This window comes from Miscanthus floridulus, chromosome 12 (assembly GCF_019320115.1).
Source record: "Miscanthus floridulus cultivar M001 chromosome 12, ASM1932011v1, whole genome shotgun sequence".
NCBI classification, from domain to species: domain Eukaryota; kingdom Viridiplantae; phylum Streptophyta; class Magnoliopsida; order Poales; family Poaceae; genus Miscanthus; species Miscanthus floridulus.
Window position 1 is genome coordinate 33,520,370 of NC_089591.1, and position 72,089 is coordinate 33,592,458.

The 72,089-nt window shown below is 43.0% G+C and overlaps 1 protein-coding gene and 1 pseudogene across 1 annotated transcript; both read left to right on the top strand.

Annotated features, from left to right (window-relative positions):
* The first annotated feature begins 9,317 nt into the window (after nucleotides 1–9,317).
* LOC136496870 (protein NUCLEAR FUSION DEFECTIVE 4-like) lies at nucleotides 9,318–13,568 on the top strand. Its single transcript, XM_066492638.1, has 3 exons — nucleotides 9,318–9,754; nucleotides 11,894–12,756; nucleotides 12,867–13,568. Exons 1-3 carry the CDS (start codon nucleotides 9,419–9,421, stop codon nucleotides 13,375–13,377), a joined length of 1,710 nt encoding a protein of 569 aa, XP_066348735.1. The 5' UTR covers nucleotides 9,318–9,418; the 3' UTR covers nucleotides 13,378–13,568.
* Nucleotides 13,569–33,228: 19,660 nt separating this feature from the next.
* On the top strand, nucleotides 33,229–36,378 carry LOC136498456 (protein NUCLEAR FUSION DEFECTIVE 4-like; annotated as a pseudogene).
* The last annotated feature ends 35,711 nt before the right edge of the window (nucleotides 36,379–72,089 follow it).

Genomic DNA, 72,089 nt, shown 5'->3' on the forward strand with positions numbered 1-72,089 from the left:
ATCAATAGAAATACTTTCTAGGCACAAGGGGTTAATTGGGCTAACCATAGGATTTGATTATTGCAAAGAATTTTGTAATTAGCCCAATTCACCCCCCCCCCTCTTGGGCATCTTGACCCTTTCCCGTGTATCTCTAAATCTCTGTGTGGTTTAGTATTCGACGTCGTGTAATTTCATATCTACGAAGTGTAATCGCATTTTTCCCTTTTCTAATTCATGTTTTGAATCTCGGGACAAGATTCTTTTAAGGGGGAATGTTGTAACACCTCTGGTGTTACAAGCTTGCTTAGCACCTAGGTTGAGGTCAATGGAAAACAATTTATATAAACAAAAATAAAATATAACTTGTGTGTAGTACTTAAATAGAGATGATGAGCAAGTGGTGTAGTTGAAAATGTAACTTTAATTTTTGGAAAATAAACATGTTAACTAATGTTCTTGGGAGCTCCAAAAATCAAATTGGGAATTAAAAGAAACCTTTTCGTTAAGTCGGCAAAGATCTGAACTTATGTTAAAGTACTATTTTTGGTGAGTTACATTGAGCAAAATAGTTAAAAGGTGCTTAAATGTTTTGCTTCGATGGATTAGTATGTAGTATGGTCTATTGAGTGAAATATTCATTGGTTGAAATTAATAAGGTTTAGACATATTAAAAAATTGCAACAAAAGTGCTAATGGTTGTTAGTTCTAACCGAACCATGCCCTCTTCTAAGTCTAGAAATGATAGTAGACCATGCCGTTTTGACACTCAAATTCTAACCAAATTATTTAAACACTAATTGCATGTTCTTGTACTGTTGGTTGCCTCGAAGTGTGTACTTGAGAATGGCTTAGGTGGTAGTGGTGTTGGGTGTCACGATAGGGGAGTTAGTTGAACCTCAACTATGATGGTTAGTGACTTTTGCTATGCTTTGAAATGTGTGCATGTCACCTAGGGTAGCCATTCAAACTGGGTTTGTGGTCACCATGGGCACAACATGGTGGCACCGGGGTCACATCACGACCAAGCCACATCGCCAGCCCGTGCATGCGCCAGGCCCATGCCGCGCTGCGCCTAGGTCTTGTGTGGCCCAACTCGGCTAGCAGTGGTCTGGTCACCTGGCCATGGTGTGCGTGTGCCAACGCCAGCCACTGAACCATGCGTAGGGCCATGGCAGAGCTATGACTGTGACCACCTTGCCGTCGTGGCGCTCATCCCACCTTTCATCCTACCTACCGCGTCAAGTCTTTGTACGTGTGCTGCTGCCGTCGTACCCTGGTCGATGACCCCGGTCACTATGGTGATGAGATGTTTCCCTGCCTCGTCCGCTAGCCAACACCGGTGAGCCCCGCTAGGGTCTTATGGCTCCATTCAAGCGCGTTGCGCCAAGCCTATGAACCGTCACCTGTGCGCACGTGTTTGAGCTACCGCCATCAAATGGAGCCACCCTGTCTTAATCCACCACGCTCAGGTGCACTCTCCATGGCATGACCATGGCTAGAGCTCTGCCTTTCTGCATTCCATTTCACCTAGCTCAGGGCTTCATAGTTCGATTCCTCGAACCAGTAGGTAGCATAAGAAGGCAAATAGGTGTCCCATCTTTCCCTTGCCCGGTCGAGCGCTACTGACCGCAAATTTAGCGTTTTGCTAGCCGCCGGCCATGGGCGCCGCCGCAGCCAGTGGATCGGTTGTAAGTCTCAATCCGTGGGGGAAAGAACCCAATTGGTGGTATTTCTAGACTCATGTTGATCCACTCTAGCTGGTGCCCGTGACATGTTGGCTTGGTTTCTCATCATGGGTGCGATGACATGACAGTGCCACGCTCGAAGAGCCACCGCCTGCTTGGTCGCACATGGCTAGACTACCCCAGCGCTCCCCTATTTCAACCGTCATTGGAGCGTTAACCATGTTGAGCTATTGATGCTTCTCTGCCACCTCTACCCTTCCAAGAGTGCGTAGATTCATCGGAATAGGCACGCCGCCGCTACGGCTAGCCGCTCACCGCTGTCGCTCCTAGCAGTATGCTGCTGAGTTCCCAACCGCCATCCATGTTTGTGGGTTTAGCCATAGATGGTGGTCAGCCCTTTATTCCTGTCGCAGCGGGTCTAGCTCGTCCGACATAACCATTGGTGTGCCACGCCGTCGCACGTGGGTATGCTGGGACTGCCCCATTGCGAAGGTAACATGTTCTAAGGTCCTTAATGTAAAACACATCTCTCATGCAATAGTGATCAGAGGTGCTGCGTAATAATTGGATAGTTCGGGGGTTCTTATGCAAAAGACGAGCACACGCGCGGGCCTTCTGGTCTTGGGACACGTTGGGCCCTCGCGATGCGCGTGGCCGCCCCCGCGCTGGGTTGCCGGTCTGAATTGGTTGCCACTAGCCCTTTTTCTTTTCTAAGCATTTTTCAATTTAGTTTCTAAGGCAAACTTATAAATATAAATTTATGTAGTTGACCAAAAAAATTGTGAAACTAATTTTGTTAGGTTCCTAAAATCATGATCTATCTGCTAGTATATCATGTTCATATAGTTTCATAGTATTTTCAGGAGTTATCTAATTAAATTGAGATGCTTAATATTATTAAGATATAAACTTGTAGGAATTTTTGTGATAAATTGGCAATAGTGTTGTCTCAAAAACTTTAACAGTGAATTCTTAACATTATTAGGTGCTCACCGTAATTTTTGTAGTTCCATAATAATTAGTTTGCTAAGGTAGATAATGAGCCCTAGTTCAAATGTATATATATATTAAATTAAGGAAATGCCAAAACACCTTTGGATCGTAGAACTAAAACACTTGCCAGGGAACAACACCTTGCTCGACAATGTGGATGCGTAGCCTAGTGCGTTAGTTGTTTAATCTAGCTTATTAGCTTGAGCGGCGTAATCGTATTTTTCGATTGTCGTTGATTATCTATGTGTCTACATTGCATCCACGAATATCATAATAGGAACAACTATAGATCGTGGAGATGATCGGAGTAGCACAAAAGATGGTGCCTTGATGATCGTGTCACCATGATGGAATGCTCACTTTTGGTTATATCTTACCCAGGCATGTCCCGGTGCATATCCCCTATTATTCTGCACTTTATCTTATGCTTGTGCATTAAGTTTTGAGGAACAACACCTTATGCTATGAGTCTTACAAGTATGTCAGTATCGTATAGATTGCTATGCTATAGAATCCGGTAGAAGTCAAGTGATTACCTGTCACTCGCGAGAGATAGGAAAGATATTATTGTTGTTATTATCATATTACTATCACATGGAATATATATATATATATATATATATATATATATATATATATATATATATATATATATGGAGAGTATATTCAGTAGCCAGCTACAAAATAAATTTTATATATATATATATATATATATATATATATATATATATGGATGAGAATTTAGAATTGGAGACTGGGCGGGACTGTGCTTGGATTTGGATTTGGACTTTGTTAGGCAACCGAGCGAGGCTATGGACGGTAGTTAGGTCACAGACTTATTATCCTGAGCATATACTTGTTTATGGGAGCGAGAAGACTTGTTGATCTCTTATCATGGGCTCCTGCTCTTTCCAGACCAATAGATTGGAGGCGGAGAAAGATAGAGGTCTAAGCACCATGTTGAGACCAGATCTCAAGTGTGGGAGATTGAAGTCTAAATTTGGATGGGGACCTGGACCTCTTGACAGAAGTGAAATGGGTTGGTCTTGTTTGTGCCTGGGGTACAAGCGAGGCGTGTGTTTCGGGGTACCCAGCTGGGATACATTGATTTGCGAATCGCCGTTTCTTTTGAGACGGTACGACTTAGCTATGGTCTAGCACTGTAGTAAGAACTAGAATATGAAAGGTGATAAAATAGTTCTGATTGCTTACCACATGCTTGAAAGTAGCATAGGTGCTTAACTAGAATTATTAGCTAATTAACTAAAAATAACTGCTAAAAACTCTAAACATAAGGATGCACTATTAGTAATGCTTCATGTAAATGCAAATAACCCACAAGCCAAATAAGCCTTGCATACCATTGGAGTCTTTTATTTTTCTCCTGTCGGGTAAGTCTTGCTGAGTACAATCGAGTACTCAGGGCTTTATTTCCCCTGTTGCAGGTGACCTATGGATGGTAGACGATTTTTGTGTGTGGAAATCTCCTAATGGGCTCAGAGAGAATTTCTTTCACGCTATGACCATAGTGTTTATTTATAACCCTCACTAAAAATTTTTAGAAGAAAAGTTTTATGATTCATCATTAATCTTTTCTGCTGTAATTCTGATCATATGTTGTTCTCCGTTGCAAGATAAAAATATAACAAAAAATGTATAAACTATTTTACATGTAAAACTGTCTTAATTTCGCTATTGCATTCAACTTGTTTAAGTACTCTAATGTTGTAATAAAGCAATGTAAGAAATTGTTAAGAATGTTGTAAGCTTTATTCTGTCGTTTATAATTCTAATGGAAAAATGTGGATTTTTGAGTTCTCTCTTGAGGTGTGCTCGACGGAACAACACGATTTAATGCACTCTCTTGGGTACTTAGTGTCTAATGGAAGGACAAGTACTCTTTGGAGGGATATTAGATTAGGCGGTTCTACCACAGTCGAGAGCATGGATTATTTTGTTATTGTTTAACTAAAAAAATGTGTTTCGTGATTTATTCTTTTAATTGTCACTTCTCTTAACCATCAAATACTTGATTTTTTATTGGAGATAGGTAATTTTGTCATTATTTGACTATAGAAAAAAAATTGTAAACCATGTCTGGTGATTTGTCTTTTTAATTGTCACGTTTTCTATCAGTTAGGCTAGTTGATTTTTATTATTCCAGCTGTGTTGGTTGTGTCCAAACAGCGGACAAGCAAAGGGAGGGGAACAATATATCTATAATTGATTTCCCATCAGCATATGCGTCGCCTGAGATGAGACTAAATTTCAGACACCTGATTAATAAATAGCACGTCCCATAATTTTCTAAATTTATATTGTATTTTTAAAGTTACATAAAAATACTATACATACTACTATTTTATTAAAGTCCAGAATGTTACGTACTTATTACGTTGATATAAGCTGACATCGAAATACTCCATTCCAGCGGAAAACTAGAATGGCCTCAGGTGCGATATTTAAGCAGTGTAGTTGTGGAGTACCACTATAAAGTACCGAGCTTATGAGTATCTATAAAACCTTGCTATTCTTCTTCGAACCATTTATTTTGCGGCGGGCTCCGGCGTCTCAACATGGAGTACCTTTATTCAAGTCGGTGATAACTGCGCTGTTTGCTCGAACTTATCAGCCTGAGTTATCAGTCATAAAATAATATTTTTCTCCCACAATAAATCAGTTTCAGCCACCTTATCCGCCGCAGAAAGCTGAACAGAGTTGGCACAGTGATTAGCATAGTACAATGAACAGTGTTTGCCACAGTTTGCTACATATTAACCGAATAGCGGAGGAGGCAGGGATTCATTCCTGCATGAGGGTTAATACGTATATATATTTGGAACACGATATTTTTTTTCTATGGTATTTTCTATAAACTTAAATTGAAATAATTTATGTCCATTCATGTGAAATTTCTATGTTCCAATGCCAACCTTCGTAATTTTTTATGTCTAATTTAACTATGTTTATGCTCTGTTTTTTCAAGATCCTTAGAGGAGTGCTAAAAAATAAAATACTATAGATCAAGATTTTTCTAGCAGTATGGTCAACATAAAAAAGAAATATAGACCCGCAAAGTGATCTATCATTTGTCAACTCAAACAGCACCAATGTTTAGATATTCAAAACTTTGACATTCAAAATAAATGCTATAGATAAAGATTTTTGTAGCAGTATGGTAATATAGACCGGCAAAGTGATCTATCATTTGTCAACTCAAAGAGCACGGAGGTTTAGGTATTCAAAACTTAGACATTCAAAATAAATGTTTATTAACTAAGTGGTTGTTTGAGTTGTGTAATTAAGATGGTATGTGGCAACAACTTCTCCGGAATAAATATATTAAAGACAAGATTTTAACACAGGTTTCCAAAATGATAATGATACCCTCAGGGCGTTCGTCCTTTTCCAGACAGGACCGACTTGCCTGCCCGTGCGCCCATGCCTTGCGCCGCACACCCTCGGCCGTGCCTCGCGCCATGCGCCCCCGCCCGCCTCTCGCGCCTCACGTCATGTGCCTAGAGGTGGACATCTTCTACGACAACCATATCCAAAACGAGCCTTCATTGGAGGGGAGCAAGTAGATGAGCACATGTAGAAACAATATGTTTCATGTGTTTCAAATGTATGTTGCATCTGTTTTATCTGGATGTTTCAAAAGTAGATCTGTTGTTGCATATGTTGCAATGACTATACACGTATGTTGCAAGTGTATGTTTCAAATGTTTCAGCTGTTTCAAACGTATGTTGCAAGTGTTTTTATCTGGATGTTGCATATGTTGCAATGGCTATACAGTGTGTTGCAAGTGTATGTTTTAAATATTCTAGCTATTTCAAACGTATGTTGCAAGTGTTTTATCCAGATGTTGCATATGTTGCACTGGCTATACATGTATGTTGTAACTTGCAAGTGTATATTTTAAATATTTCAGCTGTTTCAAACATATGTTGCAAGTGTTTTATCTAGATGTTGCATATGTTAAAGTGGCGGAAGCGTACATTAGTAATGTTTTCATCTATTTTGGACATATGTAGCAGCAAATGCTTTATGTTGCAAATGTTGCATGACCAGGCGTGGGAAGTGGGTGCAGACGGAGGTGGTCCCCTCGAGCGTGCGCGCTGTAACGTCCAGTCCCGACATACATGGCCCAGGCCCACTCTTCCTAGGAGTGGTCCCACCCGCGTAGCAACCCGCTTGAACTTTCGTCCTCGCTTCGTTCAAAACGGTTAACCGAAGGTTACTACGCGTCCTTGGCCCTGGTATTTAAGTCGATCCGGCGATTTCAGGATTTCCACTAAACTTTGGTTGCGCAGTGTTTTCGCGGTGCTACAGCCCGCGTGAACAGTACTCCGAATTTGGCCGGCCCGTTTTTGGGTCAACAGTGGGTTGGTGAACAGTTGCCTGGAGTCCAGCTGCTACAGCGCCCGACACCCTCTGCTACTGTAGCACCGGCCCATACTGAAATTTAATTGGGCCCACTTTGGCCCATTAGGATGTTACAATCATCCCCCTAAAGATTCGACGTCCCCGTCGAATGCCAGATCAGCTTACCCTTTCGGGACATTTAATCCAGGATCCTCCTCTCTTCAACACGTTTGTGTGGCCCCGTGCCGTGTATGTGTATGCCATGCCGTGTCCACGACGGGCCCATGCACACAACATACCCGCGCAGTCGTCCCCACGTGCCCGTGAAACCTCGAGAGTCGGCTCTGATACCAAATGTAACGTCCAGTCCCGACATACATGGCCCAGGCCCACTCTTCCTAGGAGTGGTCCCACCCGCGTAGCAACCCGCTTGAACTTTCGTCCTCGCTTCGTTCAAAACGGTTAACCGAAGGTTACTACGCGTCCTTGGCCCTGGTATTTAAGTCGATCCGGCGATTTCAGGATTTCCAGTATGGTACTAAACTTTGGTTGCACAGTGTTTTCGCGGTGCTACAGGTTCGGTGAACAGTAGCCTGGAGTCCAGCTGCTGCAGTACCCGAGTAGCACCGGCCCATACTGAAATTTAATTGGGCCCACTTTGGCCCATTAGGATGTTACACGCGCGCAGGAAGAGAAGCGGGTGCGACGGCCCCCACATGCATGCGCAGGCGCATGCGTACCATAGCAGCAGCCAGGGCCGGGCCAGTAGGCACATCAGCAGTAGTGCACGGCGACAACAGCAGCAGCGCGCGAACAAGTGCGGCAGCAGCGTGCTGGTGGGCAGCCAGGAGCTACATCATGCGCTGTGGGGCCCGCCCAGGCAAAGTAGGAGGTGGAGGCGCGGTGCACGTGTCCGTTGGCCGCATGCATGGAGGGAAGTGAGTCGCATGCGCTGTTTCCCGCTAGGCAGTAGGCGCAGGCGTTCGGATGGACGCCGCGTCCGGACGTCCAGCGCTAGTTTTTTCCGTTTTCAAAAGGGCCGGTGATTCTCATTTTTGGATGAGTTTTAATAGGAGTGAAGGACTGATTCTTAGGACTGATTCTTCTAGGAAAATTTAAACTAGGTGATATTTCTCATATCAAGTTCTAGGAGTATACCTGGTTAGGTAGGCATCCTCTAAAAGCACCCACTCTTAGTAATGTTTCTCTTAGACAGGCTTTAACAGGGAATAAGTTGTTAGAGTGGAACAATCTCGTAGCAAGAATTGCAAAAAAAAAAAAAAAAAGATGAAAGGGATACCTTTTCTGGCTTTTGAAAAATAATTGTTATTTCATAGTAAATTACATCATAGTCTTATAGGAAATTTGGCATTTAAGGATACCGCTAAAAACTATTTTTGTTGTGGTTCCTAAAGACAGGAGTGATGATATTAACCTAAGATAATTTAGCAAGAAAGAATTGGAGCAAGAACAAATAGTACATGTTTCATTGTAGAGATGAAACAATTGGACACCTCTTCTTTGATTGTACCTATGCTAATTCGTTTATAATGGATGGCACAAAAAAAGGGGGCAAATCAAACAGTACATAGCTATTATAGTATTATTAAGAGGTGCAACCATTTGTTAGACAATATGTCTTACAAAAAGGAAATGATTTTTAACAATTGTCAGCCTAAAACTTTTCTGCAGGTCCTGTTTAGGGAAACAAACTAGCTTCATCTTTGGGCGCTATTACAGTAGCATGAAGAAAACAAGGAGCAAATCTTCTAAGTTCATCGTGTGCTAAGAATATCCTCTATGTAATTCTTTGCTTCATTTGGATGATCGAATAATGTTAGAATTGAATTTTGAGGTGGACATTTTTTGTTTTGTTTTAAGTTAATGTAATAGGTAGTCTGATTCTCGTAGTCATAAGGATGATCATGCTAGAAGTTATTCCTTTATATAAAAAAGAGAGAAGACTTCTTATTAATCGCGGTCTATTTATTCACCTTTTTTTAGGAAAACAGGAGGGTGCAGGCCCTTACTGTGCTCTTATTAAAGTAAAGCAAGTGCTTACAACGAACATTACATGTGAAACATATATATCACAATAAATTGGCGAAATCGTAGTCTGTAGTAGCCTACAACTGTTTGCAAAGGTCACAAACAGGACACGTCGCAATGTCGCAATATTACGCGTGCATCAGATTGTAGATTCTTTTTGCTCTATGCATAATTTAGCATTTATTTATTTACTTAATATATCATTCATAAGCTAGCTTGTCAGCCAAGTGCATTGCGTGAAGTCTCGCCCCAGCTCCAGCAAGCATAAAGACAGTCAACAGAGAGAGAAAAAAACATCCTTTTGTAACAAACGCAGGCGCAGGGTCATTCATTCCCATTTCCCATGGGGAAGCTCGCGGAGAGGCTGAGGGCCTTCTCCAGGAACCGATGGCTGGTGTTGGTGGCCGCAATGTGGGTGCAGTCCATGGCCGGCGTCGGCTACCTCTTCGGCGCCATCTCGCCGGTGCTCAAGGCCAGCCTCGGGTACAACCAGCGGCAGGTGGCCGCGCTGGCCGTCGCCAAGAACCTCGGGGGCTACGTGGGCGTCGTCGCCGGCACGCTCTCGGCCGCGCTGCCGGCGTGGGCGATGCTGCTCATGGGCGCGGCGCAGAACCTCCTCGGCTACGGCTGGCTCTGGCTCATCGTCGCCAGGCAGGCGCCGCCGCTGAACCTCTGGATGGTGAGTGACATCCTCTGCTTGTGTTGGTTCTTTTTTGGTTGCATGCATCCTCTGCTTGTGTTGCGTTGGTTCTTTTTTTGGTTGCTGTTTGATGAAAAATGGAATCTTCTATATATCATTACTGCTTTATTATTCATTGGCTGATGATCACTCTATTTTGTGTTTATTAATTCATCAATAAGCTAGTGTTATGAGGATCTATTACTCTTTTAAAATTGAACTTTGGATACGAGACGTGTTTCTAAATTACAGCGCAGGCTGTCAATTTTGTTGTCTGCCAAATTGCTCCATTCCTCGGGGACAACCGTTAAGATTGGTAAAAGCAAGTCCATCGCATATACGAGGAGCATGTTAATAATGAACAAAAATTCTTAAGCTTTCTTCCTTGTTGTGCTCAAAATGGTTAGTTCTTCAGAAGTGATGCTACCTCTCGGTCCGAAAACCCTAATGATGAGACGATGCAACTTATGTTAGAATGGTCTGTCTAAAGTCTGAACGGGAATAATAGTGATGATGATTTATGAGTTCTATAATCAGATGCTTGCTTCTCAAATTGACCAACTCACATAGATGTGCATTCCTCTCAACTATTATTTAGGTCGTCTTTGTCGATCACTTATGTGGGGGTCATATACAAATCTCTTTTTTTTATGGTTGTGCTACCACGCTCCGTCCAACCCCCTACAGGGACAGCTAACCGCTGCTACCTTTATTTGTCCATATTCAAATTGTTACCATCCTGAAATTTAGCATCGGAGATGTTAGGGTCTTATTGGATCCCATGAGTTAACAAATTGCTAAAGTTTAGCTTTTAAGGATCCAAACAAGAGGACTAATGGGTGGGCTAAAGGGTAGCCAAAATCCACTTATAGTTGTTACTTCACTAGTCCTTCAAAACCAACTGTCAAGGGGCTAAAAGTGCTATATCTCATATTCTCTCTCCTCTCACTTCCTATGTTATTAGCCCATGATCCAAACATATATAGGCTAACAACTAGTTGGCTAACTTTTAGATGGCTATTGCTTAGCCATGACTAACAACTATTCCTAATCCATCCAAAGACAGTTCGCTATGTTGTGTGCCTAGTAGAGAGCTGTCTGTCTCGGTCTGCTTATGGGGTAACTAGCAGATCATCATAGTTTTGTCTCCTGCTACATTGTTGTTGTCAATGTGATCAAAAGCACTTTATGTGACTCACATATAGTAAATTCAGTACACGTTAGGTGGATGGTGGAAACCGTATTCTAAACGATTGACTCACATACATATAAGTGGCTGAGTTCAATGCCTGCTTAGCACTTAGTGATCTCACGCAAATCATGTACTACTATCAAGTTTAACTTTCTGTGTTGGATGCGCACATGCACAGTGATCTCTTTAGAGTTGGAGAAGATGAAGCCGAAGTGCCAGCTCGAATTGGGCAGAACAAAGCAAGGAACCCTAAAAAGTTTGAGGATAGGATTTTTTTTTAAAAAAAAAAACTCGGTCGGTGGGGATTACCACCCCCACAACATTTCATTAAAAAGAAAAAAACTCAGCCTTCATCGGACCAAAACCACCTGAACCCTGGTAGTACAGAACCAACTTTAGGTTGTCAATGAGGGACTCATTTTGCAACCCAGCCTAACAATTCGTCCCCATGAGGGATCCAACCGGGGCTGCTAGGGTGCTACTTACGACTTACGAGCGCCAACCACTGGCTGGAGTCCTGTTCGCTTGAGCATAGGATTTGATGGAGAGAATCAGCAAATCCTGTTTTGTTTTCATATTCCTTGCATCTCCCCTGGTTTTTTATCCCTGAGTTAGCTTGGATACTACTTTTAAATAAATTTATGTTTTCCTAGATGAGATTTACATAATTCATCCAATTCATACCTTGCTTTCTTTTGCTTTGTTTAATGAAGCCATCTACTTCTGAATTGTCATGTTTGCACGTAAGAAAATCAAGAGAGGAAAAAATGGTACAGGCATGAGCTTCTGATAATTAAACTTGAGCAATACAATCCACCGCTATCCATGATTCCTTACAAAATTGGGAACCTTTAATGTTTTTTAAGTGTTCATTTCACCACGTTCAAATGAGCGAAGCAAAGATATATGGAACCTAACATATGATTCTTCATTGTTTTGTTATTCAGATGTGCGTTCTCATATTCATTGGAAACAACAGCGCCACATACTTCAACACAGCTTCGCTCGTGACATGCGTCCAGAACTTCCCGAGGAGCAGGGGCCCAATGGTGGGCATCCTGAAAGGATTCCTGGGCCTAACCAGCGCTATTCTGACACAAGTCTACACAGTAATGCACACAACAGACCAGGCTTCGCTTATCTTGATGATCGCTGTTGGTCCATCGCTGGTTGCCATTGCTATGATGTTTGTTATCAGGCCAGTTGGAGGTCACCTGCAGGCGCGTCCATCTGACAAGAATAGCTTCGTGTTCATCTACACCATATGCCTGCTTCTCGCCTCATATCTTGCTGGTGTCAAACTAGTCCAAGATTTCCTGCAACTGTCTGACGATATGGTAGTTTTTCTCACTGTGATTCTGTTCGTCCTTCTTGTTTCGCCGATCGCGATCCCTGTGACCTTGACGCTAATGTCGAAAACTGAGTATCCGATTGGAGAGGCCCTCCTATCTGAATCTGAACCACTAACAGGAGAGGGAAGCACTTCACAAGATGCACAGGCCATTTTAAGTGAGGTGGAAGACAAGTGTGGGGACATTGACGCAGCATTGCCTCCATCTAAAAGGAGGAACAGGAGACCACACCTAGGGGAGAACTTCACCATGATGGAGGCACTGGGGAAGGCTGATTTTTGGCTTATCTGGATGTCATTTTTGCTTGGGTCAGGATCAGGGCTGACAGTGATGGACAATCTGGGTCAGATGAGCCAGGCTGTTGGATTCAAAGATGTGCATATCTTCGTGTCATTGACGAGCATATGGAACTTCCTTGGCCGTGTTGGAGGTGGCTACTTCTCTGAGATCATCGTCAGGTATCAACACTAAGCTAAGACATTACAATTTGATTATCTACCATTCACTTTCAGTCACTTCTTCTGTGTATTTTTTTTCTTCCTGACTGGCTATCTCGTGTTTTAATCAGGCAACTTGCGTATCCAAGGCACATAGCACTAGCAGTTTCTCAGATCCTGATTGCTACTGCACATTTCCTCTTTGCTATGGCTTGGCCAGGAACCATGTATATCGGGACCTTCCTGGTTGGACTCGGATATGGAGCTCATTGGGCCATTGTGCCGGCTGCTGTCTCTGAACTTTTCGGCATAAAACACTTTGGTGCAATGTACAATTTTCTCGCTCTAGCAAACCCCACAGGATCCCTTATCTTCTCAGGCCTTATTACGAGTACCCTGTATGATTATGAAGCTGAGACACAAGCTCACCAACATCGTCAGGTCATGGCATTGGCGTCTCCAAGGTTGCTTCACAATGCAGGCTTTTTTGCTGATGGACTCAAGTGTGAAGGGTCTGTTTGCTTCTTTGTCAGCTCTCTGATTATGTCGTTGCTGTGCGTTATTGGAGCCGGCTTGAGCCTCATCATTGTTCACAGGACCAAGCGGGTTTACGCTCATCTATATCGGTCTGTATGCACATGAAATTTTTCATATAGATGAAAATTTTCATATAGATAGATAGAAGAATGGAAATCCTGATGCTACTGTTCTATGTACCTTAATATTCTTGGCCCCCCTCCCCCCCAAAAAAGTTACATATATGATTGTATATACACAAAGTTAAGTCTATCTGTAAAGTTGCATTTTAAGAACCACCGTTCCGGGAGGTGATCCGCAATGGTCTAAAACAGCTCTCTATTCTCCAACTAGCACGAGAGAAATTGGAGTAGTAGATTAGCGCATAGGCTACTGTTTTTTTCCTATTGTTTCTTCATATTTTCATTGACGTACACTCCCATGTAAATATTTATACATTGCTTCCTACTAAATGAAAAATAAAGGACCAAGAAAGACAACCAGAGGAGATGAATGGAAGCCAATTCAAAATTTCTTCTGAAATAGCCTCTGTCCCAAAATCACCCTTTGAAACACCAAACCTCTCAACAGTGATGCCCTCGAGCCAACTGCTGGCTGGATGTTTTTGGTGAAGACCAAAGATCACACTCTGGACACCACAGCAGCGGAAAACCAACACGCCACAACGAAACCTGAAACGGAGCTCTCAACTTCAATCACGATGAAGCAAGAGTCCGACTCAAAACCCTCCACGCCAATGGGTAACTAGAGAGTTGAGAAACCTTTCTGAGCACAACTGGGAACCCACGGAACAAGCGGATCTCGAAACGGACCAAAAGAACTCCAAAACACACAAGACGTCGCTGCAAACCGCAGGAAATCTGGCTAGGCCGGTTTGCAACACGACCAAGCCTGATATTGCAACACTGCCAGTCAAATCCACCTAAGCTGGCTCTGCATCACGTCTAGGCCGGTTCTGCAACATCACTGCACTGAAACTGCAACATAATCCAGCTAATCTGGTTCTTCAATCTGGCTTGGCTGGTTCAACATTTTCCAGCAGCCCATGAAAATCCTCCAAAAGTCAAAAACGATTTAAACAAACTCCGATGGACTTCAAATTTTGTAGAGATATTTCTAAGGATGTTGTGGATGTATTCCATAGAGGTCAACACCCAGAAACTCATGAATCGCTGCTAATCTAAAATCCATCAAAGATGTTGGGTTTTTCTCAAATTTCCTCCTAAGGGTGGATTTTCGTGCTCAAGATGAGTTTGACCAAATTACTTAGCAGATATGTTCATCTAGGGTCCTTGCATGTATCCAAGCCCTCAGAACAACTCTTAAGACCGTAGGAGCTCAAAATCTAAAGAAACGGAGAAGGGAGTGAAGCCAGAGAAGATAAACCAAAACCAACTCAAAGCAAGAACATAGACTCAGATCTTAGAGGACATGATTTCTTTATTGCTGAAGATCAACCAGATCTAGGTCTTATAGAGGAAAGATTAAACATAGAAAAAGTATCAATCTCTCACACTGTGAATCTCAACAACAGTAAACTAGGAAACTAGAGAGTGGGAAAACCTAGAGAATGACAACCGGAGAGATGGGCACTATTACACAATCCCTAACATGCCCTTAAATATTTTGGCCGAACCACTTAACCCAGGGGTAAAATGATCCAACTTGAGATCCAAGCATTTGATGGCCACGGGCTCTTCACGACATTGCTTCATCTCGATGCAAGCTTTGCGATGACACCTTGTTCCCCCTTCCGTTCCCGCCGGAACTCCAATCAAGTTTTGAGGCCTAAACCCAAAAACCGTCTACCGGTGGTTTTGAGGCCCAAACTACCAACCCCCCTAGAGAAGCGTATCCACTATGCCTCCTCCACGATCTCGACATATATATGTCACCATCGTCATCAACCACCCAATCACCAAGTCCTCTTGCCCCTCCGTTTGACTTGGTCAACTGCCGTCTTGACTTGGTCAACATAGTCTACTCCTCATGTGCTCTTGCTTGTTGATGTCCCCAAGTGTCAGCCACCCGCGATAAGTCTTCTGGCCATCTTGGCCCCTTGGTCCAAGCCTCACGTCCGTCCTTCATCGCTCCTAGTCCATCGACACAGCACGTCTCTACTTGACCTTCTCTGTGTGTGTCGACCGTCTCTGTGCTCTACACCTGCACACCGGCAAAGCCAAGAGACATGTTGTACACACATGGTCACGCCATAGTTAGTCTCTAAACTCAACCAAAGCCGATCATCTCCCGATAATCACTCATCACAACTGGATAGACAATGACATATATCAACCTCGTGTTCGTAAAAAAACTTTGCCAGTTTGTGCAAAAAAAAAGAACTGTCAAGCAGGGACATCTCTACAATGTTAAAGGCCCTTGGGCAAGGAAGATGGCAAGGGCTTATTAAATTTTTTTTGAGCACTCAATAAATGCTTTTAGAGAATATCTAACATAAAAATTTTATGGTGCTTGAGAAAAATAACAGCTGTTCCTTCGGTGAGATCTAATGGTTGAAAAATAACGAGAACACACTGGAAGAAACTTTAGCTGTGGATTGGAACCTAAAATCACTGGACCAAACACAGCAACAAATGTCTAAAATTGAATGAAACAATCGAGATCGAGAGCTCGGCGGACCTCGACAACATGATTTTCTCGGCGGGATCCACCTTCATCTTCGGCTTTTGGATCTGCACTGCCGATGACGACGGCCAACTTCAAAGCCGTCTCATGGAGATCCCGATGTCTCAAGCTTCTCCAGCAGCTTCAACAACTACGCTGGATCTTCTCGCCACGGAATTTTCACGTCTTTCGATTTCCAATCCAACTCGGACTCGGAAGGCAGTGGAGAACCCACTCAGACACGAGCGATCTGTCCGGGTTAGAGATCCCATCTGATGTTCGCATCGAAGACCCAAATTGTTTTCCACTCGGACTCAAGAATTCAACTTCAATCTATCAAGATACAATCAGCTACCTTATGCAGTCGGAGCAAGAGATCCCATTGATTGACGGGAGCCCATAAGGGCTTAGTCTTATCTATCACACCCTAGGGAGGCATCGTTCACTGGTCGGGTGCTCGACCCAGTACTTCTTCTTCGGATCCTTCTCGTCTAGTCGGCATGGTGGAGCTCCTGCCCTATCAGGACGACGGTACTCTTCCAGCTGATAACAATCACGGTTCCATAGAGATCTTGAACAGCGTGACGACTGCAGAGTCTGGGACGCACTCGGCACCAAGACATTCCAGAGAAGTCTTCATGGCCGTCAACCCACCTCAGATCCCTATGCCATAGGCTCCAGATATTCAAGAAGGAGAGGAGACTTTGTCTAACATCTCCCCGGATCCCCAGCACCTGACGGGGAGACTGACAAGCAGAAGGCGGCTAGGGAAAGGAAGAAAAGAGCACAACAGGCTCGTCGTAACCGTGCCCACCATCACAAGGAAGAGTGGGAGCGGTACTAGGCATCCTGCCGAGAAGTTGAGCGGCATTGCTTGGCTGCAGAAGCCGAGTATGAGCAACGTTAACAGGATCAAGAAAAAGAACGGCAACGTTGAGAGCGTGACGCCTTCAGGGCATTTGCCTCATGCAACCTCGACGCCGACTTCATGGAAGTAGCTGGCCATAGGTTTTTTACTACACCCTATGCCAATGTCTATGCCCTAGCAAATGAGCTAGTTGCTATAGAGAACCCAACCGATGATCAACGACGCCTCAAGGTCATACTGGAATCTATAGCCCTACAGATGCAAGCAGCTAGGGGGGCGTCCGCCGCCGCTTACCCTTCTCGAGGGCTAGATCCGCGCCCTCCCGCCAATTCTCGGCAAGGGGCCGCGCCACGAGTACCAGCCCTGTCACGTCTAGGGCCGCAAGGTAACCAGAACAAGCATCATGGGGCTGCGCAGTCAGCCTACCGTCATCAGGGACATAACTATAACAATAGGGAAGGCAGAGGCGACTACGAGTACAGTACAGGGAAGCCGGCATCTCGCCGGACAGATTCCCATGTTTCTCGGACAAACTCCTTTTTGTTCGGCTTTTCAAGCCGTCCAACCACTTCAAGTACGACGGGAAGACAGCGCCCAATCAATGGTTGCGTATTTACTCTCAGTCCATCGAGTTGGCTGGTGGCGATGATATCAAAGTTCTATATTTTCCCATGGCACTCGAGACTGCGCCACTCGCCTAGTTTGACAAGCTACGACCCAACTCCATTGATACTTGGGAACAACTCCCGCGCAAGTTCTGTGAAAATTTTTGTGGCATCCTTACCCACCCAAGCACTCCGATCGAGCTTGGAACGTGCAAACAGAAACCAGGCGAGACATTCCAGGAATATTTATCGCCGTTATGCAGAGTTACGAGCCCAAGTCTGCGACATCACAGACCTGTAAAGTTAACATTAAAAATTGGAAGAGCTTTTTTTTTGGTAAAGCCAGATCTGTGAAGTTACTTTTGAAAGAAATGATCGTGTGACGGTTTATCATTTTCAATCTGTGGACCGCTGGCATTTACTCTTCATCAGCTCAAAATCCCAATGTCTTCCATCACACAGTAATCACTTAGTTGCACTTAAGCATTCCAGACTCTAGGAATATATTTACCGTAAGTTAAGCTTTTCAGGCCTGTTTGGAATGCAAAACTTTCACAAGAATCAGTTACATTTCACAAGAAAAACACATGAACATATAAATTTTGTCACGTTCCAAACAGAGACCCTTGTATATAAATCTATGTAAAATATCTGCATATAATATATAAATTTTCAATTTAACGTATATATTTGTATAGTTATTGCTAATTAAATTAATGTTATAAAACTTTGATTAACCAGTGTAAACTAGATGCGAGTTAGCGAATTTCCGTCGTTCATACTTCATAAGCTGTTGCTATTATACTTTCTGAGTCTCTTTTTTGACCATCGTTTAGCTCCGTTTGAGCCTAGTGTACTCCCTGCTTTTTCCTGTCTCCATGCGCTTGGTTTCCATATTCTTGCGAATCGCTCAAAATGCTTCCAAAGCTCTAGGGTCAACGCCGCCGGCCCCGATAGTAGTATAGCAGCATAAAAATCCGTTCTTTTAATGGGAAAAAGAGCGTATAAGACACGTGTACTTGTATTTGAAGACATTTCTTCTTTAGTTTTCAAAGGGAAAAAGAACGTATATGACGTCATCATGACACCTTATGCACGGCGCACGACTCAAGCTCCTAGCACCTCGACGAACCGTTCCTCTTCACCTCGGGCTCCGGCGACGGTGGTGGCAGCACTACTAGAGAACAGACTTTAGAACGATGTTTCAAATTAGCATTAGCCTTAGCATTTTTTTTTGTCCCCAGGACTAAAGGACCCTTTAGTCCCGGTTGGTAATATCAACCGGGATTAAAGGTCCCTGCCCAACGGTCGTCCGCGGGGCAGGGATCTTTAGTCCCGGCTGGTATTACCAACCGGGACTAAAGGTTTACCTTTAGTCCCGGTTCGTAATACCAACCGGGACTAAAGCTTTTAGTCCCGGTTTGGGTAATTCCCCGAGAATAAAGATTAATCTTTAGTCCCGGTTTGAACCCCTAACCGGGACTAATTATCCCGGCCTATAATCCAGCTCATTTCTTCCTCCCCGAGCCCGAGCCATTCCATTCAAACTCACCGCCTCTGTTCTTCAGCTTGCTGTTGTTCTTGCTCTCTCCCCCTCCATTGGTGTTGCTCTTCGATTTTGGAGGTAACAAACTTAATCATCTTATGTTTTATCAGTAGCTTATCTCATTTTGCGATGTAGATGCATGTGTAACTTTATATGTTGGACTTTATTATGATTTTATATGTCATTTTTAGCTCAAAATCACATGATGATTTGCATATATGTTTGGATAAACAAAAGTTAAATTAGTTCATCAAAATCACGCCTCGCTCGTCCTCGCTGGAGCACGCACCATCCTCGTCCCCGGTGGCTTACGTGATCTTAGAATTAATTTTTCCATGAAATGAAAAACTTAGAAAATAGTTAGAAAATTGTAGAAAATCCGTACTAGTTGAACTTGCAGACCGTGTTCAGCTTGGCAAGCATGTTCTCTGCCGAGCGGTAACAGACGTCAAGGAGGAGCTTTGATTCTACGAGGGAGAGCGGCAACGGTCGTAGAAGACCGTGTTCCCTTTCTCATAGAATCGGAGCTCTTCCTTAGCAAGTACGGTGCCGTCCGGTGGAGAAATGCTCGCCAAGATGATCACGTAAGCAAGGTCAACTAGTACGGATGGTTATTTATTGAAACATGTTTTTGAGCTATAATTTGATAGATATTTGATAACTTCGGACCTACAAATGTCATCTACAAATGTTACTATCATCGGCAACCTAAACGCCCACGAGCTCGCCGATGTCGAGTAGGTCACTTAGAATTATTTTTTTCATGAAATGAAATACTTAGAAATCATGCCTTTTATTTTTTAGAATTAAATTTTCCATGAAATGAAAAACTTAGAAAATAGTTAGAAAATTGTAGAAAATTCGTACTAGTTGAACTTGCGGACCGTGTTCAGGTCGGCGAGCATGTTCTCTGCCGAGCGGTAACGGACGTCAAGGAAGAGCTTTGATTCTACGAGGGAGAGCGGCAACTATCGTGGAAGACCGTGTTCCCTTTCTCGTAGAATCGGAGCTCTTCCTTGGCCAAGTACGGTGGAGAAATGCTGGCCGAGATGATCACGTAAGCAAGGTCAACTAGTACGGATGGTTATTTATTAAAACATATGAAATCCATACTAGTTTTGTTTAAATATATCATTTTAGAAAATATGAAATTTACACTAGTTTGCAAAAATAAGTATAGAAAGTAGATGACAACTGGTACCGGATCATCGGCCTCTCGTTCGGTTGCGAAACGACTGAGGCCAGAACTCCCTCTCATTATCTGTGGCAAGTGTAAGCAGAAGATTGTGATGGAGTACCGAGTCAAGAGACAGGGACCCAACAAGGGTCGTGTTTTCTACAAGTGCCCGGATCGCGATGTGAGTTTCTTACGCATTTTATCTGTATGGCTAATTGACCTGCTTTTCTTGAATATTTTTGACTAAATAATTTTTGGCTTTAATTACAGTGGAAGGACAATGGATGCGATGGTTGGTACTGGGAGGAAGATTATGCTACATACGTGCAGAATTTGGGTGCGCTTGAGGTAGCGGCTGCTGCTGATGAGGCAGTGAGCCAGCAGGAGAAGCTTATTGATATTCAACAGAAGAATGATTTGTCTATTTTAGTTGCGTACGATCACGAAATAATTATGTTACTGAAATGCATTGTAGTTTTAGTTTGTTTAGTGATAGTTGGGATTGCTTACGTTGTAGCCAGACTTAGTTAATTAATCAACCATGTGTGTGTCATTTATGTTGTGTAATAAAATACTAAATTATGTTCAAGGTTTTCATAATTTGTCGTGTAATACAGATTATGTCACGCCATTGATGTACAATGCCGATCGCCGCTCCCAAGACTTTATTGAGGGCTTGCACTATTTCTTAGGTGTGGCCGAGGCAAATAAGCGGGATGGTTTCATGTGCTGTCCATGTGCCCTATGTAAGAATTTAAAGAAATATTCAAGCTCAATGAGTCTTTATTCACATTTGCTTAAGTCAGGTTTTATGTCAAACTATATATGTTGGACTAAGCATGAAGAAAGCGGGATCATGATGGAAGAAGGTGAAGGGGAAGATTTAGACATTGATGGCATTATTGCTCAGTATGGTGCCTTTGATGATACTACAATGGGGGGGAGATGAAGAAGAGGTAGCGGTAGAAGATGATCTCGGTGATGCTCTTGGCGATGCCATTCGTGATGCACAACAAGAATGGGAAAGTGAAAAAGAGAAAGTTAAGTTCGAGCGCATGCTTGAGGATCATAGGAAGTTGCTATACCCGACGGCCGAAGAGGGGCAAAAAAAGCTGGGTACAACACTGGAATTGCTACAGTGGAAGGCAAAGAATGGTATATCCGACAAGGCATTTGGGAATTTATTGAACCTTATAAAGAAGATGCTTCCGAAGCCAAATGAATTGCCCATCACTACGTACGAAGCAAAAAAGGTTGTCTGCCCATTGAGATTAAAAATTCAGAAGATACATGCATGTCCTAATGACTGCATCCTCTACCATGGCAATGAATACGAGAATTTGGATGAATGCCCGGTATGTAAAGCATCGCGGTATAAGATCAGGCGCGATGATCCTGGTGACGTCGAGGGTGAACAGCGTCCTAGAAAGAAAATCTCTGCCAAGGTTATGTGGTATGCTCCTATAATACCACGCTTAAAACGTTTGTTCAGAAATAAAGACCATGCTAAGTTGTTGCGGTGGTATAAAGAAGACCGTAAGGTAGACAATATGCTAAGACACCCAGCTGATGGGTCCCAGTGGAGAGCGATAGACAGAGAATTTCTAGAGTTTGCAAATGAGGCTAGAAACTTAAGATTCGCCTTAAGTACAGATGGTATGAATCCTTTTGGAGAGCAGAGCACTAGTCATAGCACTTGGCCAGTTACTCTATGTATCTACAACCTTCCTCCATGGTTATGTATGAAGCGGAAGTTCATTATGATGCCGATCCTCATCCAAGGTCCGAGGCAACCTGGCAACGATATTGATGTCTATCTGAAGCCATTAGTTAAAGAACTTCTAGTTTTATGGAACAAACCAGGTGTACGTGTCTGGGATGAGTACAAACAAGAACACTTTGACCTACGAGCAATGTTGTTCGTAACAATCAATGATTGGCCTGCTTTAAGTAATCTTTCAGGTCAGACAAACAAAGGATATAATGCATGCAAACATTGTTTTGATGACCTTGACAGTATATATTTGAAAAGATGTCGAAAGGTCGTGTACCTTGGCCATCGTCGATTCCTTCCGTTGAATCACCAAGTAAGAAAGAAAGGGAAGCATTTTAAAGGTAAGCCAGACCATCGGAAGAAGCCTTATAACCGAACCGGGGAAGATGTACTCGCAATGGTCAAGGATGTGAAAGTAGTATTTAGAAAGGGACAAGGCAGTGAATCTGTTCCTAAAGATGCTAAGGGACACGCACCCATGTGGAAGAAGTCCATCTTTTGGGAGCTACCCTATTGGCAAGTCCTAGAGGTCTGCAACGCAATCGACGTGATGCACCTAACAAAGAATCTTTGTGTGAACCTGTTAGGATTCATGGGTATGTACGGGAAGCCAAAGGATTCACTTGAAGCACGCCAGGACTTGCAGGGCATGAAAGAACGAGACAATCTTCATCCAGAGAAGACAGATGATGGACGTCATTACTTAAGTCCTGCTAGCTACACGCTTAGCAAAGAAGAGAGGGACAGCATGTTCGAATATCTAAGCAGCATCAAGGTCCCATCGGGATTCTCCTCCAATATAAAGGGTATAATAAATGTGCCAGATAAGAAATTCCTAAACTTAAAGTCCCATGACTGCCACGTGCTTATGACACAATTGCTTCTAGTTGCTTTAAGAGGAATTCTACCTCCACATGTACGTCTAGCCACCGTGAAGCTATGTGCATTCCTCAATGCAATTTCTCAGAAGGCAATCAATCTAGTGGAACTAGCTACTCTACAGAATGATGTGGTTCAATGTCTTGTCAGCTTTGAGTTGGTGTTCCCTCCATCCTTCTTTAATATCATGACACACATCCTAGTTCATTTGGTGAAGGAGATTAGTATTCTTAGACCTATGTTCTTACATAATATGTTCTCCTTCGAGAGGTTTATGGGAGTCTTGAAGAAATATGTGAAAGTCCGTTCTAAGCCTGAAGGAAGCATTGCCCAGGGCTATGGAACAGAGGAGGTCATTGAGTTCTGTGTTGACTTTATTCCTGACCTTGCCCCGATTGGTGTTCCCGAATCACGACACGAGGGGCGACTCAGTGGTAAAGGAACTTTAGGGAAGAAAACATATATCGACATGGAAGACGATTATTTCAATAAAGCACACTACACAGTTCTTCAGAACTCATCATTGGTGCATCCGTACATCGAGATACATAAGGAGTTCTTACGATCCAAATTTCCAGGGAAGACTGAAGCTTGGATTAGGCGTCAGCACATGGAAAGTTTCAGTGGTTGGTTGCGAAAAGAATGTCAAGGCGATGACAATATTGATGAGCAACTGTATTTGTTGGCTAGGCAGCCATCGTGGCATATCCTCACGTACCAAGGGTACGAGATAAATGGGAATACATTTTACACAGTTGTCCAAGATAAAAGGAGCACCAATCAAAATAGTGGTGTTCGCATAGATGGAACAGATCCAAATGGGAATATACAAACATATTATGGCCGCATAGAAGAGATATGGGAACTAGACTACGCACCTAATTTTAAAGTCCCTTTGTTCCGGTGCCAATGGATGAAGCTGACCGGAGGAGGGGTAACAGTCGACAAAGAGTATGGAATGACAACAGTGGACCTCAACAATATTGGGTACAAAGAGGAACCATTCGTCCTTGCTGCCGATGTGAGTCAGGTGTTCTATGTGAAAGACATGTCTACAAAATCAAAGAGAGGAAAAAACGAAGACATCAACTCAATGATCAATGAGCCAAAGCGTCACATAATTCTTTCTGAGAAAATAAATATAGTGGGAATTGAAGACAAGTCAGACATGTCAGAAGATTACGAAAGAAATGTCCGAATTCCACCCTTCATAGTGAAGAAAGATCCAAGCATCATGTTAAATGATGAAGACACTCCATGGTTACGACAAGATCATAACCAAGGGTCATACGTCAAGAAATTCACTGTTGTGCCCGCATGATACAACGATGCATGTTTAATATATTATGTTTTAGAGACGGATATTATGTAATATGTTATGACTTCACAATTGTAGATCTTGCTGAGATGATCAAACTTGGTATTCAGAGTTTTTTCATCTGAGGTCATTTAGTGTCTCATTTGAGCAAGTTTGACCAAGTCAAATTTGGTCAAATAAAAAAACAACACTTTGACTCTAGTATTATGAACTCTAAATGACTTCAAATTAAAAAGTTTTGAATACCAAGTTTGTTAAACTCAAAAAGATCTACAATTATTGTTTTGGTCAACTTTCCATTTGAGAAAGTTTGGACAGTTCAAATTTGTGATTTTTAAATTTCGACGCCTACAAACTAGTTTTCGGGACCCTAGATTGTCTCAAATTGAAAAGTTTTGAATACCGAGTTTGTTAAGCTCATCAATATATACAGTCATTATATAGGCCATTTTTTCATTTGAGAAAGCTTGAACAAAATGTAGTTTAAATTTCACAAGTGTGTGACATAGTTTTAGAAAGTATATATGAGATTCAAGAAGTTGTGACTAGTGTTTAATAAAACTTTCTCAAATGGGAAAATAAGCTATGTAACAATTGTAGATCTTTCTGAGATGATCAAACTTGGTATTCAGAGTTTTTTCATCTGAGGTCATTTAGTGTCTCATTTGAGCAAGTTTGACCAAGTCAAATTTGGTAAAATAAAAAAACAACACTTTGACTCTAGTATTATGAACTCTAAATGACTTCAAATTGAAAAGTTTTGAATACCAAGTTTGTTAAACTCAAAAAGATCTACAATTGTTGTTTTGGTCAACTTTCCATTTGAGAAAGTTTGGACGGTTTAAATTTGTGATTTTTAAATTTCGACGCCTACAAACTAGTTTTTGGGACCCTAGATTGTCTCAAATTGAAAAGTTTTGAATACCGAGTTTGTTAAGCTCATCAATATATACAATCCTTATATAGGCCATTTTTTCATTTGAGAAAGATATAGAACAAAAAAATACTACATTTTCTCTATTTTTATAGGTTCAACAAAAAATTCCTGTTAATTTTGGTCAAAAACCGAGAAAAAATTAAAACATTGACGTTACAATAATGTGATAATAAATTTCCTATCGAATAATATTAGTTTTATTAATTTTAAGTTAGAAATATATTTTTGCATTAACAAAATACTTAGTATTAGTAACATTTATATTCTATATTCATAAAAGAAATTAAAAACTTTAGTTTACAAAATTTTCCTATTTACAATAAATAATTAGTTAATCAATAGTATTTTTTAAAATAAATATTGCAAAGTATTGAAGTTGCTATGGAATTAATTGATTAACCTAGTATTAAACAAAAACAAAATCCCAGGCCTTTCCAATTACGCTGGCGGGTTGGCAAATTTTTCAGGGCTTCAGTCCCGGCCCAGACCAAGAACCGGGACTAAAGGGTGGGCGGCAATTTCGGTGCCCGCCAAAAAATACCTTTAGTCCCGGCTGGCAACACGAGCCGGGACTAAAGGACATTTAGTCCCGGCTGGTAAGACCAACCGGGACTAAAGGGTTGGACCTTTAGTCCCGGTTGGTATTACCAGCCGGGACTAAATGCCCTTTAGTCCCGGCTGGTGTTACCAGCCAGGACTAAAGGGTCGCAGGCTATATATATCGAACGTCTGTTCTGTTCATCTTCGATCTCACCTCCGTCGCTCAGCCGCCCGCCTGGCCACGCCATCCGCCGTCGTCGAGCTCGTCTCTGCCGCGCCGCCGCCGTCGTCTACCCCCGCCCGGCCGTGCCATTCTCCAGGCCCGCATTGCCGCATCCCGTCTCCGCCGCCGCACCCGACCCCACCATCCGTCGCCGACGCTCTTCCCGCGCGCCCATGCCGTACAGCCTCCGTCGTCGAACTCGATATGATCTGCTGCTCTCGATCGGCCATATTTTTTAGATTTTTTTTTACAAAGTCTCGGCTGTATGTTAGATTAAAATAAGTACATATAGTTTATTGTTAGTTTTTTAGTTATTTTTAGATAGTTTTTGATATATTAGATTTAAATGTATTAAAATTTAATTAGTATTTTATTTAGATAGTTTTTTTAGATAGTTTTTTATTATAGTTTTTGATATATGTTAGATTAAAATGTATTATCTTACTAGTTTATCTAATTTCATGTTAGATTTATTTAATTGGATTTAGTAATTATATATTCTATTTCTCTATATATATTATATCTAGAGAGAGATTCTATATGTATACATATGTACTTAATTATTTCTATATGTATATATACATGTACTTATTTTCATGTGTTGAGAGAGAGAGAGAGAAAATTGTATCTAGAGAGACATTCTATGTGTATCACATGTATATCTAGAGATATAGATATATGCACTTATTTCTATGTGTTGAGAGAGAGAGAAAATATATTGTATCATTCTATGTGTATATATATACATGTACTTATTTCCATGTTGATGAAATATTATGTGTTATTATATTTAATTGGATTTAGTAATTCTATATGTGTTATCACATGTACTTATGTTATGTACCATAGTAATTCTATCTATGTGTTATCTTGAAGATACAAATGGCTGCTCCGAATGATAATTTGAGTGATGACATAATGGCGGATATTATCAACGCCGGCACCAATGTGGATGTAGATGACACGAGTCAGTACTTTGCTGATTATGAGGATATCCTGAATATGCCGGTGGTTGAAGATCAACAAATTGTCGTACAAGAAAATACTGGCGAGGTATATTCGATTATCTATCATCTCTTATAGATGCATGCGTACGTATATTTGTTGTTAATCGTTGTGTTTCTACTTATGTAGCCGGTCTCTGGATCTACATCAACCACCGACAAAAGTAGGAAAGTCCGAGGGCCAAAAAAGCCATTAGAGGGCCGTTTCATAATATCAGAATTCGACACCGATACCGGCAAACCATTGGGACCACATGCTCAGACATATGTCAATCAATGTGGGTTCGTTGTAAGGGATAGGATCCCAGTTAGTGCTCGTGGATGGAAGCAGAAGATATCCGCTCCTAATGTTAGTTTTGTATCTGATCGTGACAAGAACCTAGCTTGGAGAGATATCACTCAGCATTTCACATTATAAGCAGATGATGCTTTGAAGGAGCTAGTGAGGGATTGGACAATGAAGAAGATGGCAACATTGTTCCAGAGTTGGAAGAAGACATTGTATAAAAAGTTTATCTTGAAGAATGCTACGCCGAATTTCAATGCTAAGGCGTTTGTCAAATTGGAGTCCCATTGGGATGTCTTTGTAGAATACAAAACATCCCAAGACAGTGAGGAACGTGTGATGAGGAATCGGCAGAATGCCCGACAGAAGCAATACCATCATCGCATGGGATCAGGTGGTTATAAGAGTGCTATTCCCAAGTGGCAGAACCTAGAAGCAGAGATTACTGCCAAGGGAATCATACCTGAAACAATAGACAAGAACTAGCCTCAACGCGTGAAGAATTGGTTCTACGCTCATGGGGGAAGCCTAGACCTAGACACTGGCAAGCTAATTTTCGACCAAAAAATTGAGAGAGCAACACAGAGACTAGCTCGTGCTAGGGAAGAAGCTAATAGTGGTGTTTTCAAGCCCAACAGAGAGAAGGATGAATTGACATATGCACTAGAGAATCCCGAACACGGTGGTCGAACAAGAGGCTATGGAGCGGTTTCGTGGCTACACGTATTCCCAGCAGACAAGGATACCTATAGAAGCCGCCAAAGAAAGAAGGATGAGGAGGCAGAACGAATCCGTGCATTGGAGCAATTTGTTGACGAGTCACGACAAGCATTGCTTGAATCACGTGAACGAGAAAAATCTCTTGAGGCAAGAATGCAGGAGGAGATTAAGAGGCAAGTGCAGCTAGCAATGAGTCAAATGCAATCACAATCAACGCCGGGAGTCACCATTAGCCCCGTTGGTCAGATGAAAAGCAGTTGTGCTTCTACGGAGCTGCCAGTTATTCAAGACGACGCTGGGTTGCGCTTCCCTGTTGATGACATTATCGAGCCTCTAACAACATGTGAGCTGCACATTCCAGATGGTAATAATGCATCAATCATGGTGGCTATCGGGGTTGTATCTCCAATAGACCGAATGAAGACACCAAGAATCCATGGGTCAGTTATTCAACCTGGATATGTTAGCGTCTCGGTCGATAGAGTGCTCAAAGGTTATAGCAATGTTCCTCTTGACATTGAAGGCGGTGATGGGGAGAAGACACTAGAAGAAGCAGAAAAGACATTTATTCAATGGCGCAAACGCTTTATCATCATTCCTGGGGCGCCACCGCTTCCCCTACCTCACCCTAGGTACGAATGAAAGTGAATGAAATATTATTTTCCATTAATTTTCTATTGGCTTAAAAAATAATTGACACACAACTTGTTTTTATAGCAGGGTCTCCCCCCAGCCTAGCCTAATCATTCATTTCCCATCTCATCACAGCGTCGCGAGGGGCGAGACGACTTCATCCCCACGGCGATCGCCAACTCCTACACCGGCCCCATCGCCTCCACGATGATCTCTAACTCCTACACCGGCCCCACCGCCTCCACAACGATCTCCAACGCCTCCACGCCGGTCTCCACCAACACCGGCCACATCACCTCCACGCTGGTCTCCAACACCGCCCCCACCCCCTCCACAGCGACGCACTACAAAGACATCTAAGGTCCCGGCGGCAAAGAAGACCCCGAGAAAAAGAGTTATTTCTCAAGAAATACTTTCTAAAAAAACTAATGAGCAAATAGCAGCTGAAGAAGACAAAAAAGTGAAAGATTTTTTTATAGATACCAAAAAGAAGAGTCAAGCGAAGCTTAAGGAGAAGCCGTACTTTTACCTACCACGAGAGGTGCTGAGGCAGAAGGTCGATGCTCATAAGAAAAAGATGATTGAACTTCGTAAGCCTTCGCCACTATCAGACTATGACCGTTCCCTCGTGAAGTCACATGATGCAGATAAGAAAAGGAAAAGAGCATCAGGGAAGGATGTCCCACAGCTCGGACAACAGAAGCAACCAATGCAAAATCTTGTTGTTGCTAATCAATATGGTTCCAACATAGAAGTCTATCGACCAGACAACTTTGGAGAAGTGTCGGTTCAAGCCCTTAATGCTTTTTTTCAAGATACTGGTTTAACCTTGGATCAATTGACGGGCAAAGCTCCAATCCAGAACCTGGAAGTTGATACCTGAAAGACTTATAAATATGGCAAAAATCTGTACAACCCTGCGGCTCTGAATGAATTGGGTACGCAAATGTACTTGCTCAACAAGTGGTATATGCAGGCGTGTGGCAGGGGTGAGCAGTGGATCTTTGTCAGATTTAGAGACCATCATTACTTCCATGGCGATGACATCTTACATATTAGTTTCGAAGAATTGCATCAACTATACCACATGGACGCTCTGGACAAATCAATCATTAGCTCCTTTTGTTTGTAAGTGATTCTTACTTTTATTTAATAAACTCACTTCCATGCGTACGTGTATATAATTATCCTCACATGTAACTTATATTTATATACAGATTCCAGATGTCAGAGCTCCAAAGAATACAAGACACCAGTGTTGGCTTCATTGATCCTTATATCGTATTCAAAACCGGTATTATTATCAAGGAGCGATGGGTATCTGAAGCACAGGAGAATATCATGATGTTCTTCGTGAAGCAGCATGACAAGACAACAATACTTTTCCCGTACAACTTTGAGTAAGTGTTAATAATAATGTAGTCTACACATTTTATGTAATATCAATACAACTTATATGCATGTACGTGTGTGTATAAACCAATGCAGTTTTCACTAAATACTCATTTTCATTGAGTTAAACTCAAGTCAGTTATTAATCTTTGGCTCGTTGAGAAAAGAACGGGCACTATACCAAGATATGATAGACATTATCCAGGGGTAATTTCGATCTCTCGCGCACAACTATTATTGAATAGACTTTGCCATAATTTATTAACGATCGTACATTATTGGTCGCACAGGGTTTGGAAAGAGTTTATTCGGCAACATCGCAAGGATTGCAAGGCACCACTTAATGTAGTTGAAATACCAGTAAGTTGTACTATATACACTTCCCCACGTGTTTAATTACTATATCGTACTTCAATTTACGTGTGAGATGATGAGAATAATCTTCTTCTCGTACAGTGGTATTTGCTGCAGGAACCAGGTAATAACTTGTGTGGATACTACGTTTGTGAATTTATCACTGCGCACATAAGAAGAACTCCTGAAGATGTCCTCAGAGTACGTATATATCAATTTTTATTTATTTTTAAATGAATATATATACATATATGTGTATTAATACTTTTCCTTTTATTTCAAATACAAGACTGAATGGTTGAAACGAAGGGTCATGCAAAAAGACCATCTGAAAGCAGTTCAAGAGTCAATAGCAGGATATTTTCTAGAAAAAGTGCTAAATCCCAACGGCGAGTTCTACTTTGATCTTAAGGAATAAATGATGTAAATTAAATGTTTATTGATATCGTTATTTTCGAGAACAAGATTATGAAAGTGTTGTATATATACATATATATATATATATCTATAATATATATAGTTTCATACTTTATTCGAATATAATAATGCTCAAGATGAGAATTAGATGTAATTATACGCATGCGTGTATTTATATTAGCAGCGTAGAATACGTACATAAAAACATATTATATATTAAACAAATACGTGTAACTGAACTGAAAACAAATTAAACAAAAAAAAAGAAAAAGAAAAGGAACCTTTAGTCCCGATTGGGGTTACCAACCGGGACTAAAGGGTGAACCGTTAGCCCCGGTTGGTAACACCAACCGGGACTAAAGGGTGCGCCAGGTTCGCTCGGCTGGAGGGCCTTTAGTCCCGGTTGGTGTTACCAACCGGGACTAAAGGTCCCTCTTTAGTCCCGGCTCGATGACCCAGGACTGAAGGTTACACCTTTAGTCCCGGGATCGTTGTCCTGGCGCGGTAACCAGGACTAAAGGCTGTTACCGCCCGAGACAACAAATCCATTCTGTAGTAGTGAGCTTGGCCGTGTCGAGGAGCTGGCCGTTCGGCTTCTCGAGCTCGAACAGGAACTTGAGTTGAGCGTGGTCCTAAGAACGGCAGGTGATCGACACAACCATGGGCTGCATCATCTCGAAGCTCACCTTGACGCTCTTCTTCATAGCGTTCGACATCGGCACTCCACTGGACATCGGGAACCTGGACGGATACTGGAAGGCTCCCTGCGCGCTGATATTTAGGAACATGGCCATCCTTGGCGCCCAGGGCGTCATGGCGCTTCCGACGCACTGCCTGGAGCTGTCAGTCGGCTTCTTCGTGTTCGCGGTGGTCACCAACGTCGCGAGGGACTTCATGCCGCGCAGGTACAGGAGGTACGTGCCCCTCCTGACCCGGATCGCCGTGCCGTTCCTCGTGGGGCCCAACTTCGCTGTCGACATGTGCGTGGGGAGCCTGGTCGTGTTCGCCTGGCACATGATGAACAGCGTGGAGGCGGAGCTGCTCTGCCTGCTTGTGTCGGCCGTCGCTTCCGGTTTCATCTGCGTCCTCGTTGCTCTCTCTTGCCAAGGTGAAGCCTCCGATCTGCATGACGTTCTCGCCAGGAAGCTAGTGTGATGGGAGAGGCGGGAGTAGAAAGCGTGGTCGGCGCACTCGCCGCCGACCGCGCCGCCGTGAGGCCGCGTGCGCCACGGCCGGGGTTACATACTTAATGGCACAACCTCAATTACTAAAATACCCTTTATAATATATTTCTCAATTAATTACTTATAAAAATAAAAACGGAAACGCTACTATGCGGGCGTCCGTCCCGTCCCGTCCGCCTCGCCTTATCCGCTTGCTCGTGACCCGTGCGCACCAGTCTCTCGGTCTCCTCGCTCGCTCCTCCTCCCGCTCCTCCACTCTCTTGCTGTTGCGTCGCGCGCCGTCGCCCCTCCCTCCCTCCGTGACCCCCATGCCACCGGAGAGGAGGACGATGGCGGCGGCTTCCGGTGAGCCGCCCCTCTCTCCTTCCCCCCATCGGAGAGGAGGGCGACGGCGGCGGTTTTCGGCGAGCCACCACTCCCTCCCTCCCTCCCTCCATGCCACCGGAGAGGAGGGCGACGGTGACGGCTTCCGGTGAGGTAGGTGGATCCTTCTCTGAATCTGAGCTCTCGTTCTCCACCTCCTCCTCTGGATCTGAGCTCTTCTTCTCCTCCTACTACTCCTCTGGATCTGGATATGAGGGACGACGCAGTTACTAGGGTTCCGACGAGCTCTGTTACAGTAGCGTTGTTTTGCTGTTGCAACAAGTATTCTTTTTTGTTGCATTAGTTTTTTTTATGATATTGCATCTCGCATTGCGCTTTGTTTCTGTTGTTGCAGTAGCATTGTTTTGATGTTGCAACAAGTATTCTTTTTTGTTGCATTAGTTTTTTTTTGGTTACATGTCGTATTGCGCTTTGTTTTTTTGTTGTTGTAGTAGCTTCGTTTTACTGGTGCAACGAGTAATTTTTTATTGTTGCATTAGTTTTTTTTATGTTTGATTTCTCGCATTTGCTTTTTGTTCTGTTTTTTTTTGTTACAGTAGCCTTGGTGTTGCAACAAGTAATATTTCTTTATTGTATTAGTTTCTTTTTTTCGATCTTACATCTCGCGTTGCAGTACCTTTGTTCTATTGTTGTAGTAGCTTTATTCGAATGTTGCAGTAGACTTTGTTCTGATGTTGCATCTTATATTTGCACTTTGTTTGATGTTGCAAACGAGTAATACTTCTGAGAGCACGCTGAGGATGAGGCGCATGGGCGGTGCGACGGGACGGGTGTGGGGTGGGGTGGGTGGGGGGGGGGGGGTGTGTGTGTGTAGGGTTGGGGGGGGGGGGGGGGGGGTGTGGGCGGAGGCACGATGGGATGGCGGGATGCGGCGTCTGTGGGACGGAACGAACGGGCCGCCACGAGGTGCTGCCTGTTTGCTCCGTTGGTCGGGATCGAGTCTGATGTTCCGTGCGGGGGCGGACGGGCTCGTGGTGCGTCAAAATAAAAAAGAGGAAAGTAGTTGGATGTGCCATGGTACTTTTCCCACCGTTGTAAAAGATCTTCTCCAGAAACATAGGTTCTTTTGGTGAGTCTTTGGTAAAATCCGATGGAGCAGCTCGCGGAGAGGGTGAGGGCCTTCTCCAGGAACCGATGGCTGGTGTTTCGTGGCAGCAATGTGGCTGCAGTCTATGTCCGGCATCGGATATCTCTTCGGCGCCATCTCGCCGGTGATCAAGGCCGCCATGGAGTACAACCAGCGGCAGGTGGCGGTGCTCGGCATCGCCAAGAACCTCGGGGGCTGCGTCAGTTTCCTCGCCGGGGCGCTCTCGACTTCATTGCCAGCGTGGGGGTTGCTGCTCTTCGGCGCCGCGGCGCCGCCCATTGCTTCCTCGGGTACGGGTGGCTCTGGCTCGTCGTCACCAAGCAGGCGCCGGCGCTGCCTCTCTGGATGGTGAGCCCGCATCGGTTCTTCACTTGTCTAATATTGTGAACTGTGGAACTATCCTTGCTCAAGATAGCAGTGCTAACTGCTCTTGTTCTTCAACTCTGAATAGGATATATGATCTTTTACTGGATTACGACACATTTTCTATAACGAGTTATCTGCCAAAATGAACTGAATTTTTGTTCCCTAGCAATGGTAGTGTCACTGTTCTTGTTCCTGCACTCTGAACATGATATATGGTAGTGTGTTACTGAACTGCAGAATTTTTTTTAAAAAAAATATGTCCCTTCTTAGATGCTTAGAGAGTAGACATCCTATTTGAATGGGAGCTTCATTTGCTTATAGAACCGTGGATAAGGTAATGAATTCTTGCCTGCACGGCCCAACTTAATTAACTCGTTCCTATTCCATGTTTTAGGCTTGAGGGAGCATGCACTAGTGCAAAATCATGAATCATACCTCTCAGAAACTATGGTTGTGTAATATATTGCTGTAGGTGACCATAAGTGAAATGTTAGTTTATTCAAATCATTTCCCTGATTTACAAAGCATGAAGATTGTTTGAGCTGTTCAGAAATTCTCGGTTGCCTGGTCAAGCAATTGGAATAATGCCTGCATTCATTTTTTTCTTGCCTTTTTTATTTCAATTATTTTACATATATCATTTAGATCTATGAATTTATCCACCTTTTACCAATTCTCCGTATACTAATCAATGTACAACTCAACTGACCCCCTAGGGCGCCGCTAAGCGTGTTGTATTAAACTTTTTCTCTACCTTAATACAAAGACGCGCAAACCTTTTGCGTGACCGAGAAAAAAAATATAATGAAATTTGAGTTGCTGTTTTGGTTTTATTTGCAGCAGCTAATATTTAACATCTCACTGTCTTTTTATTCAGACGTGTGTTCTTCTGTTTGTTGGAACCAACTACTCAACATACTTCAACACAGCTTCACTTGTTACATGCATTCAGAACTTTCCAAAGAGCAGGGACCCAACGGTGGGCATCCTGAAAGCATGCGCTGGCCTTAGCAGTGCAATTTTGACACAAATATATGCAGTAATGCACGCACCAGACCATGCCACACTTATCTTCATGGTTGCAGTCGGACCAGCATTGGTTGCCATTGGCCTGATGTTTGTTATTAGACCTGTTGGAGGTCACCACCAGGCACGGCCATCTGACAATAACAACTTCATGTTCATCTACTCCATTTGCCTGCTCCTTGCATCATATCTGGTTGCCGTTATGCTAGTCCTTTCATACAACCAAGTGATACTGTGGTTGTTCTGTTCACAGTGATTCTATTGATCCTTCTTCTTTCACCGATCGCAATCCCTGTGACCTTGACTTTATCGCCAAAAACTGAACACCCAATTGAAGAGGCTCTCCTATCTGAAACCTTGATAGCAGAGGCAAGCACTTCACAAGACAAGGAGGATCAACTGGAGGTCATTCTAAGTGAGGTGGAAGAGGAGAAGCGTAAGGGTATTGATTTGTTACCCTCATCTGAAAGTACGAATAGGATTGCGGATTTGCAGGCCAAGCTAATGCAAGCTGCAGCCAAAGGAAAACCACATCATGGGGAGAACTTCACCCTTGTGCAAGCATCAGCGAATGTTGATTTTTGGCTTATTTGGTTATCACTTCTGCTAGGGGCCGGATCAGGGTTGGCAGTGATGGACAATCTAGGTCAGATGAGTCAGGCTGTTGGACTCAAAGATGTGCATATCTTCGTGTCGTTGACGAGCATATGGAACTTCCTTGGTCGTGTTGGAGGTGGTTACTTCTCTGAGATCATTGTCAGGTATCAACACTAAGCTATGGACCTTACTATTTATCTACACTTTACTTTTGGTCACAGGATAAGTATTGCTATTATTGTTCGACAACAAGATATTTTGACAAAAAATTTCTGTTTATATTATTCGACGCACTTTACTTCCATTCTAGCATTCAGCCAGGATATACTGCCACCACAACAAAAAGATTTATCGTGCTATAGGGTACTTGAATTTTAAGCTTTGGAGTTTGCTCCAAGGTAGCAGAGCTTTTAGATAAGTTTCAGTTTCTTTTTTTTTGGTTTCTCTTTCCCTTTATTTGATAATCAACAATTGAGCTAAAAACTCTGTAAGAATTGGCTGTACACGGTTGCTAAGGCTGGAATTTTCCCTTTTCTACAGAAATAACTTTTTTTACTATATCCACTATGTGCATGGTTAGGCTTAAATTTTGAATTTTTTCTGTGTATTTGTTTTCATCCTGACTGGCTATTCTTTTATTCAGGGAACTTGCATACCCAAGGCACGTAGCACTGGCAGTTGCTCAGATCCTGATTGCTACTGCGCATTTTCTCTTTGCCATGGCTTGGCCTGGAACTATGTATATTGGGACCTTCCTAGTTGGACTCGGATATGTAGCTCATTGGGCTATTGTGCCGGCTGCTGTCTCTGAACTTTTTGGCCTAAAACACTTTGGTGCAATTTACAATTTTCTCACTCTAGCAAACCCCACAGGATCTCTCATCTTCTCAGGACTTATTACCAGTACCCTGTATGATTATGAAGCTGAGAAACAAGCCCACCAACATCAGATCACAGCACTGGCGTCTCCAAGATCGCTTCACAGTGCCGATTTTCTTGCTGATGAACCACTGAAGTGTGAAGGGGCAGTTTGCTTCTTTGTCAGTTCTCTGATCATGTCGCTGTTGTGCATTATTGGATCCGGCTTGAGCCTCCGTACCAAACGGGTTTACGCTCATCTATATCAGCCTGTCCGCACTTGAAAGTTTCATGGATAGAACATGCCAAATCCCCATGCTGCTGGTCTATGTACCGTATGTTCCAAAGTTAAAATTTGCATTGCAGGAACCAGTATTCCCATGTGAATATATACATGTGTCAAGATAGTCAGTAATTCTTGTATGCATGAATATATATATATATATATACCGATGGTGCTGACACTTTTCTTGCTTTGGTTCTGAAACCTGACACTTTATATTCATCTACTGATGGTGGCATGGTGCTCGGTTTGTAATTTTCAGTCTCATCGTCTATGGCGCTCCCGCTGTGACTGTGGAATGTTAAAGCATATCAGGACTAGGATAAAGTTAGTTAGGATTATGATCCCGTGTACTTGATTGCCATTTACCAAGTCATATAAACTCTAAATATACTGCCTGAAGGAGTCGATGCAAATTATCCAATTTCACTTAATTCTGTTCTTCCTACATATGAACTTAGTCATGTATCATCTTTATTTAATAAAATGCGCAAAGCACCAGGTTGACATTTGAGTGCATGAGCGGCCATGAGAAAACGGAAAAATCACAAGCAAACGATTTTCAGCGGTACTAGATAATAATGTACAAAAACATCGAGAGGTACCACTGGAGCGGTGATCACTGTGAGGAATGACCATGGTAAATTTGTTGCAGCACCTAGCCATTCTGTGGATTTTGATTCGGATGCAACATCAGCTGAAGCCGTAGCACTTCGTAATGGGATGTGTAACAAGCTGGTAATTAATAAGTCTGATGTATCCAAGCTCTTTGTTTTTGTAAGTTAGTTTGTGTTCATTGCCAAGGGAGGATAATCTTCTACTACTTCGTCTAGTGAGGCTAAGTACGTATTCGCTATGATGGCTTTACATAATCATATCCACGCACATGGCAGGACTGAAAAATACTGTTTCGGCTGATTGTTGTGAGAGAAAAATACTGTTCTGGCAGGACGTGAACAGTGATTTCGTGAGTGCGAGAAACCAGCCAGCCGGCCGGCTTAAAGCCAGCCGAACACGCCCAAAATTTTCGAGTCTTTCTAGATGGACGTACATGAGCCGTTGGCGCGTCCATAACACAACTAGGCCTGGCGTGTATGTGAGCTGCGAAACCGTACGTTTGTCGAAATCCTATCGTACTTGCCGGTCCGGTCAATCGAACTTGGCGTAAGTCGGTACGTGGAACACACTGTTACAGTCATCTCTGGGTCATCCAAATCAAAGCACTATGATATCACACGACTTCCTTCCCAACGCTCCGCAACAGCAGTGTGCGGCGATGTCGTGCCCCCGTCCCTTGCCGCGCGATTTCCTCCGCAACCAGAGTGTGCGGCGCGACGCTGCGCCCCGTCCCTTGCGGCGCCTGTGCCCCCATCCCTTGCCGCGCTCGACGGACCCAGAGATCGAGCGCATCTACGGCGGGTTAGGTTCTCATGTTGCCATGTGCCTACACATCTGGCACATGAGAGAGAGAGACGAGAAAAAAAGGAGATAAATAAATATTTGTACCGCGACATCAAACGATAAAATCTCATACAAGCCAGAGATAAGAGCAAAATGATTAGTTTCTACCCCCTCACAACATGCATGTTCCATGCAAAAGATTCTTGAAACATGAGAAATTATTTATTGCAACATCTCATTTTGTTAGCAGCAACATGGAAAAACAACAAAATGCAACATCCAAAGCTATTGGAACATCAAAATAAAGGAGATGCAACATCTCTAATTAACATGAGAAAATCATTGCTGACTGCAACACCAAGAAATCATCACCTAATGCAACACCAAACATTCACGAAGCGCAACATGCAAGTTTTATTGTAACAACGTTACTGAAACATCTAAATTTATTGTTTGAAACATGAGAAATCTTTAGATGCAGCATAGGAAAACAACAAATGCAACATCCCAAAAAACCACATGTTGAGCAACCACAGCTCTAGATCTAAAGAGGAGGGTGTGGATCTAGGCCTCCATGAGCAGCATAAGATGTCAGGCATGGAGTGTGAGGATAGCAGCAACAGACAGACTTGTAATACGCCTACTTGCTGATGGAGGAATGCGGGCGCGCACGAACATGAGAGAGAGAGAGAGAGGATGCTGCTTGCTCATGTTCCAGGTGGGAGCTGTCGCCGGAGAGGGAGCGAAGCTGGTGAGGGGCGCGGTGGAGGGGAGGCATCAGTCAGCGAGCAGCCGCGGTGGAGAAGGCGGTCGGCGCTGGACGGACGGCGACGCAGGAACGAGTGGGCACAAAGAAAATTGAGAGAATTCCTTATTTGACACCAGACAAATGACCTATTCCTTTCTTGGCCCTCAAAAAATTTCCATTCCCTATTTGACATCGAGTTCAACTTTCGTTCCTTATACGACACTCCGTCGGGTTTGCCATCCGTGAACCGTTAACTGACATGTGGGCCCCACCACCCTTCTCCCCTTCTCCTCCCCTTCTCGGCAGGGGAGTGGCCCCGCGACGACGGCGCTTAGACGGGGCGCATCCGCGCGTGGAGGTGGCGGCGCAGGCGCGCTCGCGCGGCCAGGGGCGCGTCCCGTCCCCGCGGCGACGGCGCTCGGCCGGAGCGCGTCCCCATGGCGTCGGCGCGCGGTAGGGGCGAGCTCGCGCCGCGGTGGCGCATCTGCGATGGTGGCGCGTCCGCGCGGAGACGAGGACCAAGGATGCGAGCTTGACGACGCTCGGCCGGGGCGCATCCCCACGGCGGCGACGCGTCTGAGATGGTGGCGCATCCCTGCCGTGACGACGACGATGCCCGCGCCGTCGCGCAAGAGTCGATCCACGTCCCCACCGTGACAACGACGATGCCCAACTCGCCTCCTGCTGCTCCAGTTCCTGGACGACCTGAGCGCGAGTAGGAGGACGCCGTGGAGCACGCGGACTCCGCCCCGTGACGACGACGACGGCGTTGGCGGCTCAGGCCTGCCGTTGAAGATGGCGTTGAGGAACCCGCGAGCCGCGCACCGAGGGACGCCGGCCTCCTTGGCAGCCTTCTTCTCCGGTGCGGTCTCGGACTTCGCGGAGGCGGCGATGCTCGTGCGTATGAACCGTAGGTGCTATGCCGCTATTGCTGCTCCGTCGAGACGAGAGCCTGTCATAGCTGGAGCACTCGGAGAGTCGGAGAAGCTCGACGTGGTGGCACCGTGCGGCCCTGGAGCTGCCGCCGCCGCCTTGCTGCCACGATAGCTCCTCGCCGCGGGGACGGGACGCGCCCCTAGCCGCGCGAGCGCGCCTGCGCCGCCACCTCCATGCGCAGATGCGCCCCGTCCAAGCGCCGCCGTCGCGGGGCCACTCCCCGGCCGAGAAGGGGAGAAGGGGAGAAGGGTGGTGGGGCCCACATGTCAGTTAACAGTTCACAGATGGCAAACCCGACGGAGTGTCGTATAAGGAACGAAAGTTGAACACGGTGTCAAATAGGGAACGGAAATTTTTTGAGGGCCAAGAAAGGAACGGGTCATTTGTCTGGTGTCAAATAAGGAATTCTCTCAAGAAAATCAGTTGAGAAAAGCCTGGTACTGGACCTGTTTAGATGGAGACGAAAGAGTGTTGGGCCATTCTGGCCGTCCGGATGTCCTCTTCCTATCAATTCCGATCTTAAAAGACAAACATTATTAGTTTCTATTTATTATCTTTCGCTAATAAAAAATAATTATGTTGAAACCTTAGGGGTTTTTTTTCATCCATATTCATTGTTTTTTTTCTACTTTGCATGCAGTTTTACACATTTTCAGTACAGCTAGTTGAAACCTTAGTTTAAACTATGGTGACTTTTTGTTAGTGTAATTAATATTTGAGTAGCTAAACATAATATACGTATTTAACTATTCATTGCTCATGCATGCATATGTACATGATCTACATGATTGCACATGTATATTTTATTAATTAAATTTCAATATATTAACATGAATAGAATTGGGTAACATAGAGCCATATATATGCTTTATGGTTATGTAAATATTTCTTGAAATAGAAGGTGCTAATAATTTGGATATATATTTGAGAGGATATTTTAGTTTCTTAGTAATAACAAAATTGATGATTTAGATGTAAATTAAGGGATTAGGTAGATTATCTATCATACATATAGATAATTAGGTGCAAATTTAGGTTTACTTTAGATCATATTCCTTAATGGCACATTTGGGTAACTTGAGTATATATATCTAGGTTATTTTATGTTGTTTTACATAAAATATCCAATTGCTATTATTATCAGTGGTTATTAGTCCACCAAATTGATGGCTAGATGTTTTCTTTTTTTCAAAGTTTATAGGATTTATCCTTTTTAGTGTCTCTTGAGAATTAACGTGGAGACTCCGTTAGGACATCAGTTAGATTTTCAAGAATTTATCTTATTTTTCTAGCATGATATGTATTTAGTTGAAACCTAAGCTTAAGATATAAAAGCCCTTGTTGCATCCCTTTTATTTTTTTTTATCTACATGTAAGTTGAATCTATAGTTTTAGTCATTGTTGCAATTTTTATCCACATATTAAGTTAATAGTTTTTTTTCTTATTGTATCGATTATTTAGAATTTTCATTTTTTATTTTATTAAAAATGATTATAGGTCATAGTCCGCCCTTTTAGTTTTTATAATGATAAAAACAGTCGTTTTAGCTTGCATCAAGGCACTCAATGTGTTGAATTTGTTATATCATAAAATTATATGAGTAGTAGTATTGTTTTTCTAAAACATAGATTGTTAAAATTAACCAATACAATACATGCATGTGCTCATATTGGTGTCTTGGGCGTGCAACTCTCTTCACTCCACATCGATGTTGACATTGCACCATTCTCGACTACCTCAACAACAAAAGGGCTATCTCTACTTGAACGTGCATGTTTATTTTTGCTCCAATCTGATTATTTGCGTTATTCATGATACAACTACCGGGGATGTTAGCATGTATGTAAAAGTGCATCTAGACTCTAAGTGGATTTTGGTGGATTAGATGACAGTATAATTAAAGAATTTGCATGTCTTGATAGGATTATGTCCAGGTGCTTAGTCCCAAATAATTTACGCATATGGGCTTTATATGAAGCAAATGCCATAAAACATGAATTAAGTCCAAAGGTGACTAATGCAATGAACAAAGGACAAGCAAAATGATAAATGATAAAAGAGATATGAATATATGGATATGAGTTTGTCTCACATGATGAACTTGTTTATAAATTGAGGAATATTAATATTGAGATTTCATATTCACTACCACAACCTTGAATTATCTTGAGTGCCCAAAATCGCTAAGGAAAGGGTCTGAACCGCCAAGGAAATGGTCCTTGGCTACCAACAGCCAAGCAAACTCCATCATTGGGGGATGACAAGGGAAATTAGTTTACTTGACAGTTTTGGCGCTCAAGGATGATTTCCTTGGAGGCTAGACGCCAAGGAAACGAGGACCATACTTAATTTGCCAAAAGGGACAAGAAAATGTTACAACCGTCAAGTAAATTAGTTTTGTTGAGGGCCAGAGGGCCAACAACCTCTAAGGAAATATAGAGCAATAGCAAAAAGACATAAATCAATGAAAGCTACGACTCCTGGAATCGGAACCTGTGACATATTGCTTCAAATGAAAAGCACTTACCACTACACCTCAAAGCTATTTGTGACAGTGAATTATTATTTTTCTTTTGTATTCACTTTGTTGAATCTTGTAATGAATATTTGAGATCCTAAATGATTTCAAATGTAAAAAGTTTGAACTAAAAAGTTTTAGATCTCGTCGAATACTATAACATTGGTTTAGGTCATATCTCCATCGGAGGTCATTTGGAAAATTAAAAAAAATTTAAAGATACGATAGTTTTGGGGGTTTCAAATTACACTCAAGAAAATATGAATTACCTTGGCGGTTTGTAATAACACTCAAGGAAACATGGAATTACCTTGGAGGTTTGGTCTAGCACTCAAGAAATATCCATTTGCTTGGATGTCTATGTCCGCAGCCAAGAAAACTAAAATTTCGTTAGCAGTTTTGTTTTGGCCCTCAAGGAAATCTTTAACACTCAAGATAATTCAGGATTGTGGTAGTGATTGGTCAAGCGGTTATGCATCAATGAATATTCAAGTAGAAATCTATGGCACAAGTGAATAAATGGATTTCAAGTGAATGACTATTGTTGATATGAGGTAGACTTCAGAATAGCTAGATAAGGTAAAGGTTTAAAAAAGGAAATGGCTTCGAGGGAGTACATGAAGGGGAAGGGCAAATAATAGTTTGGCGATTGAGGTGCCCTAAATAGGTTAAATAAGTACACTTGTGGTAATCTGAGGAATAAATAAACACATGAGACGTGAAGTATGAAATATCTGTTGAATCATATGTTATTGTAACTCATGGAGGAAAAGTAGGGTGTTGATCGATCACATGGTGTGAAAGATCCTATGTACCTAGCTCAAGGGAGATGTGCTGGCAGATATGCAATGCTCAAGTCCTCATCAAGTAGAAAATGATCAAGTGACTATATTGGTTGAACACATAGAAGCCAGAGTATGAGTTTTATGTAAATCTTTGATTTTGAGTATAGGTATGCCATACAATCAAGAGGGATGCAATAGTAGTCGCTAGACAAATCTAGAACTGCTCAAAAAATCTTGTGAGAAACCCTAGCTTGGCTTTTGAGAATGTGTTGTTTATTTAGGGAAATCAGCTAGGCTAGTTAGCCTGATTTTGCCAAGAGTAATCTCTAACATGGACTTAAGCTGCTTGTGGGCCCTATCGTTTGATGGTAGGTGTGAGGGGTTGTTCCCACATCTGCCTGACTAGCATAGGTGTTGTCCTCTCAATCAACCCATTTTAGTCTCGACCGACATGGGCCCCTCAGGCGAGTGCCATCCACACCTCCTCTTTAGGATCTTTTTAACGATCGAGTGACATATGACAATCCAATTATCGAGCAATCACGTAACTCCATTATCACACAGTAGATATTCCATTTAAATAGGAAACATTGATAATCATTATATTTCAAATATAGAGTTCGATGGAATTGTTCGCAAAAAAAGAGTTCGATGGAATTACATTACGAGTTATCCCGTTCTACAACTAGTTTCTCTTAATCACTCATACCCAAATATCAGAGTTAACATGTAGCTCATCTTGGAATCACCCATTCCAAGGTCTACAAACCTTCGACCTCATGAGCATTGGTTCAATGTGTCACCAAGTCGAAGTACCTGAAAACAACTTAACAGCAGCACCGTGAGTACATTGCGTACTCGCAAGACTTAATTCCGACACATACTTATTTGGTGGATGCAAAGAGATTAATAGGCATTTGTACATTTGCATAAAATCATGGCATTTATTAAAGAATAACATGCTCATGATTTATAATTAAATTAACTAGTAGTCATAAGTTCCTAGTAAGTAGTGATGAGTAACACAATTAAAGTGTTCAAAATTACAATTCATCTCATAGTCGAGTTTCATCAAGCTACAATGAGTATAGAAGTAGGAACAACCAAAAGGTTCCATGTAACACCTTGCATCCAAAAACTGCTTATATGGCTCAGCTCCGCACGTGGAACGGGCCTACATACGCGTAGCACCTCGCTTATACTTTCGTCCTCGCTTCGTGTAAAAGTTTTAACTCGGAGGTGCCATGTTTGGAATGACAAGGCTTATAAACTGGTCCTCACCCTCCTAAACTTCCAAGATGGTACAAAACCCATCAACAACAACTCCACATGTGCCACTTGGGCTATATGAGCCAACTTCACAACTACTACATGCTACTAATGGGCTGGGGTATTACATTCTCCCCCCTTAAGGGCTGACACCCTCGGTAGTTCACCACATATATGTGGCAGATGTCTAGTACTACCCCTTGGTACACCCCTCCATGGGCACGTGCAGTAAGGGTTGATGCTCCGATACCATCTGTGGGGGTATTAACCCCTATACCCTTACGGCTAGGTTTGGGCTGGCCCACTAGAAGACGACATGTGGCCTAGCCGATCTGCTCTAAGTCCCACGTAAGGAATCAAGGCAGACTTGGAGATCAAGCAAGATCCTGGTCGGTTAGAATAGGAATCCTTATCTGGCCACCGAAGGCAATTGTAACTAGTTGGGATTAGTTTCCAGATCTGTAACCCTGCCTCCCAGACTATATAAGGTGGGCAGGGGACCCCTCTCAAAGATCATCTCATTTACATACAGCAATACAATCAGACACAGGACATAGGTATTACGCCCTCATGGCGGCCAAACCTGGATAAAATCTCGTGTCTGTCTTGCGTCACCATCTCGTTCGTAGCTTGCGCACCTATCTGCCGATAATCTACTACCTTAGGCATACCCCTAGGTAGACTGCTGACCATATTTCATCGACAGTGGCACGCCAAGTAGGGGGTGTGTGTACTGCTCCTCAGACGAACAAGATGGTCATCATCCCTGGTTCCATGGCTACGCTGAACGGCCTCATGTTCACCATCAGCTAGATCACCTGGACCACTGGCTCCAACAACTTCATCGCCATGACCACAGAGGAGGCGCAGATCCAATCTATGTCGACCACTGCTTCACCAGCATCAGCTACGGCTTCGACCATGTTGGATCTAGCTCCGTCCACACCAGCATCATCTTCAGCCACGCTGACAACCCATCGTTCGCTTCCTCGCTACAAAGGGAGGCAGATTGACAACACCGACCTGCTCGACTCCATCGATCAGGTCGACACCAAGATTGCTAAAACTCTAGCTCTGGTAGATTCAATTCAAAATCAACCTACCGAGTAGGTAACCGCTACCCACAACAGATCTACCCGACTCGCTCGGGCCAGTTGTCCTGCACGACTCGGTACGGATCTCGTGGTCACATCTACTCCTGAAGGGCGCTCTATTCATCGCCGATCAGCCCCCGCAATGGGTCTCTGGCTCTCCGAGTGCGAAGCCTTGATGGAGAATTACTAGGCTCAGCCCTACGGCCTGCGAAACACTACTTCCAACTACATGTACAATATACAACGCTGCTTGGATCTGTGTTTTATACATCGACCTCGGCCAAAGCCACGCAACTTCATCAACATGGTTCAGATTGAGGAGTATCAAGAAGGATCAGTCCACATAGTTCAAGAGGGTGGCTCAAGCTCCCCATCCAGCATCGCATCTGATGGCTCCGTCCACACTAAGCTTCTGCATTATGACAATGAAGAAGTTGAATATGATCTGGATATCCCAGACCACTCCCTAGGGTTCCCATGATTCCCATCCTTCCCACCAAGGCGAGGAGACTTGATCAATGTTGTCAGTAATGACGAACCACCGGCAGTTGGTGAAACAGAACAAGAAAGACTAGCACACAATATTGACCAGTTTAATCATAGACAAGCCAAAGCCGAGGCAGAAGAGGAGGCACGACGCATAAGGTTCTAGCCACGCGATCTCAACAATGCCTTTGATAGGGTAGGGGAAAAGTAGGTCTTTAGGACTCCAAGCGCCAACGTAGCTATTGCTATGGTGACAATGCAACGACTACCCAATACCCTAGAAATCCAAGCAATTCATGATGATGTACAAGCCTACCTGACGGCTGCTATAGCCTAGACTGTAGAGATTGCAAACCAAGCCCAGGCTCCATCCGTCTCAGTCGAATCAAGCCACAGTCGCCAGTACTCAAGTCGCTCATAGCCACCCAACCAACGTGGCTCGTGCAACAACGACCCACTAGACAACCGTCAAGGCAGAAACGGTGGTCATGATGGTGGTCGGGATGACAACCACCGCAACAACTGGTATGATAATCGATGTGACAACTATGACAATCGCTGTGATATCCGCAGTCGTGGGGTCAACCAGTGTGGCAATCGGGATCGCCGTGATGGCAATAACGATCTCCGCCATTCCCTCGGAGAACACGATCTACGCGATCGCATTAACCAAAGAGCCAACGATCGTGCATCCCATGAAAGCTATCGCCGTATGGAATATGATACTACCCACAGCCCTTTGGGTTTGAAGCAGTTTACTCCTCACCTTCGCCAAGTTGTGTGGCCAAAAAACTTCAAGCTTGAAAAACTCCAGAAGTACGACGGCAAGGAGAACCCCGAGTTATGGGTCATGCTCTACGAAACTGTGTGTAGATCAGCCATGGCTGACGAGCACGTCATGTCTAATTACTTCCCAGTCATCGTCGGCCATGCAGGCCACCAATGGCTGGTCAGCTTGTCAGCAAACTACTTTGATTCTTAGCAAGAGCTCAAGCAAGCATTCATCGACAACTTCATTGCTACTTGCGAACAACCCGACAACAAATATGATCTACAGCGGATTCAAGATCGCAAAGATGAGCCACTACGCGAGTATATTCGACGCTTCTCAGAGATGCGCATCAAGGTCCCATCAATCTCCGACAACAAGGCAATCGAAGCTTTCATCACTAGTCTCCGCTTCCATGATGCCATAAGGGACAAGCTCCTCTGCAAAAGACCTGAATCGGTCACAGCGCTCCTAGCTACTGCTAAAAAATATGCGGACGTCGATGATGCTAAAAAGATAATCATCAAAGAAGCAGCAAGGGTTCCACGCTCCGACCACCCCTCACACCGCGACGACTACCGTGGCAACCATGGTCAGAACTACAATTTTGATCGCCACAACCAGCTCAGCGATTTTCGCGACCACCACGACTAGCGTAATCAGCGGCGTAATCGCTGTGACGATTACAGGGGCAAGTGTGCTCGGGAAGATGACGGTGAAGTCAACGTCGTTAAAAAAGGTGGCGGACGTCGCAACTACGAAGAAGACTACACCAAAGCATTGAAAGGACCCTGCCAGCTCCATCCCAAGTCAAACCATACCATGGAGAATTGCCATGTTGTCAAATCCATCTACACGCCCCAACAGGCTCTGGATAAATCTGACAAGCCTAACGACATAGGGAAGCAGTGTAATGAGGACAACAATGATGAAGACGTAGATCCCCGTCATAAGTACGTCAAGCCAACCGACCGCGTCCACACCATCATTGGGGGCAGAGTGTCCATCGAGACCAAATGAGAGCGCAAGCTGCTCGCCCGTGCTTGCTTGAACATGGCCAATGCCGACAACCTCATCGCCGATCCGTGGCTCCCTCCTTGGTCTCACCGCGAGATCTCCTTCAGCAGAAAGGACCAATGGGCCACAATACTTGAGCCAGGGCATTTTCCTCTGGTGCTCGATCCTTGTATCAACAAGGTTCAATTCGATAGAGTGCTGATTAACGGTAGTAGTTCCATCGATATACTGTTCAAGAACAGTTTGCCAGCCCTGAAGATAACCTAGGATGATCTCAAGCCATATGAGGCACAGTTCTAGGGTGTTCTCCCCAGACAGAGCTCCACACCTCTCGGGCAGATCACGCTACCTGTGCAATTTGGTACCCTAGACCACTTCCGCACCAACTACATCAACTTCGTGGTCGCTGACTTTGAAGGCACCTACCATGCTATCCTTGGCCAACTAGTGCTCTCCAAGTTCATGGCCATACCTCACTACAGGTATTTGGTGCTCAAGATGCCTACTGAGAAGGGGGTTCTAACTCTTAGGGGCAACATATAAGCAGCTTACACCTGCGAGGATGGCAGCTTCAAAATAGCAGAGGCTCACGACCTCTCTATTCACATGGCCAAGACCATGCTCAACGCCAAGCAGACCCCAGCTGACCACCTAGAGATCCCAGAGCTCGAGGCCCCATGCAAGAACATCAAGTCCAAAGAGCACAAAGAGATCCAGCTGGTCGACGGTGATCCTAGCAAAATGGCCCTTATCAGGGCCAACCTAGATCCTAAATAGGAAGGCACGCTCGTCAGGTTCTTGAGGAGCAACATGAGTGTGTTCGCATGGAAACCCGCTGACATGCCCGGTGTACCTCGGAACTTGATCGAGCACTCCTTAAATGTCAATGGCAAGGCCAAACCAATCAAGCAGAAGCTACTATGGTTTACTTGTGACAAAAAGGAGGCTATTAGGGTAGAAGTTACATGGCTTTTAACAGCCAGATTTATCAAAGAAGTGTATCATCCGGAGTGGTTAGCCAACCCGGTTCTTGTATGCAAAAAGAATAAAGAATAGAGAATGTGCATTGATTATACTGATCTCAACAAACACTGCCCTAAAGACCCCTTCAGCTTACCTTGCATAGACGAGGTCATAGATTCAACTGCCAGTTGCGAGCTGCTTTTCTTTCTCGATTGCTACTCTGGTTATCAATAGATCGCTCTCAAAAAGGACGACTAGATCAAGACATCCTTCATCACGCCCTTCGGCACCTACTGCTATATGACCATGTCGTTCAGGCTCAAGAACGCTGGGGCTACCTACCAACGTGCCATACAGGCCTGCCTCAAAGACAAGATAAAAGACAACCTAGTCGAGGCTTATGTTGATGATGTAGTTGTTAAAACCAAGGAAGCATACACCCTTATCGACAACTTAGAACGTACCTTTGTAGCTCTTAACACATTCTAATGGGAATTAAACCCAAAGAAGTGCATTTTTGGTGTTCCAACTGGTATACTGCTCGGCAACGTCGTCAGTCACGATGGCATATGCCCTAGCCCAGAGAAAGTAAAAGCTGTCTTGGACATGAAGCTGCCCAAAAAGGTGAAGGATGTTCAGAAGCTTACCGGATGCATGGCTGCCCTCAATTGTTTCATATCTAGATTAGGCGAAAAAGGACTACTGTTTTTCTAGATGCTCAAAGCATCCGAGAAGTTTGAGTGGTCAGAGGAAGCAGATGCTGCCTTTACACAGCTGAAACAATTCCTTACATCACCTCCGGTCCTCACTACTCCAAGAGAAGATGAAACCCTCCTACTTTACATTGCGGCAACTAATCGAGTGGTCTCCACTGTCATGGTGGTCGAGCACGATGAGCCCGACCACGTCTACAAGGTACAGTGACCAATTTATTTCATCAGCGAGGTGCTCAGCGAATCCAAGATCAGGTACCCACAAATTTAGAAACTAATCTACGCTATACTAATTACATCCTAAAAGTTGAAACACTACCTCGACGGATATCGTGTGGTGGTCATGACCGAGTACCCTCTGGAAGACATCATTCGCAACAAGGATGCAAATAGGCGCATCATCAAATGGTCAATGGAGCTATGCTCTTTCTCCTTGGAATTTGCAAGCCATACTACAATCAAGTCTCAGGCACTTGTCTATTTCATCGTCGAGTGGACAGACTTAAGCACACCTGCCTCTCAGGGGCTCACCGAGTATTGGAAGATGTACTTCGACGGGTCTCTCAACATCGACGACACAGGAGCAGGAGTCCTTTTCATATCACCATCTAAGGAGCAGCTCCAATACGTCCTCAGGATTTATTTCCCGGCGTCTAATAACGCCGCCGAGTACGAAGCATGCCTACACAGTCTGCGCATTGCGGTCGAGCTCAATGTCAAGCGTCTCTATGTCTACAGAGATTCGGTTAGAATAGGAATCCTTATCCGGCCACCTATGGCAATTATAACCAGTTGGGATTAGTTTCTAGATCTGTAACCCTACCTCCTAGACTATATAAGGCGGACAGGGGACCCCTCTCAAAGATCATCTCATTTACATATAGCAAATACAATCAGACGCAGGACGTAGGTATTACGCCCTCATGACGGCCGAACCTGGATAAAACCTCGTGTCTGTCTTGCGTCACCATCTCGTTCGTAGCTTGCGCACCTATCTGCCGATAATCTACTACCTTGGGCATGCCCCTAGGTAGACTGCTGACCATGTTTTGTTGACACCATCTATAACACCCCTGCATCCAAAAACTGCTTATATGACCTAGCTCCACACGTGGAACGGACCTGCATACGCGTAGCACCATACTTAAACTTTCGTCCTCGCTTCATGTAAAAGGGTTAAACCGAAGGTTCTATGTTTAGAACGACAAGGCTTATAAGCTGGTCTTTACCCTCCTAAACTTCCAAGGTGGTACTAAACCCACTAACAACAACTCTACATGTGCCACTTGGGCTACATGGGCCAACTTCACAACTACTATAGGCTACTAATGGGCTGGGGTGTTACATTCCGTCCTAAAGGACTTTAGGCTTTCAAATAAACTTTGCAGAGGTGTCATACAACTGTACCCACATGGACACCAAGGACGAACATCCATATCCATGCCCAGATAAGGGTTGTCTCTTGGTTCCAACCTTTCCTAAATTTGGCCCTCAAATTGACAAATGGTTCGGCTAGGTACCGATGTAACAACATCTCGTCTAGACCGCATCACCTCTTGTGCCGAATCTGCCCAATGAGCAAGTCCCCACAGAGTAATTAGCTTACCACCCCTATATATGATATGTCATTTGTACGGGTGGTTACTCGGACTTACTATCCCAAAGAACGGTCCTTAGCTACTCCATGAGCTATGTCACTTGAGATCCAACACTCACTGTGACCTTATCCCATGCTTGAGTAGAGATTACCAAATTAATCATCAGCATAATTATCTCAATTTTAATGTGGGTCCTTAGTCACATTGAGTAAGTGAACCAAGGTGTCACCCTTGCAAGTTTTAGCAAAATAATTATCCCGGTGTAGCTCCTACACGCGCGAGAGTGAGTTCCCTTCTCACACTCGACTTCTAATGAAACTAGCCATCTAAGCAATTAAGTGAATCCCAACCCTTGGTTAAGTAAGGTTATGATTACTTAGGTGAGTAATCTCTAGATTAGTGAAGCAAGATTAGATTGTTATTCATATTGGAATGAAATGCATAACTCATAATGAAACAATATATGTGTAACTAAAATAGGGTTCATAGTAGTGGGGTGCCTACCTAGTCATGTCGTCCTGATGACTAAGGATGACAATGATGACCTATACACGTTCCTCACAAGCTAAGCGAACCTCAAAAAGAGGATTGAAGGGATTGGAGATAACCATACGATCTGATAAGGAGATAAAGATAGGGATTACAATTTGGAACTTGGGAAGAACATTTAACGAGGCTCTACTATTGCACTATTTACTACATAGGTGTAGTGAAGGTTTGTTGACCTCTTGGGTAGGGTTCTAAACATCTCAACATCTCCTACTACTTGGCGGGCACTCCGCTATTGGCGATGGACACTCTGCTGGGTCAATGCCCGAGACTAACTGGCTCTGTTTTGACTCTATATAAATCGATGGACCCTCCATCATAGAGGACGAACATTTCATGACTTCGTAGATTGTTCCATAGAACATTCCATGGGTTTGGGACTTAGGCCTTTTTGGGTAAGCCGCACTTGAGGGACACTCCATGTCAGGTGACAAACACTCTATTAGGACCTTCCGTCAGCTCACTATCTTTGGAAGATTGAGTTGGAGATTGGGGAAAATTGGAATTGGGCCAATCTTTTGGTCCAAGAGATAACGTACCAATTAAGAAGAGATGAGGAACCATGACTAACATTCTCCGAGAGATAATTCCTTGATATCAATTCTGGTTTGACCACCATTGAGTCTGTGTTGACTTGGAAAACTTAATAAGATCGAGTTACAATTTTGGAGTCCTTGCCCTGATAGAGAAAGCCAGGGTCTGATAGAACTTTGTTTGAGAACCTTGAGAATCTTCATTGGACAACTCCAGAGGATCTCCGCTCAAATGCTGCAGTTGGAATGACTCGGGTCGTTATAGTAGGTCTTGATTACTATGGAGCCATAGACAAACTTTGATCACATGCTCTGCAGTTTCAAATCTTCGTAATGGCTATTTAGAGGAAATAGGCTAGGCTAATTTTGTCTAAACTCTTCCAAATGGCTATTTTCAAAAGATGAGTATTTATATACCTCATCTCCCTGTTTTGTTAGTTGTTCACGCCATTCATTTTCTCTAACATTCATAAAGTCCCTCCCCTATCCTCCCTTTTTGCAGTAGTTGAGTGTGATCCTTTGGATTGGGTTGATAGTTTGAAGTGTGTGAGCTTATGATAGCACTAGTGAGGAATCTTAAGCCTTGAGCACTTTTTGTAGATGCGTCAACTAACCATTGAAGAATTTGTTACTCTTTGAGGTGAAGCCTCCTAGAAGGCTAAGGCATCAACAACGAGCACTCAATCTTGTGGAGTGTTGCAGAATAGTTTGTGAGGATTGCGATCTTGACTCCTTAAAAAAGAACTCCTTGGTGGAATCAAGAGAAGTGGTTGAAAGAGACACTACCCCAGATTTGGATATCACTGCCAGTTCAAAAACCCATTTCATTGCCAGATTTTGAACCGACAGTGACATACCGGCAGTGATGGGGGGTTAACATCACTATCGGTCCTTAAAAACCGACACTGATCTACAGGAAATAATGTCGGTTCCTGGCTCTGCCCGGTAGTGTCTAGTTGAACAACACTTCTAGTTTGTAGTGCCAACTGATAGTGACGGTTGATTTAAGAGTGTCGGTTCTTGGCTCAAGCCAGCAGTGTTGAGCAAGCCTACACTGTCGGTTTATGGATGAAACCGGCAGTGTTGTAGTAAATATCAGTATCGGTTCATGGATCAAACTGGCAGTGTTCTTGTAACTATCAGTGTTGGTTCATGGTTCAAGCCAGCAGTGTTGAGCAAGACAACGCTGTCGGTTTGCTTCTAACCGGCAGTGATGGTTATGACAACACTACCGGTTTGTTGCTAACCGGCGGTGATGGCCCGTTCATATTTTATTATTTTATAATTTATTTTAATTTATATTTTTTCGTGGAATCGGGTTTTGCTTTATATACGCTACGTAGACGATAGGTCCATCAATATTAAACATTACAAATGTTACGATTACAATTCAAATGTTCTTATCCACATCTCGATCCATCAAAATAAAAAAGAAATATTCTTGGACTTCACACATGCTTCTCGGACTTCTTACAATAATCTGGCGAGCCGCTCTGGGCCATACTGGTCCTTGTACTTCACAGATTATGCAATGGAAAATACTCCATCTTTTTCCAATACCTCAGCTAAGACGAATTTTGCCAGCTCCGATTGTAGTGCGATGATCTCCGTGTCTAGCAGCCTTTCGTGCTTATATTTCTTGCGTTGTCATCAAATAATAGCATATGTTCACCTAGAACAAATTCATTGTTTGATTGACCACATACAACAAAGTCGATCTACTGTTCTATGAAACTAAGCCTAAATCAACTTTCAAATAAGAAAAGCGATGACCATAGCCATAAATAAAAGCATGACATCTTTCCAAGACCAAGGAGCAATTCTCCTAATCCTCACATCTCCGGCAGGTGACTTCTCTTCGATCTCCAGTGCCAGCGGATGGTCATGGCTTACATTCATTGGACCATAGTAGACCGGTTGCCCATGGTTTGCAAGGTAGGCCAGATGACTATAGTAGGCCCTCAAAGCTTCAGCTTCTGTGTTGTATTTTTTGTGCAAATTATCAGGGTAGCGATTGACTTGAGCATAGCAATCTTCCCAGGTTCGATAAATCCTAGGTATATGACCAACATGCACTACATACCATGCCATGGTTGCCTATACATTTAAGTAAATTAGGCATGTGGTAAGTGGTAATGGTAACTCACTGAACAAGAGTTATTATTCAAGTTATATGGCCAAACTAAATCTATTTAATGTTCTTTATCATTGACATGATAAAAAAATAACCTCAATAATTGAACTGTCTATTATTCAAAGATTAATGTGGTTTAGTAATCATACTTGTTGCTGCTGCCGAGCCAATTTTAAAAGTTGTTTTTAACTTTTTTTTCTAGAACAAACATCTATAGATGCATTTTTTAAGCATGCTATACATTCCATCAAAATCAATTGACACTCTACCTATAGCGATTATACCTGTACACATTTGACAAGATTCCATCAATTGACACTCTACCTATAGCTAAACCAAGGAGTAACAGCATGTAACTCAATCGAATAGGAATCGGCTGCTGTTGGGAAGACAACAACCGTGGGGCATTTCATCGAACACTTAGAGAGCAGTGAGCCACGCACTCACCGTGGGGGTGGGAAAGCAGCTGTCCGCGTGTGCTCCTGAAGGCCTTAGCGGTGCTCCGGTGTCTAGCGGTGGACAGCGTGGGGAGTGCTCCGGCGTGGGACGGTGCACGGGCGTTGGCATCGAAGAAGAGGAGCGCGGGGCTGGGAGCGGCGGCGTGGGAGGCGGTGGACGGTTGCTCCGGCATGGGGTAGTGCACGGGCCTCGGCGTCGAAGAAGAGGAGCATGGGGCTGGGAATGGCGGAGCGGGGGCGGTGGACGGGTGCTCCGGCTTGGGGCGGTGCACGGGCGTCGGCGTCGAAGAAGAGGAGCGCGGGGCTAGGAACGGTTGGCGCGGGGTTGAAAATTTTCAACCTGCGGCGGGATTTTATACCAGACCTCATCACTGCCGGTTCTAATTAGAAACCGACAATGATGGGGGTACATCACTACCGGTTGTAAGTAGAAACCGATAGTGATAGGGGTACATCACTGCCGGGCCATTCTTTAAACCGGCAGTGATTGCCGTGTAGCGGTTACAGCATAAGTAACTTATATTTTCCGCACTTTTCGAATACCTCCTACTGGCTCAACGGTTAAGACCCCGCAACTCAGCCCATGATACCCGTGTTCGAATCCCGGGCGGCCCAATTTTTTTGGTTTAATTTTATAATTTATTAAGCATATGTATTCCTATGTCGAAATGGCTTGAAATTTTTTTTGGTTAAGTGTCTGAACTCTGTAGCTCGAGACCCGAGCTCAAACCAGAGGGCTGACATAATTTTTTTAATTTTTTATATATCACAGCCAGTTTTCAAAATAAACCGATAGTGATAACAAGCATCACTGTCAATTTCTTCTCATCACTATCGGTTTTTGAAACCGACAATGGTGTTTATATATATTAAAAAAATTCTTTTATATATTGAATAAATAGAAGCATATGTATTCCTATGTCGAAATGGCTTGAAAGTTTTTTGGCAAGCTTATATACTTAAATTAAGATCCCACACAGGACTTACGTTTTTCTAATCATTTTTTTATTAATTATATTTTTTTGTGTGCTGAATGAGACAAAAGATGGTGAATTTCATCTTGGACCCAATATATTTTTTTCATCCACCTCTATAAAATTCTTATCTCTAGGGCACATTAGAGCCTGTGTAAAAGTTTGACACCATTCCGGATCTTTTCGTGGGTAGACTCAGTTCAACCTATAATTAAACTGTCTCGTCGTGCGGAAATTCAATTAAACCTCAGAAAGTAGCAAACCATCTCTGGAAAATTTAAAACTTGGTGTTTCCTTCACATGTGGCACATGCAAGCCTAAGAAAAAGTTTGAGACCAATACAACACTGGAATGCATATGAACCACAGAAACATTGATAACCTATGTGTATAGTCATGGTTCGATGAAAGGGCACATGTACCTCTGTGAAGCATGTATACTTCGTCTATGTTAAAATGGCTTCAATTTTTTTGGCAAGCTTGTACATGCAAATTAAGACCCCACATAGGATCTTAGGTTTTTCTGAGCAGCTTTTTATTTATTATATTTTGCTTTGTTCCAAATGAGATAAAAGAGGATGAATTTCTTCTTGGACCCAATAGATTTTGTCATCCACCTCTATAAAATTCTTATCCCTAGGGCATATTAGAGCCTGTGTAAAAGTTTAGCCCCATTCCGGATCTTTTTATGGGTAGACTTAGTTCAACCTATAATTAAACTGTCTCGTCACACGGAAATTCAATTAAACCTCAAAAAGTAGCAAACCATCTCCGAAAAATCTCAAACTTGGTGTTTTGTTCACACGTGGCACGTGCAATCCTAAGAAAAAGTTTGAGACCAATACGACACCAGAATGCCTATAAACCACATAAACCTTAATAACCTATGTGTATAGTTATGGTTTGATGAAAGGGCACATGTACCTTTGTGAAGCATGTATATTTCGCCTATATCGAAATGACTTGAAATTTTTTTGGCAAGCATGTGCACCCAAATTAAGGCCCCATCCAAGATCTTAGGTTTTTCTGATCATTTTTTTATTTATTATATTTTTCTCTGTGCCAAATGAGACAAAAGAGGGTGAATTTCATCTTGGACCCAATAGATTTTTTCATCCACCTCTACAAAATTCTTATCCCTAGGGCACATTAGAGCCTATATAAAAGTTTGGCACCATTTTGGATCTTTTCGCAGGTAGATTCAGTTCAACATATAATTAAACGGTCTCGTCGCGCGGAAATTCAATTAAACCTCAGAAAGTAGCAAACCATCTCCGAAAAATCCCAAACTTGATGTTTCCTTCACACGTGGCATGTGCAAGCCTGAGAATAATTTTGAGTCCAATACGACACCGAAATGTATATTTATAATTGCCCAACAAATGTTACACGAATTACATGCAGGACAATAATTAAACACACAAAGCCGTACATATTAAAATTAGAACCCAATTAAACTACGACCTTGAAAACCTAGCTAAATAAACATTAATTACTATCAGAATCACTGTCGGGATCAATCGGGCCATGCACACTAACATACCTCTGTAGCCATATATAGTAGTTGATGTCATGGATTATGTATCTGCTTGTATCGATAAAGTCCAATGCCCGTATGAGTGCACTCTCTCGTACCTCATAATACCGAAAGAATGGTCAGCTATAGATGTAACCTACTAAATGATCACTGCCCCTGTTAGTAATCCTTATGCAGTACTGGTGTCCTTCTATAGTGAGCTGGCCGAGGTTTCTATTACAGAAGTCCCAATCGTACCTGAGTTGCTCCGTAGCTTGGTCTAGAATGACCCACAAGCCACATGCAGCATAGGTAAGGTCCTGTAGTGCAATCTGCATGCGGAGAAAAAGAAAAAAAAATTAGAGAATGTTATTACAATAATAAATAATAAATAACCACAACTCAGGTATAAGTGATCATTTTATCACATCCGCATGGTTGTAGCTTGCAAACCATTCGCTCGCTTATGGGACGGGGATATCACCAGCATTCAAAGCAAGTGCCTTGAAGTGCGAGAAATCAGGCACATCATAGCAAATACGTCGAAGTGCCTCTAAATAAATGTGCACGACACTTATTGGGTGCTTATCACGTCTGGGCTCTGTATTCCTGTCCCATGGATATGGTTCCGATGATTTGAACCCCTCACAGGGATGAAAAAACTAAGTTCACATGTCCATAGTCGACCACTTGCATTAGATGCCGTGTTCTCGACGATGTCCGAGATAAAGAACTAGCTAAGTGTTGTTCGCAGCCAATCTATTGGGGATATAGTCTGCGGCATATATGCATGCAACAATGATATTAAACTAGTTACACTTATTTGTTAGCATCAAAAAACAAAAGATGTTAGAAAATATTTCATACAATAGCTAGAACAGAGAACTGTGGAATGACCACATTAGGAGCGAATGACTCATCGCTAGGGTGGAAACCTGGTTCTTGTGGTGGGGGAGGTCCGTTGTTCATACCACCTGATCGATAAAATGCAAAAAAATATGAACATAAAATATATGCACAAAAAAATTCTTCCAAGTAAAATATGGCAACATAGTTAAATATAGATCGAATTCTAGGAATAAGAATATATATAAATGTAGAATGCAAAGAAACATGAATATAAATATAGATCAAATGAATATAGATACAATATTGGAGAAGACAACATATCAATACCATTGAAAAATGCAGGAGCCATGACCAAATCACGTAGAGAGAGAGTGGATGTCTTAAAAAGTGAGAGTGAAACGTGAGAAATAAGACTGAAAGAGTTCGTGTGTGGGTGGGATCGATGTATGTGGCCGGCAATTTGTTTTATATAGGGGTGCGTGGACATCACTGCCGGTTTTTAAATAGGACCGACAGTGAAGGTGGTAATCACTGCCGGTTTCTAAATAGAACCGACAGTGAAGGTGCATATATGTAAATGATATATTTATTTAGATACTGCAGTGGGAAAATTTTAACAAGAACGATATATTTATTTAGATAGTAATGAAATACATCAAAAAATTATAAAAATTTAGAAATAAGTTACATATACGATAACAAAGACCTCACACTAAAATTCCATATACGATAACAAAGACCTATTGACAAAAGTTCCTATGATTCTTGCAATCTTTACATGGGCAGAAGACAGGGTTTCCATTCCCAGCATGGGCTTTGGCATCGGTGATAAACTGACTGACGCCATGCATGTACCGCTTGTCCGTTCGGGACAGATGCATCCACTCTCGATCCATCTCTGCACAAAAAATACTGAGACAGTAATTACAAAGAATTAATAAGAAATCGAGCTTCGTGAACAACAATTATAACTCGAAAGTACCATTTTTGGAAAACATTATTGTACACTAATTATTGAAAAATTGAAATTAGTAGCCCGGCCCTATAAATTGAAAATCGTAGTAAAAAACAATTATTGCACAATATTGAAGAACAACTATTCTACTCTATTTCTAAGAACTAATTATAGCATCACGTACTAACAATGATGATCTTGACCACCATGGAATAATTAGCTAGAAATTTAAATGTGTTTATAGACACCAACCTTTTGGATGATGGATTCACCACAATTTGAGCCTAGCACAAATGTCCAATTAGAAAAGTACTATCTAGAATGGAGAAAGAACTAGAATGAGAATCAAGTAATGTAGCCATCAAAACGAAGCTAATTAAGCAACAAAATCAAAGGAGTCGATGCTTGTTACTAACCTTAAAGCAAAAAGATCAAGTCATTCTTCAAAATCTAAGCACTAGCTTCACGGTGAAGAGCAGCCGCAACAATGGAGGGAAGGGTCCAAACGCGCGCATCTGTTCTCGGGATGGAAGAGAGGAGAAAGGAGAGGACGGCTGCAGCCTTTTTGTGTTGTAGGCTTATCACCATAAGTTCTTGGCTAGAACCGACAGTGATAGAGCCCAATCACTGTCGGCTCTTGGCTTAAATCGGCAGTGATAAGTGCCCGCTAAAACACTGTCGGTTCAAGCCATAAACCGATAGTGATATGGTCCTTCACTGCCGGTTTTAGCCCAGCCCCAATCATTTTTTTCATTTTTAAGCTCATAACCGGCAGTGAAGGTACATCACTGTCGGTTCTCACAAATCCGATGGTGATGAGGCCGACAGTGATGTGCAAATCTGGTGTAGTGAGACTTGATTGATCTTGCCCTTTTAATGGTCGCTCACAGCCATCTCAATAGAGACGTAGGGTTGAAGTGATGAATGGAACGATGTAGACATTCAAGCGATGAACCTAGAAAGGGGCAGGAAACTATGCATATGTTGAACATGCACTGGGGTTATGTTGAGCTAGTCATCAGTTGTATCTTAGTTTGTCAACTTGTTCATCTAATTCTAATGTATGTGATGAGCCATGTTCCGGCTAAACACGGGGCCACAAGAAAAAGGCCAAAGCAAAAGAACCAGGATTTTTAGTCCACTCATGATATATATATATATATATATATTTGTATAGCAATAAATTGACACAGGCCGAGACTACAGTAAGTACACATTTGGTGTTAAATGGCACAACACAATATGCTGGATCAATTCCTTTCATTCATGACTGGTTTTTATTAATTTCCACCGTAACAAACATCCAAAAATATTATTCTTACTATATCTTGCCATGAGCATGAGACATTTCTACTGATATATGTTTGCTGCCCCTGTTTCATGTGCACGACCGAAACTACAGTCGTGTGAATATGTGATTATGTCAGGATGTATGTCGTTACCAGCAAGTGGTTGGTTATTCGTGTCATCGTCATCGTGGTCCACATGACTTATATTAGTTGCAGTTTAATTTTCAGATGGTCATAATAATTTGAACAGTTTAAGTGCAAGCAACGCAAACCTAGACCGATGATCTACATCTATACCTCTGACCCGTTCTTAACTAAACGGAGAATGATGTGCGAATGCTTGCCTTCATATCGTTTAGCTCCAAAAATTTGACCAATACTAACATGCATGCATACGAGATAGTTAGGATTTGACACACCGAAATGTAAGAAATCAATCTTTAGTTCTTTACATAACACAAAACTTACATACATAACCCTGGTGCCTGTTCAATCAGTACATTTTCAGCTATTTTTTACTAAATTTTTTTATAGAAGTATTGTTAAAACATGTATGTCGGAGATCATTTCGACATATATAAGAGAGAAGAAAGAAAAGGAACTAGTAGTTTATAAAACTAGTAGTAGTTATTGACTGTACGCAAAAACACAGTCAATTATAAAGAGCCGTGTCAATCGATTCAGCATTTGCTAATAAGTCCCGCTTGAGTTGTTGCTTCAGTACTTTTCTTCCACACCAGCCACCATCCAAACTCTATCTAGTTTCTATTAATCTACTCCCTAGTTGATTCAGCATTGGCCCAACCCAACCATATGGTTTATCTTCTTGCTATGGGAGGAAGGAATAAAGCCTTCTCCGGAAGTGTTTCTCTCGTCATCACAATATAAAGCTCATTTTGCATTGGATCACATCACCACCACCAGCACCAGAAAAGTCCATAGTTACGTTACGTTGTCCCGATAATGGGGAAGCTCGCGGAGAGGCTGACAGCGTTCACCACCAACCGATGGCTGGTGTTCGTGGCCACCATGTGGGTGCAGTCCATGGCCGGCACCACCTATATCTTCGGCGCCATCTCGCCGGTGCTCAAGGCAAGCCTCGGCTACGACCAGCGGCAGCTGGCCGCGCTAGGGCGTCGCCAAGAACCTCGGTGGCTGCCTCGGCCTTGTCGCCGGCGCGCTCTCGGCTTCGCAGCCGGCGTGGGTGCTGCTCGTCGTCGGCGCCGCGCAGAACTTCCTCGGCTACGGATGGCTCTGGCTCATCGTCACCAGCCAGGCGCCGGCGCTGCCCCTATGGATGGTACGGTGAGCCAAATAACTACACACCCCTGCTTGAGATAGTAGCTTTGTTTTAGTACTATTTGATTTCATATGAATAATGGTACCGGCGGAACACTTTCTAGTATTATGAGAAAATAAATGGATTACACACCAGACACCACATATATAGGAGATTTGAAGTATCAAATACACGCGTTTAGTTTACTTTATCCTAGCTATATATGTGAATTTCAAATTTTCAAATTTCTATATCGAGTCAAGAACTTGCATTGGATGACGTGTGGTCTAACCTAGCTAGTTGCTCATCTGTCCTTGATAGCTATCCCAATATATTGGCCATGGATAACGATGTCTACGTGGGGTTTGTATGTATTGTAACCTCGGAACAGCCCAGAGCTAGTGCCGTCAAAAACTTTTGTTATATTGATGGGAGTAGAAATGGATATGTATGGCAAACAGTTGATGAAAATGATAGGCCCGTTTAAATAGATAAATCTTTTGTGTGTAACTTGCATGTTCAAGAAAAAAAAAAGATTAACTTGCACCGTGGGGGAACTCGTGTACAAGAACATTGTTTTTAAAATTAAAAAGAGCTGGTATGGTAAAGGACGATAAAGACGATACGGAACTACAACTAATGATGACATGTACGTATGTAGAGTTGTAGACGCGACAACATTGTCATTAATAGCCATCTGAAACTTAATGATTCATTACCACAGAATAGGTCTAATTACTCAAACTTTATCATATTTGAATTTCATCAAATTTCTAAAGTCAGGATCTTGGATGGTGGTCTTTAATTTGCTTGCTTATGTCAATACAAAGACACACGTACGCAGCTGTCCTATCTACGAGTGGAAATCTATGCCACTTGCTGACCTTTATTGGATACAGCCCAAGTACAAGCCCGGTCTTCTTATTGGGCAGCATAGATGATGATTATGCTGTGGTTAACCTGTAAGCTCACGACTCGTACATATCCACATCCAACAGCTGAATTAAAGGAGCTGATGATATCAAACAACTTAATATAAGCAAACGGGTCATGGTCGCTTCTCTTATAATCATACTTTTTAGCTTTTTTTAGTCTAGAACAGTGTTTTTCTCTCATAACTAAATCAGCCGAAACAGTATTTTGACTTATTTTTTTAGTGAAGCGAATGGGGCCATATTTGATGGGGATTGAAATGAATGGCGAACAGTTGATGAGAATGACAGGCCTGTTTAAATTCCTATGTTTTTACCTAACTTATGTTGCATGGGAACTCTACATAAAAATAATTTTAAACCAAAAAAAGAGTTAGTATTGGTAATATAAAGATAGAGCAAATAATATTATTTTTTTGCGAAAAGATAGAGCAAAAAATATGGTACAATGTGCACACACATCACACAAGGCTGTTGAGAGCACAATCTCGTGTGATAGCACCACATCCAAGGCGCTCAACTCTCTATAGATATATATAGGACCTGTTTAGGACTATTCTGCTCCACCAACTCCACTGGTGGAGCAGCTTTACTTTGAAGTTGTTGGAGTCGGTGAACCTATTTGACATGTGTTGGTATTTCTTAACGCATAGAGAAATAATCCGCAAGCGCACGGAATTATCGTTGTAGCATTTCACCTGAAAGTATTCAGGGTATCATATTTCCACGAGGAACGGAGGTGTAAGAGTCTCTTAGCTAGTTCACCTAAGGTAACAAGAAGAAAGAGAGCTCGGGTAGAGAGGTTTTCTAGGGATAGAGATCCTAAGCTAAGATAGCTTTGCCAATATAGACTTGCTTCGGGCACCCCATAACACTTGGTCTGCCAAGCGTTGCTGGCCTACAGCTCTACGCCATATCCAGACATGGGGGACTACGAGGGATGGACAAGGGCTATCACCACCTACCGCCTACACCTCAACCATAGAGTATGAGGCAAACGAAGGTAGCCTCTAGCCTAGACACCACGTCTACGCTATCGACTACTACTCTAAGCGCCGTATAGGGTTATCCGTCTTTATTAGGAGCTCTCTACTAGGGTATCCGCCACGGGGACTGAACGACGAACCCGCAAGCAAATAGTAAATAAGACTAACTTAAAGTAAGAGCTCACCACCGTAGAAGAACACGAACCTTTGCACTCCAAATAGTACTAGATTCATCGAGGTACAAGTGAAGAGGGGGCCAACATTCCTGACATTACTTCCACTATGTGTACAAGGGACCCCAAGTACACAAATGGATGTAGCCGATAATTCCGGTACTTCTCCATCTCTTTCTCTTCCTCACTCACTCCCTAAACTAAAGAGCTAAGATAAAAGAAGTGGGGCTCCTCCTCTTCTTGCTATGGCCCTATTCGGGTAGCTAGAAAAATGGCTAATGTTGATGCTGATGCTAATTTGTTGTGAGAGAAAAATATTGTTATTTTGCTGAAACGGTATGGCTGATAAGTACAAGCGAACAGAGCCTACATTGTGTATCTTGTGTTGATGATTGATGATTGAGGAGGGGAGAGGTCCTCCTTTTATAGGTAGAGAGGAGTGTATTCCTTCGAATATTCCTTGGATCCCCTCAAAAGGAAGGAGCAAACCGTCCTCAACATTTAATTTATGCCATCCCCACCTGAACCGTCCTTGGAGAGGCGGTATGAACCGACCAGGCAAGGTTGGGCTCGAGGTAGGCCATCAGGGGTACGCCCGCACCATGGGTGTGGCCGCACCCTAGGTGGGCCACCTTGAGTCCAATTTTGTCAAGCTACCTCCTAGTGATCTCCTGGACTTGGGCCATGGTGGTGTTACGTAGAGTTGAGTTGGTTTGGTTGGATTTTGGGCTTGTTCTCCACCTATTCTAAGCCTTGATTTGCTTGGTTGTGGGCATCCTTCCCCTTTGGCTTATGTTGGGTATTTGTGTTGTTGTATTTCTTGTATACTTTAGGTATATTTCTTGTGTAGTTTCGACATATCCGCCTGCAAAGGATCAAACACCAAAACTTGTGGAATTCGATTAGTTTTAAACCCTAATTCTATGTTTGATGTCCTGTATTGGTTTATTTTATGTGATAGTTGGTGGTTAAAAGTGTGAGTTAAGGACCACCAACAAGCTCCCCCACACTTAAGTCCTTTGCTCGTCCTCGAGTAAAGTTTTAAGGACTTAAGCTAGTTCATCTTCTCGATTGAAATCTACATACAAGTTATTCGAAACCTCACCTGAACCTGTGAACTTCTAAGTGTCTACCATAGAATCTTGAGTGATTGCATAATGGAACAGTAAGAATTCAAATCTTCCTACTCTACTCTTGCTTAGAAACTTGGGTTTTGTTTGATTTTGAAAATGTAAATATTAGCTTTGCTCCTCAAAATGATCTCTGTTTGGATCACAACTCGATTCTTATAATCTGGATTATGCATAGGATTATTATAATTAGAATTATGGATTATAATAATTAGAGTGTTTTTTTTTGACAAATAACAATTAGAGTGTTTGAATCAATAGTTTTTTTAAATGAGAATTCCTATTTTATTTTTATAGTTTAGCAAGTTAGACAATTGGTTGGGGGTAAGTTGGACATTCAGCAACCATAATCCCTTATAATCTAGTCTCACCTGGATTATGGGGTTATGGTAATCAAGAGTTTTGATTATAATAATACATCATATAATCAATCATGTTTGGATACAAGGACATTTGTATTCGTAGCTATTTCTAACATGGATATTAAATGTGCATACCTAGATTCATTTTTTAGTATTTTTTCCTATCCGATTTCAGATCCGTGTTTGACAAAAATGTGGAATATCCACCATTTATTTGTATCCATGACGAACAAGGTATAATGAATCTATTTAAAAGTTTTCTCTCCATAACTAGTGACTAAATATTTAATTTTAATATCACTAATGATAAATAACTTTTAATATTGATTTAATATTATTAATGATACATAAAGATTAAATTCATTCTACTATTTTTCTAATTTAATTTAAACCTAATATATTTGTTGTTGAAAATTATTTTAATACTTTAATTTATGTATTTACTGATGTAAATTATTTTATGTGATTTTATAATTTTATGATAAATGCTATATAAATAATGATTGATAACTATATTATTTTGATGAGCTATCCTATATGTTATATATCCACATACTTCAATCTCTACTTGTGTAATTACAAAAATATTGATAAAGCAAAATGGCTACCTACCATTCTTATTTTAATTACTTCACTTGACCTATCATTTTATTAAAGATTATTCGTTATAATTTAGTTCACTTCAATATTAGAGACTTTTTTAGTTCACTTGACCTATAGTTTAGTTCACTTGAAGTATACTTTGATTTTATTTCACTTTGGATTAACTTAGTAGTAAAATTATATTCATGTATGTTGAATTTAACAATATGCACTTTGAGTTGAATTGAGTAAATATCCTAATAGAAATTTGGATCAAAGACATACATGTTGTATTCGTATTCAAAAATATTTGTATCCATATTTAGGATTCGAATTAAAATGAGGTAAAAAGTGATATCCGAATCCAATTTCATGTGAATCCGATCCATTCTCATCCCTATGTGTGAACGCACCACGCCCAAGGTACTCGACTCTCTCCAGATATATAGCTACTATAGCTTAAAATCTATAAATTTAGCTAGCTTGACTCCTCGATAGAGTTAGTGCTAGTGCCTTGGTGGTTTAAAGCATAGTAATAAGGTGAAAGAGGGAAAGTGTTGATTGGAATGTTTTGATAAACATACACCTTTGTGGATGTGAAGTTTCTTTGTGGGGTGGGGTGGAGAGGTTAAATGTTGCAAAGAAACAAGTCCCTTAGCTAGACATCGTTGATGTCACTGATGTATGATGTGTGAGCACTTGTGTGATATCTGACTCAGTTAAAATTTGGGCCTATGGTGGTCCATGTGTGTGTTGATGTGAGATTTTGTGGGGGTTTATTCCCACCTTGATTGTTAAAGATGGGTTAGAGTAACATATAAGGCTTCTAGAGATCATACCACCAACATGGCTTAAACCTTCTACGTGAAGCAAGGATGAAAGCATAAGTAGGTTAGTGGAAATGTGCGGTTCACTAAGCATATAGAGTGTATCTGAGCTATATGGACTCTAGGGCATTGCAATAGTGTGCCTATTGTTGATGCTTAAGAACCATGCCTCCCACCACGGCTGTGACCATGTCCACCTCATACTCTTCTACTTTTGTAGCAAAAAGGGATATCATCTGTATGTGCTACTTGTTGGTCCCTAATCTACTCATAGCATTTGTAATGCAACATCGCTACAACTACGGGGAATGTATGTCTTTGGCTTGTTCTCTAGTCCAATGGTCTAACCATTTATGATGTTCCCACTATGGCTATGGGGGTGTCAAAGTATATTTGGTAATTAAGATTGTAATATGGTATTGCCATATGTATCTAAGCCCATAGGCTCAATGCAATCTATCCCTTGCATTAGACTCACTCTATTACACTTTCAAAGATTATCAATGTTATGAGGTGAGGTGGTGTCGTGGGGTCAAAACCGTGGCAAGCATTGTTGTTTGAGTCGATGTTAGAGTATGTGTCTTCGGTGGCTCGGGTAGACTCAAGAAAATAAGAATCACAAAGACGCAATAGTTTATCCTGGTTTGGGCCGATCGATGCCCTATGTCCAGCAACTGATGATCCTTATACTAAGAGCACCCAAAATCAAGGGGTTACAATAGAGTGTACTAGAGGTAGAGATAGATTTGGTAGGAGGTTAGCTCAGTGCTAATCCTAAGGTCACCTTGCCGCTAGAGGAGCCTTTCCCTCGTCGAAGAGGAGGAAGACGACGGGCTGTGGTGGAGGAGCTCTCAGTGCCCCTTTCTAAGTTACCCTGCTCTTGGTGCTGAGCAGGAGCAGATTGATGAGGAATGGAATGATATGTCTTGGATCGTTCTCCCCCCTCAGATCTGACCTTACCCCTTATATATTGAGCTATGTCAGGTACATGGTGGTTTAGGGGGTTAAGCCTATGGCCTATATGCACTAGAGTCTAGGAGGATCATACAGCGGTGCTCTATGCACCATGACAATGTTGTCAAGCCAAAGAAGCCCTAGGCATTGTCCGGCCAGCTTGTTCTAACATGCTGAGTGTTAGGCTATGTTGGCTTGGACCAGCCTCCCCTAGGCATGCCTTCTAGAGTCTTCTTGGTGGCGAGGGAGGTCGGCTCGAGGGGCTAACACGTGGGCTCAGAAGCCCCTGAGCCCCTAGAGGCCAAGGAGGAGCTTGTCTTATTATGTCATGCCCTGTGCGTGACCCTATCGAGGGAGCGCCAGTGAAGTTGTGCCCAAGGTGCAGCGTCGGGGAGCCCTTGAGCCTCGATGGCTCGTGGTGTGTCTTCTTGCTTCTGGGCCATGGCTAGCGTCGTAGGCCGGGCAGGAGGAGCCAAGGATCAGACTCGGGCTTCTCATCGATCGGGAGCCTAAGGCTCGGGCAAGCCCCCGAGCCCTGAGTAGAGGCCGTGGCATGCTTAGGCTTAGTCGGGTTTCTTGGTCTAAGGGTGCGCGTGAGCGTACCCAATGATTATAGCCCCTAAGCCCTCGGGCAATCCTGAAGGGGTTGGTCGGGGGTCTCTTAGGTCAAGAACCATTAATCCTAAGGCTTAACATACCCATATGTTAGAATCTCGTTAGGACCCCTGAGCCCTTTGTGGCCTTACTTCGCCATGTTTGTGAAGGCGACGAAGGGCTAAATTCGATCTTCTGGTGACCGAGCTTGCCACGATGGGGATGGCTTCCACTGACGAGAGTGTGGTGCCCTGCATGGGGACCTCTCCCCAAGTGTGATGGGGGTGCTCAGTAGTTGAAGCCAAGCGATAGTGGTGCTAACCCCCTTTTTGGTCCTATGTCGTGTGAGTCTGTGGCCCGAGCGAGGGTTCAGTGAACTCGTCTAGGCTCAGGGGCACCCTTCTCTTTGGTTGAAGCCTACCATGGGTCAGGTGATCGAGAGTGTCTAGGCTCTAGCTTAGGACCACCTGATCACCCGGTGCGCCACACCCTTCTAGGGGCTTCGGTAGTAGGCCCCGATCCTCTTGGGCTAGCCTTCTTGGGCTGACCTTCTATGGCCATAGGTCGAGGCATGGGGAGCGCGTCGATCTTGGATAGGGGACCCTCACTAGGCCCATCGCTCAGCGGCTCTCGACCCAATTCTAGGGAGTTGGTTGGTTTTGGAGTTGCATCGCTGGGCATCCATCGATCGGGGGGGGGTCAGGTTGCTCCATCTAGGGAGCTAGTGTAGCCCCAAAGGCCATCATGGGCCTCCTTGCTAGTGGGAGTGGTGGCTTCTAGGCATGTCCCTCCCCACTGACGCTTTACGCAAGCAGTTGATGGCGCCTAGGCTGCCGCGCCTGGCAGAGGAGTTATAGCGTGCATTCCCGCATCATGCCACTTCATATGGGAGATGAGACGTCGGGCCACATGGAGTAGATCTGGCGAAGGAGAAGCCTCGGCAATTGGTGCGCATGGATTTAGGTTGTCGATGGCGGTCGAGGGCCCCAAGGGGAGTTGGATCCCTTGAAGTCCCATGAGAAGGCATGCGTGGAGTGGGCACCGCGCTTGGGTTGGCTCGAGGGGTCGGGCTGACAGGGAGGTGGCAATTCATCTTCGCCTTAGGTCTAGCAACCACCGCCATGTTGTACGTGAAAGGGGACCGTGACACCTAAGAGGGGGGTGAATTAGGCAATTTAAAACTCTAACTCTAAGCTATGGCCTCTTTTTATAACCTTAGCAAAACATATGCAAAAGATAAACTATCTAAATATGCAACTATGGTTTTGCTAGTGTGTTGCTATCTCTACTGCAAAAGGAGTTATGCATACAATGTAAATGCGGAAGCTAAAGAGTAAGGTAGAGATATGCAAACTCTCGTCGACGACACCGATATTTTTACCAAGGTATCGAGAAGCGTGCAAGCTTCCTCCTAGTCCTTGTTGGAGCCCCTCGCAAGGAATCCCTCATAAGGGCCAAGCTCCTAGTTGGATATCTCCATGGATAGCCTCAGGCCTTCCCCACACACAAGTGGGTCTCCAACGTGCCTTCCGGCAAGGCTCTCCTGGATGCTCCGTACCATCTTCAATATCAAGCTTCCGACTGAAACGCTGCGGGTCTTATTCCCTCCAGTACATGGTGGCGGCCACACCACAAATGCGGTTGGTGTAATCTCACAAGATTATAAGCCCCTCTAATGTACAACAATGGTGCCCACAATCACTGAATGGTAAGAGGTATGCAAACATCACTAAACACTAGGCATAAACCTAGAGCAAGCGTATAAGCAGTGGTCTAATCAACCTAAGCACTTCGCAAAGCACCTACGCTAATCATCTAATGAATCACTAAGCACTATACAAGTGGAGATCACTAAAATGATGTATTAACACCCTTGGTATGTTTCCTCAGCTCCACACCACTTAAATGGCCAGTTGGGGGTCTATTTATAAGCTCCATGGAGAAAGTAGCTGTTGGGGACGAAACCTAGCTTTCTGCTACTGACTAGACACTGATCACGCCCTGACCAGACGCGTCCAGTCGTCCTGACCATTGGAGCACACATATTGATCGGACTCGGCTTAGAGTCTAGTCATCATCGACTGTATGCATCTAGTCATGCTGGCGTCGCTCTAGAACCTCTATGGACTCGATCGCACGCTACACTTCGTGCGTCCAGTCGTCCAGTCTGTTGCGTCCGGTCACACTGAAAACACTATCATGACGATGAACATTATCACCAGTGCGTTCGATCACTGCTTTGCTCAGCGTCCGGTCATAGCTACCGACGCCTGCTATTGCCTGGCACTTGATCGTACGCGTTCGGTCACTCATAGGGTTGCGTCCGGTCACCTCTACCGGGCTCGTTTCTTCGCGATCTTGCATCTAACTTGGTTCTAATCTTCATGCTTAGACTTTGCTTGACCTTATATGTCTTCTATGCATCTTCACATATCTTTCTTGAGGTGTTGATCAATAGATCATCACGTCGCCTTCATCCAAGTCACATTTTGCATCCTATTGAACAACAAAACAATTACTTACAAATCCATTAGTCCAATTTGGTTGTGTTGCTCATTCAAACACCAAAATCCTAAGTAAATGGGACTAGGGTCCATTTTTCTTATAATCTCCCCCTTTTTAGTGATTGATGACAACACGACCAAAACAAGCAAATAATAAAAATTTGGAATTTAAAAACTATTTACTTGCTAGGATGAAATGCAAAGGGCAATGTTATATGATGCTAAAACATACCACATGTAAACATCTTTAGAAACTTATCTTGCTCTTGCAAATATCCCCATGTGGCATTATGGATTTAAGCCTCCCCCTAACTCCATAATCCACTATCCTCCCTTTCTCGGACCATTACCACTTGTAAATTATAATGATCAGGCTTGCTTTTGGTCCTACAAATTCTCCCCCTTTGGAATCAAACACCGAAAAGGAAGACATTAGTAGCACAAGGGAGGGTCAAACTTTGTGATCCTTTGTATGTGGAGTGGAATAGGTCACAAAGTTTGACTCTCACATTACAAAGACTAAGCTCCCCCTAAATATATGCATACATATGATGGAGAATGTAGTTTATGCATAATTGGCAAATTAATGCTCAAGGGAGTTTAATCTATATAATGCATGGAAAAAGCATATAAATACCAAAGTAAAATAAATATGATGATATCGGTTTAGAAATACCACATGTGGAAACCAATTTGATTTATACCACTTGCAATAGGTGGTGGATATTTGAAGTATGATGCTTAAGTTCAGGGACTCAATTTCCCTTGCAATGAGACTACTACACACATGATAAGCTTGAAAAGGTGTTAGTCTCAAAGTATCCAACTTGTAGAGTAACCTCGCCCTAAATTTGTGCACAGAAGCATAGAATACTTGTAGGAGACATGCGCATTGATTTTAAAATAAAAAATACCACTTGAAAGATGACATCACATGAATGTGAGAATCATTTTCGAAAGTGATATTCAGGAGAAATTATCTACAATTTGGACTTTGGCACATATTAGATGAACAATTATAAAACTAGCTATGTGCCATGCTCCTAAACAATTTAAACCATGTAGGTTTGCTCTAAGGGTTAAGAGTGAAACCGAGCAAGCCTACCATAAGAAATACCTAGTGTATGCATGACAAAGGATTTAAGCATTGCAAATGCAAACCTAGGCATGAAAAGGAACTAGATGCTAATTAAAATTGCAAGAATTTAAATCTAGTTACCTAACATGAGAAGAGGAATTTGGTTCCATAGTATTCACTGACCCACTTGGCAATTACCTTGTCCATAATGATGAACCCATGAAATACACCTATACTTTGCCAAGTCTCCAAATTCCCCGAAGTCCATCGGACTTCTCACTTCCCTTTTAGGATCCAAACCTTCTTGGTGCTCTTCATGTTGGAAATGATCTCCTTTGGCACCCAAATACGATTGGCCCCATTGTTGGCTTACTTGTTCACCTTGATGGCCACCACCTTGTCATTTTTCTTCTTCAAGAGAGATAAGGTGAGGAGGCCTTTTTGTCCACCTTGTTGGTGTAGGTGTTGGAGAGCTTGTTTGTTTCCTTTTGTTTTTCTCTTTCTTCTTAGTTCCTCCCCCATTCTTCACCTTGCACTCATAGGACATGTGGCCTTCCTTGTGGCATACATAGCAAACCATGGTTTGTCCTTCATTAAACTTCTTCACTCCCTTGACAGTGTTATCTTGATGAAGTTGGGCTTGCTCTGTCTTGCCTTTCACTTGAGTCAAGTCCTTGGTGAGGTGAGCCACTTCTTGCTTGAGTTGCTCATTCTCCATTGCGACCTCTTGTGTGCATGTTTCTACAACAACTTTCTCAACACAAACTTAGTTGCACAAG

Excerpts from the sequence above, each read along its gene's own strand:
- LOC136496870 (XM_066492638.1), top strand. The coding sequence starts at position 9,419 with ATGGGGAAGCTCGCGGAGAGGCTGAGGGCCTTCTCCAGGAACCGATGG. Across the intron at positions 9,755-11,893 it reads CGCCGCTGAACCTCTGGATG|ATGTGCGTTCTCATATTCAT; the intron begins GTGAGTGACATC and ends TTTGTTATTCAG. Across the intron at positions 12,757-12,866 it reads TTCTCTGAGATCATCGTCAG|GCAACTTGCGTATCCAAGGC; the intron begins GTATCAACACTA and ends TGTTTTAATCAG.